Consider the following 72,089-nt stretch of genomic DNA (forward strand, 5'->3'; position numbering starts at 1 on the left):
AAAAAAAAAATCAATAAAGAAAAGTACAGAAAGGTACAAATGATGACGGACAGTAGCTCCGAAGACCAGAAGAGCGATAGCGACTCCGGAAACAAGAGACTAAGCTGTCTCAAATTACATAATGTAATTGCCAAAGAAGATTACCAGACCATTTGCGTTACCCTCACGATAGCAGGGTCCCCAGTTAAAATGGAGCTAGATACAGGATCAGCTCTGACTGTCATAAATCGATGGGATTACGAGCGGCTATTTCCGCATATACCTTTAAAAGACACATCCATTATCTTGAAAACATATACGGGGCAGAAAGTATACCCCAAAGGAAAAATAAGGGTGCCTGTTGTATACAACGGCAAGGAAATACAGAAGTTGTATTTATACGTTCTACAAGATGGTGGTCCACCGCTGTTGGGACATGAATGGGTCAGGAAGATACGTTTAGACTGGCACTCCATTCAGGCACTGACGGTGACCAGTAAGGAAAAAAATGATGATGACGTCATACCTGAATGATTAAAAGACATCTTGGCCAATGCCAAGGAAGTGTTTCAAGAGAAACTAGGAACCTTGAAAGGCATCACCGCCTCAATAAAAGTGGAAGATGCGGCAATTCCCAAGTTTTTTAAGGCAAGGCCGGTGCCATACGCAATTCGTCCAGCAGTCGAGACAGAGCTGGAGAATTTGGAAAAGGCAGGCGTATTATCCAAGATAGATTGGAGCGAGTGGGCAACACCCATCGTCCCGGTCATGAAGAAAACGTTGAATAATGATAAATCTGAAGAACAGAGAAAAATTCGCATCTGTGGAGACTTCAAGGTGACTGTAAATCCGGTCCTTCACACGGTACAGTATCCTCTTCCGAGGATAGAAGATATTTTCGCCTCACTATCCGGAGGGAAACGTTTCACCAAAATTGACTTGGCCCAGGCATATCTACAGATGGAGGTTGAAGAGGCCTTTAAAAAGTATCTCACGATAAATACACACAAAGGCCTGTACCAGTACAATCGACTGGTTTTCGGAGTAGCATCAGCTCCAGCTATCTGGCAAAGAGCTATGGAGCAAGTCCTCCAAGGGATTCCGGGGACTCAATGCTACCTAGACGACATCCTTGTAACAGGAGAAAACGACAACGAGCACCTTGCCAATTTGGAGCAGGTGCTCACTAGGCTGAGAGAACGGGGCCTATGAGCAAATCGCCCCAAGTGCGAATTTTTCCAGAATCAAATATCATATTGTGGCCACATAATTAATAAGGAAGGGTTGCATAAGTCACCTGAAAAAATTGAAGCGGTCATAAAAGCCCCAGCACCTGAAAATGTTTCACAATTAAGGTCGTTCCTGGGATTAATAAATTACTATCATAAATTTTTACCAAACTTATCAACTCTTCTGCACCCTCTTAATGAACTGCTACAAACAGGAGTAATTTGGAAATGGAGCGAAGACTGTAAATGTGCCTTCCATAAATGCAAAGATTTAATCACGTCCAAGGAAGTTTTGGCTCATTACAACCCATCACTACCAATCAGACTGGCGTGCGATGCATCCCCTTATGGCGTAGGAGCGGTATTATCGCATAGATTCCCTGATGGCTCGGAACGGCCGATAGCTTTTGCATCACGCTCATTGAACTCAGCTGAGCGTAACTATGCCCAAATCGACAGGGAAGCACTCAGCCTGGTATGGGGAGTGAAGAAATTCAACCATTACCTACACGGACAAAAATTTACCTTGTTGACTGACCATCAACCCCTCATCTCCATATTCAACCCTAAAAAGGGTGTTCCCATTATGACAGCACAAAGGCTACAGAGGTGGTCCCTTTTTCTAGGGGCACACCAATATAACATAGAATACAAAGGATCAAAACAGCATGGGAATGCTGACGGTTTATCGCGCCTACCGTTGCCAACGGTAGAAGAGGCACCTACAGTAGACCCAGTGGAGATGTTCCACTCTACCATAGTCGAATGTCTACCAGTAACAAATTCTGCCATTGAAAGGGAAACGAGAAATGACCCGACTCTCTCACGAGTCTACGATTTAACAGTGAAGGGATGGCCAGCACATGGCGAACCACTGTTGCCAGCATTCTCGCAAAGAAGAGAACAGCTGTCAGTGTGCCGAGGAACCTTGATGTGTGGATCCAGGGTGGTGATTCCACCCAAACTCCAGGATAAAGTTCTAAAGGAGCTTCACGAGGGGCATCTGGGTGGAGTGAAAATGAAGAACCTAGCCAGGGCGTTTGTATGGTGACCAGGTATCGATGGAGACATCGAAGACATGACCAAGAGCTGCCTAGGATGCCAGAAGGTCCAAAACGCTCCACCACAAGCCCCTCTCCATCCATGGGAGTGGCCCTCATCTCCATGACAAAGGGTACACATCGACTTTGCTGGTCCATTTATGGACTCAATGTTCTTAATCGCGGTTGATGCACACTCCAAGTCGCCGGAGGTAATAAAGATGTCCTCCACCACCGCGGAAAAAACCATCACAGCATTAAGGACCATATTTGCCAGGAATGGGCTGCCTGAACAGATCTGTTCTGATAATGGACCGCAATTTGTGTCCAAAGAATTCAGGAAGTTCTTAAAAAACAATGGGGTTAAGCACTACACGTCCGCCCCATACCATCCCGCCACCAATGGATTGGCTGAAAGGTTTGTCCAGACCTTCAAGAAGGCCATAAAGGCCATGGATAATGAAGACATAAAACTTCAGCATAAGGTGGATAACTTCTTGTTTGCATACAGGAATGCAACACATATGGTTACAAACCAAACTCCCGCCATGATGTTCTTCAATAGAAGCTTAAGATGCCGGCTGTTAGCTTGCCAGGGTCCGAATTGAAACTGACAGGCTTTCAGTCACGAGGTCTGACCACAGCCATTTTGTTGTGCCCTGGATTTTAAAACTCAGTCTGACCAGGGTTTCTTTTAAAACCAAATAAATCTTTGGGCGGGGGGGGAGGTGGGGAAGAGATGTATGAAATTTTCGAATCCTTCAGTCCTCCCTAGGATATTGAAACTTGCTTGAAGTGTCCAACCAAGGTGAGCAAAATTTCTGACCCCCCACAAATAACCTTCCCCTGTATTTACCTATCCATAATCCCTCAGCCCACATTTCCCGTACTTAGAGAAAATGCGGTGTACGACAGGCATCTACAGATGGCAAATACGATTCGTTACAAACAATCCAAGCGTGGAGGGGTCGAACACCCCTGCACCACTTAGTACATTACAAAATTTTTATTCTGTAGTATCAAACAGTCACAATCTTTATTAAAATAACACAATGAAACGAAGAAACAATCTTCATTAAAAATAACAAACAACGACCATCACGTTTAAGTGATGCGACGCAAAACTCAAACGGGTGTCTCTTCTTCCACCCGGGTATAATGTTCCTTCCACACCTTTTTAGTTTTAAAATCTAATCTGGGACCCTTTCTCCCCAGAACCATGATAGGGTTCCCCTTGTCCTCACCTTTCACCCCACCAGCCTCCACATTCAACGGATCATCCTCCGCCATTTCCGTCACCTCCAACGTGATCCCACCACCAAACACATCTTCCCCTCACCTCCCCTTTCAGCATTCCGAAGGGACCGCTCCCTCCGTGACACCCTGGTCCACTCCTCAATCACCCCCAACAGCCCTGCTCCTTCACCTGGCACCTTCCCGTGCAAGCGCAGGAGATGCAACACATGCCCTTTTACCTCCTCCCTTTCCACTGTCCAGGGCCCCAAACACCCCTTCCAGGTGAAACAGCGATTTACTTGTACTTCTTGTAATTTAATATACTGTATTCGCTGCTCACGATGTGGTCTCCTCTACATTGGGGAGACCAAACGCAGATTGGGCGACCGCTTTGCGGAACACCTCCGTTCAGTCCGTACGGGTGACCCTGAGCTTCCGGTCGCCTGTCACTTTAATTCACCGCTTCACTCCCACTCTGATCTCTCTGTCCTCGGGCTATTGCATTGTTCCAATGAAGCTCAACGTAAGCTCGAGGAACAGCACCTCATCTTTTGATTGGGCACTTTGCAGCCTGCCGGACTCAACATTGAGTTCAACAATTTCAGATAATTATCCCTGCCCCCTTTTTCATGTAGTATGATTTTTGCCATTCCCATTTGCAACATTTTATCTTTCCTGCCTTTTACAAAAGTACAGGATGTTCTTTCTATTTCTTCCTCCCCTCCTAACCCCCCCCCCCCCGTCTCTGCACCTGCTTAATATCTGTTACATCTCCAGCTTTTTCCAGTTCTGATGAAGGGTCCCAGACCTGAAACGTTAACTCTGTTTCTCTCTCCACGGATGCTGCCTGGCCTGCTGAGTATTTCCAGCATTTTCTGTTGTTATATTAGAGAACTATCCCTAACTGACACACCACCAGGATGTGGGATGCTATACGGATCCAGGATGGGACCTCTATATTTTCAAAAACGTCCCACCAGAGTGGGGTCGTAATATCTAAAATGTCGGCCCCTATCTGGACAGTCTTCTGTTCCAGAGTATAGAAGTGTTTTTGTGATATTAAAATGGCTTTTAGCAATTTGGTGAGGTGTTCTGGGAGAGGGGGAATCTGATAACCAAAATGCGCAACATATTTCTGCAGGTGGGTGAAATTCTCTTTCACAGTGAGGTGAACAGTGGAGGGTTCAGGAATGGGGACAATTCGTAGTTGTGCCACTTGAACTTCTGCCTTGGGTTTGAAACAGAAACTGCTGTCACTCACCACACACCAGCTATGCTGCCCGTACTGGAAGTGAGGCGCTCCTGTAGTGATACAATATGTCCCACCTCCTATATATGCTACCTGTGGGGGAACATGGCCTTGTGCCATGGCTTCCATGGTACAATTTATAGGTCTCGCGTCAGCAGCTCTGAACCCGCATAGTGGTTTCGAATAGGCATTCAAGTGCTGGGGACACAGGATTATGTGTGCTCCCCGGCTACGGCACCCCGAAAGGTCAGTGCCCGTCATAGCATGCTCCCACTTTATGATGTAGGGCGGGACCGCTGTAAAATGAATGTGTGCACCCCCCTGAATGACTCCAATGTTCTCCACCCTGTACACCGGCGCGGGTCGGGCCGTCCCACCCATGACCGGCATTCTTACAACTATCCCCATGATGGTGTGGTTGGACCGCCCACAGTCCACTGGGGCTGGGTAGGCCTCCGAAGCTAGCCGGAGCTGGTACGGGCTTAATGCATTCTCAAAAGGGTGGAGGGCTGCGAGGTGTTTGTTGCTGATCCAGGAGGGGACTAAACCTTGCTTTAAATCCTCCAAATTGCTGCGGCCCTCACCCAGCAACCATGCCCCATAAAGCACGCACACTTCATTCTGCGCAGCTTGGTCAGAAGCGTTTCTGTCCTCGCTAATGTGGAGTGTCATGGCCTGGTCCTCATGCAACTCGGAACCCACCACCTCATTCTCATCGATTAATATTTTCTTTAATTGCGTTTTTAAAACATTAATCTGGGTCTGCAACTCGATGTCATCTAAGCTGTTGATGACAGAAGACCCCGTGTTAAAACCAGTTAAAACATCGTCAAAAGCACCCCTTTCTTTGTCTCCCAATCCTGTCCAAAAGCTCGTGGGTGTATAGTCCGGTTCTGTCAACGTCTGAAAAATCAAACTCATAGAATTTACGGAACATATCTTTTAAGAGGGCTTGATACAACTGCACGGTCTCTGTGGGGCACCACGCGGGTAGGTGTACCTCGGTGAGTTTTAAAATCACGGAGGCTACCGCGTAGTGCACCCCTTGATACAGCACCTGGTCTGTAGGTACTAGCACCAAGCCATTCCCTGGTCCCTTGGTGGTGGCGGGGCATCCCTCTACTATCGTCCGTGACATCATGGTCGTGGGCAGGGGCTGTCGGGGGCGGGTCACTAGTTCAGTGGCATTAACTGAGATTGGGGAGTATGGGATCGCGCATGCGTCCAGGCGAGACTCCCAGTCCATCCCCCTCCCGTTACCTTGCCACTGGCTGCGGAAAATGATGGAAATGCCTGTGGGGCAGGCCTTCTCTGATCCCCACATACAGACGTAGATCGCCTGATCCGGTTCCCACCATTTATCCCAGCACACACTTAACCCCCCGTGGGTCCCTGTGATAGTCTGATGAGTGTTGTTCCCCAACCGTTCCCACTCAACTCTGGGGTTCCCCATGCCTTTACTTAGTTTCCTGAGCCACCACCACCTATCCAGGGGAACGTGTCCCTTGCATGTTAAACATATCCTTTTGCTCAGGGTGACGCTAATCCTGGGAGTGACGATCCATATCCTGGGGCACAGGAGGGAGGCCTCCCCGTAGGTGAACCCGGTCTGGCTGGAGTACTGGGACAAATTGGATCCCAGCCACCCCGGCCACGTCCCCTTGTGGAAGTAAGCGGTTGTCTCCTCCGCCTCCCGTACGCCGCTACTGTCGACCGCCACTGGCGCCCTGTTCCCCGAGCACCCGAAGATGTGGTGGTCCTCGACATCCTCTCTCCTACCGATGCTCAGCCCGAGCAGGATGAGCAGGATTACGCCTCCGTACATTCTGAAATTTCCTGCAATAGACATAAAGCATACAGCCAGGTTCCCTAGAGACTCGCTGGCTCGGGTGACTTATGGTCGGGTCCCGCGACCTCGACTCACATGGACAATACTCTGAGACGGCTTACTTAAAACTAACCACCACCTTAATTAGAATTAAATTAAACACCCTAAACTTAACACTATAGACTTAAACTACTAATGCTATATATATCTGCCGCCCGTCTCCAGGCGGCCAGCCTAATTCCTGCCTGGGCTGTTGCAGGCTGCTCCCTGCGGCATGGCTGCACTGATCTGCATTTCCGGTCCCTTGCAGTCTGTAGCTGATAGCTGGGGACCTTTGTCTTCCGACTTCTCTTTAACTCGGGAGGTTGCCCTTTCAAACTGGGGAGCAGGCGACCATGCCTTCCTCGGCTGGGGTGTCCGAGGGGACCTCCTAGGAAGTGCTACTAGTGGGGCTACCCTGGTGAGCGGACCTTTTGCTTGGACCGCATTCCTCGCTGGCTGGGGATCTTCTCCCTGGGGTCCCTCCTCTCCCAAACCTGAACTGGGGACCGGTAATCTCCCGCCGCCGGCTGCCGGTGGCTGAGAGTCTCCACCTCCAGGTTCAAAACCTGGGTCGGGGGCGGGGCCATCTGGCTCAGGCTCCTCCTCCTCAGAATCCCAAAGGAGGGGGGGAGTGGTCTGAACAAGGTGCTGGGGGACTCCTCCCTTGATGCACGCGACTGCGCCTGCGCCTGCGTGTGCAGCCTGTGTGTGCGTGCCCGCTGCGGGCTGAGGATTTCTAACCTCGGGTTGGATCCCAGCTGCCTGCTTCTTTGCCTCCGGCTTAAACAGCTTACACTGGTTGATATGTAACCATTTTGTGCGCCGGGGCAATTTCACTGCATACACCATGGGGCTGGCTTTATCTACTATGCTATAGGGTCCCATGTACAATGGCTCTAAACTCCCCACTCGGGCGTAGTTCCTAATCATTACCTGGTCCCCTATCTCCCATTGGTGACTTTTGTTAGGCTCGAGCAGCAACCGGTTATTCCGGTGCTGCTTCCCCATGCTACCTGCTGCCTGCTCGTAAATCTGCTTCAGGCGCTCGAGGAGTGTTCGGGCGAATTTATCCCGATTTACCTCCTGAAGCTGCCCTTCGGTAAGAACTGGGGCTAGGACATGGGTGGGGGTCCGTATAACCCTGCCAGTCATTAACTTGTACGGGGAATATCCTGTACTTTTGGACTGGCTGGCCCGGATCCCCATGAGGACTAGAGGCAGGACCTCCGCCCATTTTTGGGGCGAGTCCACTGTCTCTTTCCTCAGCTTTTCTTTTACGGTGCGGTTCATGCGTTCCACAATCCCTGAGGACTGTGGATTGTGAGCTACATGCCACTTCCCCTTGATGCCGAGCAGCATAAGGGTGTTCTGCATGACTTGGCAGGTGAAGTGGCTTCCCTGGTCGGACTCCACAAACTGGGGTAGTCCCCACCGCGAGAACACCTCCCGTACCAAGATCCTTGCAGTGCCCAGTGCTGTGGCTGTTCTACAGGGGAAGGCTTCTACCCACTTGGAAAACACGTCTACCAGGACGAGGCAGTATTTGTAGCCTCCCTGGGCGGTGGGCAGGGTCCCGATGTAGTCGATCTGGATCGACTGTCATGGTCCCTCCACCCTCCTAACGTGTCCCATGGGCACCTTCCTTCTGTGGGGGTCGGGGTTGTTTGCAGCGCACAGAAGACAGCTAGCACAGAACTCGCGGACGTCTTCCCGGAGTCCCGGCCACCATCCCGCCTGTTCCACCCGTTGCCAGGTGGTCTCAGGCCCGGGGTGTCCCACTCCCGGACGCTCATGGGCCAGTTGAAGGAACTCCCTCCAGTGCTGCTGGGGTATTACCCATTGTTCTTCTTTGAACAGCATGCCTTCCCTTATGGAGAGGGTGTGATGAAATATTTCCATTCATCACTGCCTGTGACTGAGATCGGTTTCAGTGTCATTTCCCTTCCCCCAGACCTCATTGTATTGTGTACTGGAATGTGCTGTATTGTATACTGGAATGTGCTGGAATGTGCTATGTGTAGGGCTCCGCCCATACCTGGCCCCGTTTGTAAGCTAGCTTCAGTCTAGCCCCAATCTCCAGAAGGACGACATCTCTCTCGCTTACGTGTTTCGTTCTAAGTTAATAAAAGCCTTGTTTTGTTCTGCTACCTTCGAGTCTCGGAATTATTGAGGCACATCAATTTTATTAACATAATTTTTCAACACTATGGATCAACTCCTGAAATCCGAACGTTTGGATTTGGATCAACATGCTCCGGATGCATCAGCACGCTTCGGACACTGGTTTGAGTGTATGGAATTCTTCCTGGACAATTCCGCAGCCGTCAAAGATGCTACGGACGCTGCAAGGATGAGACTCGGAATTCTGCGGAATTGGGTAAGCCACCGGGTTTACCCCCTCATCCAAGACGCCGAGACGTACCTGGCCGCCTGCGACATCTTAAAGGCGCATTACCAGCAGCCTACGAATGAGGTGTATGCTAGGCACCTGCTCGCCACCCGCGCACAGCGACCTGGGGAATCGGTGGAGGAGTTCCTAAGCACCCTGAAAATGCTTGGCAAAGACTACAAGTGCCGAGATGTAAAAGCCGCGGTGTACACTGACGAGCTTGTTCGCGATGCCTTCATCACAGGCCTCAGCTCCACTTACATCCGGCAAAGACTGCTGGAAAAAACGGGGTTGGACCTGAAACAGGCTGCGGACACCGCGCGATCCCTGGATGTGGCCTAGAGAAACTCGGACGCCTACTCTTCAGCCCGCGCCGTCCACGCCGCCACGTGTGCACCGAGGGCGCCGCCATCTTGGAAGGCATCTTCCCCGCCCGACAGCCCGACACCGGCTGGGCCCCGCTCTCCCCCCAGAAGCCCTACGACAGCCGCGACGCGTCAGGGACCCAGCTGCTACTTCTGCGGGCAGCCAAAGCACACCAGAAACCTGTGCCCGGCGAAAGGCACCACCTGCTTTAAGTGCGGTAAGAAGGGGCACTTCGGGAAGGTGTGCAGAGGGAACCCCGCCGGAAAACCCGCCACCGCCGCGTGTGCGCCGTGGGAGCGGCCATCTTGGACGCCATCTTGCCCGACCTCGTGGGGTCCGCCATCTTGTGAGCAGACAGCGTGGATGCCATCTTGTATCGATCAGGGCCCTACAGTGGCATCGGTCACAGTGGACCAGACCAGGCCGCACCCGCTATCCAGATCAATGGTGGACATCGAGGTAAACGGGTGCCGGGTTAAATGCTTAATTGACAGTGGAAGCACGGAGAGCTTTATCCACCCAGAACTGGCACAACAACTCTCCCTAAAGGTGGTCCCTACTCAGGGTACCATCTCTATGGCTGACAAAACCCAGACATCGACCATTCTGGGTTACTGCACGGTACAATTGTGCGTTAACGGAACTGTATATGATAATTTTAAAGTATTAATCATGAAGAACCTATGTGCGAGCGTGATCTTGGGCCTGGATTTCCAGTGCAACCACCAAAGCATCACGCTCAAGTACGGTGGGTCCCAGCCGCCCCTCACAGTGTGCGGTCTGGCTACCCTGAAGGTAAAGCCGCCTTCGCTATTCGCGAACCTTACCCCTAACTGCCGGCCAATAGCGACCAAAAGCAGGAGGTACAGCTGGGAGGACAGGCGGTTTATCGCAACCGAGGTAGACAGGCTCCTGAAAGAGCGCATTATTGAACGCAGCAACAGCCCGTGGCGCGCCCAAGTGGTAGTGGTAAGGGGTAGCGAGAAGAAACGGATGGTGATCGACTATAGTCAAACGATCAACAGGTACACCCTGCTAGACGCCTACCCGCTACCCCGCATATCAGAAATGGTGAACCAAATCGCCCAATACCGGGTGTTCTCCACCATCGACCTCAAGTCAGCGTACCACCAGCTCCCTATCAGACCAGAGGACCGCCCGTACACCGCCTTCGAGGCGAACGGACGCCTCTACCAATTCCTCAGAGTCCCCTTTGGGGTGACGAATGGGGTCTCGGTCTTCCAGAGGGAGATGGACCGCATGGTCGATGACCACCACTTGCAGGCAACCTTCCCCTACCTCGACAACGTCACCATCTGCGGTCACAACCAGCAGGATCACGACTCGAGCCTCGAGAGGTTCCTGAAAACCGCACAAAAACTCAACCTCACCTACAACGAGGACAAGTGCGTTTACAACACCACGCGCCTCTGCATACTAGGCAGCATGGTGGAGAATGGGGAAATTGGACCAGACCCCGACCGATTGCGCCCCCTACGGGAGCTACCCCTGCCCAACACTCCCAAAGCCCTGAAAAGATGCCTGGGGTTATTTTCTTATTATTCCCAATGGGTCCCCAACTACTCCGACAAAGCCCGCCCCCTCTTGAAAGCATCCTCTTTCCCGCTCTCTGCTGAGGCCCACGCTGCCTTCAAAAGCATTAAGCAGGATATTGAGCGGGCCACGCTACAGGCAGTGGACGAGAACACTCCATTTCAAGTGGAAAGTGATGCGTCTGACTTCGCCTTGGCGGCCACCCTCAACCAGGCGGGGCGGCCCGTAGCTTTCTTCTCGAGGACCCTCCAAGGGCCCGAGATCAGACACTCCTCCGTGGAAAAGGAGGCCCAAGCCATCGTGGAGGCAGTGCGCCACTGGCGCCACTACCTAGCCGGCAAACGCTTCACCCTACTTACCGACCAGCGGTCGGTAGCGTTTATGTTCAATACTAAACAGAGGGGGAAGATTAAAAATGATAAGATTCTTAGGTGGCGGATCGAGCTCTCCACCTTCAAGTACGACATCATTTACCGGCCAGGGGCCCTTAACAAATCCCCTGACGCCCTCTCACGAGGGATGTGTGCCAGCGCCACCGGGGATCGGCTACAGACCCTCCACAACGACCTCTGCCACCCAGGGGTCACGCGGCTGTTCCACTTCATAAAGTCCCGTAACTTACCCTACTCGATTGAGGAAGTTCGGTCCCTGACCAGGAACTGCCGCACTTGCGCTGAGTGCAAGCCTCGGTTCTACCGCCCAGATAGAGCCCACTTAATCAAAGCTACACGGCCCTTTGAGCGGCTCAGCTTAGATTTCAAGGGCCCCCTCCCGTCCGTCGACCGCAATGTTTACTTCCTGAACATTGTGGACGAATACTCCCGGTTCCCATTCGCCTTCCCCTGCCCAGACATGACCAGCGCCACGGTCATTAAATGCCTCAACAGCCTGTTCTGCCTGTTCGGTATGCCGAGCTACATCCATACGGATAGGGGGGCGTCCTTCATGAGTGAAGAGCTACGCCAGTACATGCTGTCCAGGGGGATCGCCACGAGCCGTACCACCAGCTACAACCCCCGGGGTAACGGCCAAGTGGAGCGAGAGAACGGGACAGTATGGAAAGCAGTCACTCTAGCTCTAAGGACCAAGGGCCTCCCTATCTCCCGCTGGCAGGAAGTCCTCTCGGATGTGCTCCATTCGATACGGTCGCTATTGTGTGCGGCCACTAATACCACGCCTCATGAACGAATGTTTGTCTTTCCCCGGAAATCCACCTCAGGCGTATCCATGCCGTCATGGCTCTCCACCCCAGGTCCGGTACTCGTGCGAAGGCATGTGAGGGGCCACAAGACGGACCCTCTCGTGGAGCCAGTACACCTACTCCACGCCAACCCCCAATACGCATATGTCCGGCACGCCGACGGAAGGGAGGACACCGTGTCCATAAAAGACGTCGCCCCAGCCGGCATCGACAACAACCACGGCAATAGCGGCAACGACGATCACAGGAACTCTTACCCACCCACTACTCTTTCATCACCCCCGGAAGAACACCGACCAACGGCACCCCCACCAACTACCCCTTCAACAACCCTGGCGGCACCCCCGGCAGAGACCCAGGAGGCTACCGGGGACACCCAGCCGACACCCGCGGCACCGCAACAGCCACGTCGGTCGCAGAGGACTATCAAACCCCCGAACAGACTAAATCTATAGAAGGGGTGAATGTGATGAAATATTTCCATTCATCACTGCCTGTGACTGAGATCGGTTTCAGTGTCATTTCCCTTCCCCCAGACCTCATTGTATTGGGTACTGGAATGTGCTGTATTGTATACTGGAATGTGCTGGAATGTGCTGTGTGTAGGGCTCCGCCCATACCTGGCCCCGTTTGTAAGCTAGCTTCAGTCTAGCCCCAATCTCCAGAAGGACGACATCTCTCTCGCTTACGTGTTTCGTTCTAAGTTAATAAAAGCCTTGTTTTGTTCTGCTACCTTCGAGTCTCGGAATTATTGAGGCACATCAGAGGGCCACTGCGCCGTAAGGGCCTTCTATGCTCCTACCCTCGCTCACTGAGCTGATGGCGGTTTTCAGGACAGGGTCCTGGGCTTGGACCATTTTAAGATCCGGGGCTAATGCTACTCCTAAGCTCCTCTGGGTCCCATCCCTGTCTCTAACTGCCGCCACGGGCCCGGACCCATAGGGGTCCCAGAAAGTGCCGGTGTGGGCACCCTCCTTGGCCAGCGTGTCAGCTTGCTGGTTACCCTGGCCGCGGGGTTCTGTGGAGGAGTGGGCCTTCACTTTGTGGATGAAGATCTCGCCTTCCTCCCCCACGGCTGCCAGGATTTTCTCCAGCAGGGGTTTTACTACTAAGGGTCTCCCGTCGGCAGAGGTATACCCGCGGTGAGACCAAATGGCCAGGTATTCCGTGCATGAATTTCAAGTGAACATGCTGTCCAAGCAAATCGTGTACGGGGTAGGGAAGATTTCGGGGTGGGTCATGACGTACACCACCACGGACAGCTCCGCCTGCTGGGCGCTCATGGTACTGGGGAGCTTGATCGCCAGGGCAATGTTTGCCGTTGGGTCATAAACTCCACACTCCGTGAGTCGTTCGTCAGCAGATACCATGCTGGAACCGTCTACATAGATCTCGCGGCCTGTGGGATGCATCCCGGCCCGTAAACCTATGTTCACCTCCCATACCCCTTCTATGGAACGCCGATGGGCTGTTCCAGGATATACCATATTGGCAGCGAGCTTTTGCTCGCAAAGGCCCCTCACCTTCAGATCCATCTGCGAGAGGAGGAGGGTCCAGCGCGCAATGCGGGCACTGCTGACTGTCCCATCTTTAATCCTCCAGTCCAGAAGCATCTGGGTGGGTGTGTGATGTGTGAGGAGGTTGATGGGAGAGGTGCCTGTGAAGATGGAGGATCTTTTCACAGCCCAATACATGGCCAAAAGGTGCCGTTCGCAAATTGAGTAGCTCCTCTCCACATCATTGAGTACTCTGGAGGAGTAGACCACGGGTCTTAGCCTGCCATGCCGCTCCTGGAGCAGCACAGCACTGAAACTATCCCCGCTGGCCACTACCTCCAAGAAGAACTCCTTCCCCCCATCGATGGCTCCCAAGGCTGATGCGGTCTGCAGGTCCCCCTTGAGCTGGACAAATGCTGCCTGGCACCCCTCATCTCAACACCACTCCACTCCCTTGTGTAGGAGTCGGAGCAGAGGGGCTGCTGTGGCTGCATAGTCTTCAATGAAGTCTCTGCAGTACCCCGTCAACCCTAGGAACGACCTCACACCTCTCACTGTGTTGGGGACTGGTAGCTCTTGGACCGCTTCCCTCCTCACCTTGTCTGTGGCTCTCTCTCCGGCGCGGACGGTCAGGCCCAGGAATTTAACTTCCCGCTGGCCGATCTGCGCCTTTTTCGGGTTCACTTTGAACCCCTTACACTGTAGCAGTTCCAGCAGTTCGGCCAGTAGCGGGCCATGCTCCCCGACTGAGTCAGTAAACAAAACAGGTCATCCACATACTGCACTAACTGGGTGGGCTGACTAAATTCTTTTAAACTATCCACCATACACTGGTGGAAGATGCTGGGACTGTTATGAAAGCCTTGTGGCAAGCAGTTCCAAGTGTACTGTTGCCCTTTAAAAGTAAAGGCAAATTTGTACTGGTCCTCCCGCCTTAAAGGGTGGACCAAAACCCATTTGAAATATCCAGCACCGTGAACGTGGGCGTAGATGCTGGAATACTTCCGATGAGGTTGGCAACTGCTGCCACTGTGGGGGCACACGCGGGGATATTGCTGTTGAGCACCCGATAGTCCACCATGGCTCTCCATGAATTGTCTGGTTTCTTAACCGGCCAAAGCGGAGAATTAACATGGGTGGCTATGGGCCTCAACACTCCCTGCTGTACTAAAGAGGACATGGCTGCTTCCATGTCAGCCTCTGCTTCTCGGGGGAAGCTATACTGCTTCTGGGGCCGGGCCATGGGGTCCCCATCTACTCTGACCTCAAATCTGGTGACCCTCCCGCAGTCGCGTTTGTGCCATGAGCCCGAGGTTGTAACCCTCTTTCAGCTTCACAGTACACAGGGTCCCCTTCCCTTCATTTTCTGGGATGACTACCACACCGCCCTCCTTACCCGTGTCAGCTCCCCAGAGGCAATGATTGCAGAGATCCACGAGGATCCCGTGGCCCACGATAAAGTCGGCCCCTAGGATCCCTTTGCCTCCCTCCGCTTCCCACCTCGCCAGGACGCATGTCCACTTGGTCTGGAGCGTGCCCAGCCGGATTGAGAGCAGCTTGGAGAACGCTCCCACCTGTTCCTTGCCTGTGAATCCCGATAGGACGTATGGAATCCCGCTAGACAGAGGTGAGGTGGTGGGGTTAGCTGCGTGGATCACGGTGCACGATGCTCCTGTATCCAGCAGATAAGTCCCTTTATCCTTCTCTACCTCCATCTGCACGAGCGGTCTCTTCCATCCGTCATACTGGAGATCACACAGGTGGACAGGCTGCGCGGGCTCCAGTCATTGCGGGGAGTCAGATGGGGCTGAGGGAACTACAACACCGGTGGTGGCAGCTATTTTCCCCTGGCTGGCCAGGAGGAGAGATCGTAGGGACTGTATCGAGCGGAATTGAGTAGAGTGGATTAGGAAAATAGATTAAAGGGTAAGACGATACATGATCAGTGGTGTACATTTAAGGAGTTATTTTACAACTTCCAAAAAATATATATTCCACTGAGAAGAAAAGGGTGTAAAAGAAAAGACAGCCATCCGTGGCTAAGTAAAGAAATTAAGGATAGTATTCGACTAAAAACAAGGGCATATAAGGTAGCCAAATCTAGTGGGAGGATAGAGGATTGGGAAAACTTTAAAAGACAGCAAAAAATAACAAAAAGTTTGATTAAGAAAGGGACGATAGATTATGAAAGTAAATTAGCAAAAAATATAAAAACAGATAGTAAGAGTTTTTATAGTTATATAAAAAGAAAAAGGGTGGCTAAAGTAAATGTTGGTCCCTTAGAGGATGAGACCGGGAAATTAATGGTGGGAAATATGGAGATGGCAAAAACACTGAATGAATATTTTATATCAGTCTTTACAGTAGAAGACACTAAGAATATCCCAACACTGGACAAACAGGGGGCTAAAGGGGGGGAGGAGCTAAACACGATCAAAATCACTAAGGAAGTGGTACTTGGTAAAATAATGGGACTCAAGGCGGATAAATCACCAGGACCTGATGGCTTACATCCTAGGGTCTTGAGGGAAGTGGCGGTAGGGATTGTGGATGCATTGGTAATAATTTTCAAAAACTCCTTGGACTCGGCAAAGGTTCCGGCAGACTGGAAAACTGCTAATGTAACACCCTTATTTAAAAAGGGCAGTAGGCAGAAGGCTAGAAACTATAGACCGGTTAGCCTAACATCTGTGGTAGGTAAAATTTTGGAGTCCATTATTAAGGAGACAGTAACAGGACATTTGGATAATCATAATTTAATAGGACAAAGTCAGCATGGTGTTATGAAGGGGAAGTCATGTTTGACAAATTTGCTGGAGTTCTTTGAGGAAGTAACATATAGGGTGGATAAAGGGGAACCAGTGGACGTATTGTATTTAGACTTCCAAAAGGCATTTGACAAGGTGCCACACAAAAGATTATTGCTTAAGATAAAAAATCACAGGATTGGGGGTAATATTGTGGCATGGATAGAGGATTGGCTATCTAACAGAAGGCAGAGAGTTGGGATAAATGGTTCATTCTCAGACTGGCAATCAGTAACTAGTGGTGTTCCGCAGGGGTCAGTGCTGGGTCCCCAACTCTTTACAATCTATATTAACAATTTGGAGGAGGGGACCGAGTGTAACATATCAAAGTTTGCAGATGATACTAAGGTGGGAGGGAAAGTAGTGAGTGAGGAGGGCATAAAAAACCTGCAAGGGGACATAGACAGGCTAAGTAAGTGGGCAGAGATTTGGCAGATGGAATACAATACTGTAAAGTGTGAGGTTATGCACTTTGGCAGGAAAAATCTTAGAGCAAGTTATTATCTTAATGGCAAGTAACTGGAAAGTACTGAAGTACAAAGGGATCTGGGGGTCCTGGTGCACGAAACTCAAAAGGTTAGTATGCAGGTGCAGCAAGTGATTAAGAAGGCCAATGGAATGTTGGCTTTCATTGCTAGGGGGATAGAATATAAAAATAGGGAGGTATTGCTTCAGTTGTACAAGGTATTGGTGAGACCGCACCTGGAATACTGCGTACAGTTTTGGTGTCCATACTAAAGAAAGGACATACTTGCTCTCGAGTCAGTACAAAGAAGGTTCACTCGGTTAATCCCGGGGATGAGGGGATGGACATACGAGGAGAGGTTGAGTAGATTGGGACTCTACTCATTGGAGTTCAGAAGAATGAGAGGCGATCTTATTGAAACATATAAGATTGTGAAGGGGTTGGATCGGGTGGATGCGGGGAGGATGTTCCCGATGATGGGTGAAACTAGAACTAGGGGGCATAGTCTTAGAATAAGGGGCTGATCTTTCAAAACTGAGATGAGGAGGAACTACTTCACTCAGAGGGTGGTAGGTCCATGGAATATGCTGCCCCAAAAAGCTGTAGAAACTACATCATTACATAAATTTAAAACATAAATAGACAGTTTCCTAGAAGTAAAGGGAATTAAGGGTTACGGGGAGCGGGCAGGAATTTGGACATGAGTCTAGGTTCGGATCGGTCATGGCCCTGTGGGTAGCGGAGTGGGCCCAGGGGCCGTGTAGCCTGATCCTGCTCCTATTTCGGGTGTCTAATTCTGTTAGATTCAGGAGATGGTTCTGTGATAGTGGATTGGCGGTTAGGATCAGATCAGCCATGATCTTATTGAATGGCGGAGCAGGCTCGAGGGGCCGATTGGCCTACTCCCGCTCCTATTTTTTATGTTCTTATGTTGACTCCAGGAGTGGCTCGATCACAGCGGGAGGGATGCCTGGCTCTGCCTTTTGGGCTGGAGCTGGTGAATTCCTCCCCTCATTCTCCTTCCAGGGATTCTTACAATCCTTTCGCCAGTGGCCGTCCTTCCCGCACCCGTAACAGTTCAGCTTATTCTGGGAGGGACGGTTTCCCTCCTGGTGCCACTCTTTCTTATTCTGGCCCCCAGGTTTAACCTCATGGACGTTCCTCTTGGGTTGGGGTGTCTTGATACCCCTTATATTTTTAAATGCTATCATGAGCTGGCGGATCACCGTTTCCTCGGTGGTCTGGGGGCTACGGGGGTCAAACCAGGCCGTAGCCTGGGCTCGGATTTGGGGCAGGCAGTTTGTCATTAGACAACGGAGCCAGTGGGCCAATTGGTCTTGGTCCATCAACGTTCGTGCCGGCGTTCCCGGGCACGCCCTCCGGTAGTCTGGCCACAGCCTGTCTGCGAACGGCTGCGAGGACTTCCCTGGGAGCTGTACCGTTCTTTCTACTTGGGTGAACGGGCTGCGGTCATTCATACCCATGGCCTCCAATATCTCATCCCTTAAGTCATCGTATCCCTTCTGCCCCTTCTTACATTCATCTGATAGGGTCTGGAGGAGTTTTCCCTCCAGAGAAAACAGCAGCATCTTGGCTTGCTCTGCGGCATCGCAGTCATTAATGCAAGCTGCCTGTTGTATCTCTCTAAAATGCAGTGAGGGGTCTCCCTTTTCGGAGAGCTTGGGGATGTGACTAACCATGGCCCTGAGTTGCTGGGTGCCATGCGGTACCACAAACTGGTTTTGGACGGCTCCTTGTTCGTCCTCATTGCCGGGCGGGCCGTACCTCCGTTGTCGGAGGGGGTACACCGGTCCCGGCCCGGCCTATCTAGCGGGGGCTGCTGTACCTCCCCTACCACTTCATCTTCCACCCCCCTATGCTGCCAGACCTCCTGAAAGCTCGGAGCTATGGGTGGTGGCCGTGAAACCTCTGGTTCCCTTGCTGGCTCATCTCTTTGCGCTGCCTGTGGGACCGTTCTGCTTGAGTTGCCGGTAAAGTCCGACTGGCCTGCCTTTGGGCTGATAAGGCATATCATCCCCTTAGCCCTCGCTAAAGCCATACTCAAGGTTTCTATCTCTTCCCTACAGGGGCCATGATCTGCTTCCTCAAAGCCTCAGTCGCAAGCCAGCCTATATGCTGCCTTTACTTCTTTAACCTTCTCCTCCTGTTCTCTTATCTCTTGGGTTAGGCGGGCAATTGTGTCCTGTAACCTTATCTCACTACCTCTTGCCTCTCTGACCTGGAACTCCAAACACTCCACCTTGTACCTTGCGCTACCTTTGACTTCGGCGGCCTGGCATTCCAAGCACTCTATTTTTGCTCTTGTATTATTCTTAACTTCAGCGATCCGGCTCTCCAGGCGCTCTATTTTTGCCTGGTGTTCTTTTGCCGTCTGCACTCTTTCTTGGTTTAGCGCCTGAAGCGCCACTATCAATTTCTCCTCTGCTAAAGCCTTATCCTGGAACTCTATCTCCTTGTCCTGGATTTCTAGGGCCTATTTCTTAAGCTTGGCAGCCTGTGCTGCTACAACTCCGTCCAACAGTAGGACCTGTTTCTTGTAGCACATAAGCCACACTGCTTTCTCTATTGACCCCTTATGTTGTTTACTGGTCGTCCACTGGGCGGCTGCATCTATGGGACGCTCAGCCTGTAATAGGGTGAGTATCCACTTCTTGGTGATATTCACCTTTCTAAACACATAATTGGACAATCTCTCTTCCATTACCGCTCCTTCGTCCACACCACTGTCTGCTATATCGTACACTGCTGCTGGGGTCCTGCCACCGGTCGCCATTCTGTAGGGGGTTTTGCAACTTGCTTTGGCCAGTCGGTTATGTCTCCGGCTGCCTTATCTCTGAGCGGTTTGGATCGCTCACCCCATAGTTCTGATCCCCGGACTTATTGGCAGATAGCGATATAGACAAACGAGCAGACCAGTAGTTTGGTACAAAGAAAACCAAAATTTATTAACAGAGAAAATCGAGGGAAAATGGCTAAAATGACAATTCAGCAATCCCCTTAACTCCCACCCTCTACACCTAGCTAGATTATCTTGCAATGGGTCAGAAGTATAATGCTCACTGGTCTGAGATGTTGAAAGAAAAGCCTTGCCCCTTTGCCCTGTTGCCTGCTGATGTCATGTGGTCCCGCTGTTGCACAGACTTCACCGTCCAGGTCGAGATACCCCAGTAATTAAAAAGTCTCTCACAGGGTATCCTACCTCTCTGGACGGGCTCTCCTTCAATGGTGTTCTTCCTTGGTTGATGGCGAGGCAGGGCGCAGGAGGCGAGGCGAGAGAGAGCGAATGGCTTCTCGAGAGGCTTGTTATACCCACCTCAGTAGCCCTTATCTCTACCCTCAATCAGCTCATTCTTTTGTCTGATTTGAGTGGGCTGGAATTAAACAAAAGGTATCGATCTTGGCCCATCGACTTGGATGGCCGGTAATCGGTTCCTGCCGGTTCTGCAACTGCTCTCCTTTGTCCAACAGGTTCTTTGATGGAGGCCAGCCCCGTCTCGATGGCCCCGCTGATTATTTTGATTGTTTGAGCAAACACCTTGATGGCCTTTATGCGTAGGTCTGATTGTAATTGGGTTTGTCCCCAATGCATATGCAAAAGTCTTGTCTGGTTTCGTGATCTCCTTGCTGCAGACATTGAAATGCACAAGCTGTTAGCTTGCCAGGGTCCGAATTGAAACTGACAGGCTTTCGGTCACGAGGTCTGACCGCAGCCATTTTGTTGTGCCCTGTGTTGTGTATGTACCTTTAAGAGAATAACTGGTCTCAGACTGCAGTACCGGCAGTGACCACCCCTGTATAAAAGGCGCTAGTAAGCCTCTGTGTTTCCAGTTTCCCAATTGACTCCTTTCAGTAAAGACTTGTTTTGTTCAACTCCTGCTTTCCGTGTCTCAATCATACACGGACATAATACCCTGGATTTTAAAACTCAGTCTGATAGGGTTTCTTTTAAAAACCAAATAAATCTTCGGCGGGGTGGGGGGGGGGGAAGAGATGTATGAAATTTTCCAATCCTTCAACTCAGTGATAAATTGAACATTGAAACCTTGCTCTAATCCTATGCTATAGCATGTAGAACCACAGTACAGTATTTTTGATTAAATTTATGTACTTGGGGTATTGAGAAAAATTAAATTTGGTACTTCAGGTGACCCAACTAAAGTACTATTAAATCCTTATGTGCTCACATGTTTTATTAGTCAAGTTGTCTTGTGGAATAATGTGGAAGATCTGAGAACTCTTTGCATCCCATTTTCTCAGCCTAGAACAATTAACTGATGCATGTCCAGTAACAGACTTTCACTTTAAAATGGTTAACATACATACAAGTGCTTACTCTGCACAGTCAGTTATAAATGCTATAGTATACATTCAGTTGCATACATGTATGCACATCGAGTTTTCATGGTTTACTGAGATATGTCTTATTAGCACTTTTTTCTGTTCGTATTGGAATAAATGTTGAATTGCATTTCTTTTATTTGGACTGAATGAATCACTTTAAAATGATGACACGACTAAATAATTTTTCCTTTAAATACTGTGCATCATATATTTCATTTAGTATCTTCTACATATTGAGTTCATAAGAAGGAACTAGAATGCATGTGAAAAGATTTTGTTTTAATAGGCCAAAAGTCAATAGTCCCTTTATAGAACAAGTTGATATTTTAATATCAGTTAATCACTATCTGCCTCAGGTGTTGGAGAGTGACATTCATTCTATCCATATGCCTTTGAATATGTGAAACAGCTTTATAGGTGTTACAGTGTTATTGGGTAGTGGAAATCTGGAACTGTCTCCCGCAAAAGGCTGTCGATGCTTGGTCAATTAAAATGTTCAAAAATCAGATCAATAGACTTTTATTAAGTAAGGGTATCAAGGGATGTGGAGCCAAGGCAGATAAATAGAGTTGAGGTACAGATCAGCCATGATCTAATTGAATAGCAGAACAGACTCAATGGGCTGAATGGCCTACTCCTGTACCTATGTTCCCACCTGCACTCCTTTTGAGTATGGCATCCTACTAGGAGCATGGGATTGGTGAATTTATCTTATGGGGTAATTCCACAATCCCACTCTCCTAGTTGGGAGTCAGGTTTAAACAGAGCAGTGGTCAGAGATAAGATTGTAATTACAGGGTGATTTGACCAACATTAAATAAAGCTGCAACAATTAATGCCACTAAAAGAAAGATAGACAGATAGACAGACAGATAGACAGACAGGAAGTAATAAAGCAGAAAAGATGGGAGGTATTAAAAGAAGGAAAATAACATGTGGTACACTTGCTTGGGGAAAATCAACACACATCTGTTTCAAAGGTGACCCTAACAGGCAGCAGTAGGCAGTGGTGCATATTAAGCAGTAACTGAGGAAGAAAAAAAACCACAAAGGAGGATTCTACAATCTGGTTGACTAGGATCAGTTATTCATGTTCTCTTGATTAAACCAATGAACACTAACTCAGAATACTTTTGTTATACACAATGATGAGGTTGCTTCAATGGAACAAACAGCAGTGTCTCCAATTTCCTGACACATGCCTCTGTCATGCTGGAGACAACATCATACCACCAACAATGACACAATTACACGTATTGTTCATTCAAATGTTGTCAGGTAAGTCCATAAGTAATTCCTCTATTCAGGAACCTAACAGCAGCAAACAACAAACACTGTTTTTTTTATTGAACTCTTCTTTCTAATTGCTTTGTTAGGAGGTCATAAATCAGAAAAGATATTGGTGGAATAAAAACAGAAAATGCTAGAATTACACAACAGCTACTATAACATCTGAAAAGAGAAAAGACAGACTTATATTTCAGGCATGATCACATAAGAACATAAGAAATAGGAGCAGGAGTAGGCCATATGGCCCCTCGAGTCTGCTCCGCCATTCAATAAGATCATGGCTGATCTTCGACCTCAACTCAACTTTCCAGCCCGATCCCCATATCCCTTGATTCCCTTAGAGTTCAACAATCTATCTATCTCAGCCTTGAATATACTAAACAAATGAGCAGCCACAGCCCTCTGGGGTAGAGAATTCCAAAGGTTCACAAACCTGAGTGAAGAAATTTCTCCTCATCTCAGTCCTAAATGGCCAACACCTTATCCTGAGACTATGCCCCCTAGTTCTAGACACTCCAGCCAGGGGAAACAATCTTGCAGCATCTACCCTGTCAATCCCCTTCAGAATCTTATATGTTTCAATGAGACCACCTCTCATTCTTCTAAACTCCAGAAAGTATAGGCCCATTCTACTCAATCTCTCCTCGTAGGACAACCCTCTCGTCCCAGGAATCGATCTGGTGAACCTTCATTGCACCGCCTCTAAGGCAAATATATCCTTCCTTAGGTATGGAGACCAAAACTGTGCACGGTACTCCAGGTGTGGTCTGACCAAAGCCCTGTACAATTGTAGCAAGACTTCCTTACTCGTGTACTCCAACCCCCTTGTAATAAAAGCCAACATGCCATTTCCCTTCCTAATTACTTGCTGTATCTGCATGTTAACTTTTTGTGTTTCATGTACAAGGACACCCAAATCCCTCTGAACACCAACATTTAATAGTTTCTCACCATTTAAAAAATATTCTGTTTTCCTATTCTTCCTACCAAAGTGAATAACCTCACATTTCCCCACATTATACTCCAGCTGCCACCGTACTGCCCATTCACTTAACCTGTCTATATCCCTTTGCAGACTCTTTGGGGAAAAATTTGTGTTCGCCAGCAAAGTTGTCAGTGTCACCGGCAGTTGCCGTTAACAGTCACTGGAAATGGCCCCAACACTAACGGCTCTTCTGCATCTTTATCTTCTGTGTCTTCCTCTTCCCTCTGCAGGCAAAGGATGTAAATGTGAAATGATAGCATAAAATGCTGGAAATACTCACTTGGTCAGGCAGCATGTCGAACTATGTTTTTCTCTCCATGGAAGCTGCGTGACCTGCTGAGTATTCGCAGCATGTTCTGTCTTCTCAAAGGCCATCATTTACCATCCGAGCCCTTGCAAGCATCCAGCAGCACTCCCTACACACTTTAAAAAACTTTTCACATCTATTGCAACAAGCCACCACTTCAATAAAATAAAAAAAAAGTCTAAACCCTTAAATTCAAACATCCTGACTGATTTTTGTGTCCCTTTAAGAGCTGCAGACATCACTACTGTCAGCCTGCTTGCACGGCAGGTTAGCCTGGCATGCTTAGGACCCAGCACTAAATTCAGCGCTAGGGTCGAAGTTTGCATTGGTGACATTCAGTCGGCGTTGCACATCGATTGACGTCACCATGCCGCCATTTTTTTCCCAGGGCGCTGCCAGTTACCGGCAGCACAAAGGGGAGCGCAATATGGTGGCTGCCATGGGACCCCGCCACCAGCTGGCGAAAGAGCGGCGGCCACCATTTTATCGCCTTTTCATGGTGCTACGGAGTGTCGGTAAGGAGACAAATTTCTAGCTCTTTGTGTCCTCCTCACAACTACTTTCCCACCTAGTTTTGCATCATCAGCAAACATGGATACATTACACTCAATTCCTTCATCAGATTGTAAATAGCTAAGGCCTCAGCACTGATTCTTGTGGCATCTCACTAGTAACAGCCTGCCAACCTGAAAATGACCCCTTTATTCCTACTCTCTGTTTTCTGTTCATAGATGCTTTGCCATAATTCAGTCAGTGGCCTGTATTTTCCGATCGCAGGCCTCCCGCGGGCTGAGGCCTGCAATCTGGAAAAATCTGCGCCCTTACCTGAGGGCTCCCGGGACGCAAACACTTCCACTCCTGGGCCTCTCCAAACTGCCGGTGCGCAGGTCCTACGTATCCCAGAGGCGCATGTAGTTTGCAGCGTCCCTGGGATCACGTGGGCCATGGGGAGCCAATCACAGAAAGGAATCTCCCTTCATACATTTGACAGGAAGACCTGTCAAATATATGAATGGAGATCAATGAAAAAACATAGTAAAACTTTAAATAAATTTAAAAAAAAAGTTTTTTAAATGACTTGAAATTACAATAAATTAAGTATTTTAAACAAAAATGTTATTTTATGAAAAATATAATTAAAGTTTTTTACGGGGCTAAAAATAAATTTACCTTTTCTTAAAGTATTTTTTAATGATAAATCAGTGAATATCTGGACCAATGTTTTGTGAAAGGGTCTATACCCAGAATGCTAACTTGTCTTTTCTCAATTCAGAAGCTGACAGACTTGCTGTCTATTGCCAGCATTTTCTTGTTTTATTTCAGATTTGCAGTTTTTCTTTATAGGTAGCAGGTGAAGCAGGATGGGGGAAGGCATCAGAGGATCTGAATACATTCTGAGAGCACAGAGAGGGAAATGAAGGAAGAGATAACAAGGAAGCGTTAACGGGAGGGATAGCTTACCTTGGCTGCTCTGGTGAGGGTTGCTAAACTTCTTCCAGCACTCCAAAGTGGTCAAGGAGAAAGCACTCATTGCCACAGCCATCTCTCTCTACAAGGTGTGCAACAAGTGCTAGACAGGTCTGCCAACCCCTAACCATCGTTGTACTGGCCGCGCTAGACGTGCTCCTATCTAGCTATCCAGCAAGTTAAACACTCATTCAGAATAATTCTTCCTGAAGCGGTTGCTGTTTTGAAGCTTTTACTTGAACAAATTTGTGAAACTGTAAACAAAGACAAAGTATGTTTTGTACATAAACTGAGTACTACACATTCGATATTACACAAGATATAAACATATTTACAACAGTAGAATAGACTAATTGTATAACTAACTAACATTTGAACTAACTTCTGTAACTATTAAATATTAACCTTTTATAAACATAGTATTACCAAAATATTACTCTGACAACATTGCTATTATGCTAAGAACTAAAGATACTCACAGATATTGTGTTTGGCCTAACATATGAAGTCAGATTACACTGGATTGTAATGGAACCTCTCATAGCAAATTCTCCATTACTCAAGTCAGGTTCTTCCTGGCAAAACTGCTTCCTGGGGTCAACAGGAAAAAAGGAACAAAGGTCAAATGACCTCACACAGGAAGAAAGGAACAGATGACCTTTCCAGCTTACAAACTGTTAACACAATAACCACCACCAGAGGGTGCTATTGCATGTAAAAATGTCCAGAATGTCACATAATGTCCATCGGTCCAGAACACTCCCCGTCTGGGGTCATTAACGACTCCACATAGTCCGAACTCTACTTGTCACTGGAGTCCTCTGGCGGCAAAAGAAGAACCACCTCGGAGACGGTCCGTTGGTGTCGATGATAGGATGCAGCTTCAGTAGACTGCTGTGAGGGGGTAGGTTGCGTTCTGCTATGCACAGTTCCAACCTGGGTATGGTGAGGTCTGGCTGGGGCGCCAACTTGCCTCTATCAAAGACAAAGCCGATTTTACTTTGTCCTTCTTGAGTGGTGACCTTCAGATAAGCCACACTTGCAATGGCCTTAGCGGATGCATCTGCAAAGACACAAAGCTCTTTGAATTGGGCATTTAAGGGAAAGAAAGACGAATAGCAGTGAGATATTCGGATCTCCTGTAAGTCTTGGAGTGAGTCTCTCCATCTGTCCCATTCTGCTTCCATCTCTTCAGGGAGGGGTGAATCCCACTCTTCAGCGCGTGTGGAGAGTTCCCTGAGGAGCAGCCTGCCTTGTATGGTGACAGGGGCTAAGAAGCCGAGAGGGTCGTATAGGCTGTTGACTGTAGAGAGCACTCCTCTACGTGTGAAGGGTTTCTTGGCGTCTAGGACTTGGAACGTGCACGTGTCTGTTGCTATGTTCCACGACACCCCTAGGCTACGCTGTAGGGGGAGGTCATCAGTGAAGAGGTCTAGGTCCTTGACGTCCTTAGCACGATCTTCAGGGGGGAATGCCTCCATCACTGCTGGTCTGTTAGAGGCTATCTTATGCAGCCTGAGGTTGGATAGTGCAAGTAGTTCCTGGGCTCGTCCGAGGGTACTGATGGCCTCTGCTTTGGTCGGGAATGACTTCAGTGCGTCGTCGACGTAGAACTCTCATTCGATGAACCCTCTCACATCACTGCCAAAGTCGTCGTCTTCTTCCTTGGCAGCCCTCCTTAGTCCGTATATGGTGACAGCAGGGGATGGGCTATTCCCGAAGACATGGACACGCATTCTGTAGTCCACAATGTCTCTATTAGGGTCATTGTCCCGATACCACAGGAAGCGGAGGAAGTCTCTGTGGTCTTCTCTCACCACGAAGCAATGAAACATGTGCTGGATATCGGCAGTGATGGCGACGGGCTCTTTCCTGAATCTCATGAGCACTCCCAAGAGGCTGTTGTTAAGATCAGGCCCTGTGAGGAGTACGTCGTTGAGAGAGACGCCCTGATATGGTGCACTGGAGTCAAACACCACGCGGATCTGTTCCGGCTTTTTGGGTTGATAGACTCCGAAGGAAGGGAGGTACCAACACTCTTGGCCTTCCTGGAGTGGAGGAGCTATCTCTGCATGATCGTTGACAAGCATTTTCTTGACAAATTCTAGGAAGTGTGCTTTCATCTCTGGCTTCTTCTCTAGTGTGCGACGGAGCAAGTTAAGACGATTATAGGCATAACCCCTGTTGTTCGGCAGCCGTCGTCTGGGGTTCCGGAAGGGTAAGGGTGCAACCCAGCTGTTAGGGCTGTCACGAGAGACCTCATTCTCCATAATCTGGAGGAACCTCATGTCGTCGATCGATGGAGCAAGTTTGTGGTCGTTGGTGGTGCGACAGAAGACTGACTGACCCGGGTTCTCTCCAGTGAGCATCATCTGTGTGCTGTCTGCGGAGATCAGCGCTGGGGTTTTCTGAGGCTGAGCCGTATGACTGAACTTCTCTGTCACTCGGATCTGACTATTGCATGGGGTAAGGTAGCTTGTACGACCATTCTCCAAGATGGAAGTCGTGAGTGTGCTCACCTGAGATGGCTTTCTCTCAGATTCTTGGCGCCGTCCTACAGGGTACACATTAACGAGGCATATCTTGGAGCATGCTCTTGCGCTCACCCCTTCTCCACACACCTCGGTGCACCTGGATGTAATCTCTGGACCAGCAGCTCCCTCTCTCTCCCCACCGTGCTCTGATGCGGGAGGAGGCATCTCTGGCTTCCAAGGAGCTGGGCCTGGGTGTAGTGCTGAAACGTGCCGATCACTTTCGCCTTCTGTGCATTTTGCATATACCTTGCAGTTCTTGGCGAGATGGCTCGTGGAAGAGCAGCACCTGAAACATGTAGAGTTCTCTTTAAGATATTGTTTCCGATCTTCCAGGGACATCTCCCTGAAGCCTCTGCACTTCTTTAAAGGATGGGGCTTGTTGTGGATAGGGCATTGTTTGCTCATATCCTCAGGTTTCTTCTGAATCTTTGTGTGCTCAGTTGAGGACACTTGCATTTTGTGGACAGATATTGGTGTCTTTCCATGTCTGTCGAACTTGTCTCTTCTGGCAAGTGCTGGTTGGGAGGAGAAGAAGTTGAAGCTGGGGTCGTTCCTGGCTTTGGCTTCTTTACGGATGAATTTAACGAACGCAGAGAATGGTGGGAACGCCACGTTGTGCTTTAGCTTGAACTTTGATCCAAACGTTATCCACTTCTCCTGCAGGTTAAATGGAAGCTTCTCAATGATGGGACTTACCCCTCTGGAAGTGTCTAAGTACGATAGACCGGGTAGGTAGCCGTCCTGCTTTGCGGCTTCGAGTTCCGACAGCAGATCTCCAAGGTCGCGGAGCTTCTGTGGTTCCTTACTCGTCAACCTCGGAAAGTTCGCCAACCTGTCAAAGAGAGCCCTTTCAATGGCTTCGGGCGAGCCGTAGCTTTCTTCCAGTCTCACCCAAGCCTTCTTCAACCCCTCTGGCAGCTGCCCCACGTTGGCCGCTTTTATCCTGCAGGCCTGTCCGGCGGACTCTGGGCCGAGCCATTTGATAAGGAGGCCGAGCTCTTCTCCTGCCGACAAGCCCGATATGGCATCGTGGAAGCAGGACTTCCAAGCCCGATAATTCTCTGGCCTGTCATCAAACTTGGTTAACCCCGAAGTCACCAGCTGGGTGCGTGTAAGGTATTTGGCGAGGTCGTAGGTGCTGGGACCTGTGCCAGGGTTGCCTTGGCTGGGGGCTCTGTCGGGGGTCTCAAGGGACCGAGAGGGGATTTGCCTCTGACTTTCTCTATTCGGCGTCCTATTCCTTTGCACCGTGTCTTCCGTTCTGCTGGCGGAGACTCTGCGGCTTGAGGCACACCGTCTGCTTTGACCTTGGTTGGCAACTTGTGGCATGTTATACGAAGTGTTTGCATCTGTAGAGATGTGCGGGCTTCCATCCCTTTCTCTTGTAAACTGTATGTCGGTATGGTTGCTCACGTAATCTATGGTGCGCTGTCGTGGACTCTGCCACGGAATGGGAATTAAAGGTTTGTAAGCTGTCTCGGGATCAGCTCCCTCCAAAATTGCCTCGAATACTTGTGTCTCGGCTAATGCAGCATCTATCTCTTTTTGTTGCTGCAGAGCCTCTAATGTGGCTTGGAGACGAGCCTGTTCGGCCTGGCGTTCCACTTGGTGTCGGGCCTGTTCTGCTTGGGATTCAGCTTGGAGTCGGGCCTGTTCTGCTTGGAGCCGGGCCTGTTCTGCTTGGAGCCGGGCCTGACTTACTTTTATTTCTATTTCACTGTCCGTATACGCAGCTCTGGCTTGAGCTGCTACTAGTTTAGCCCGTGCTTTGGCGAGGGCTATGCTTACTCTAGGACCACCCGATGACCGTGAGCCAACTCGCGACCTGTAGTAACCGGTGCTTATAGACCGATTGTCACGTTCTACAGTTTCGTCTGCCTGTTTAAGGTCTTCTACTTGCTGCAAAGCATTTTCGTTATTATCTTCTGACATGTTGATGTGAGGTAGATGTGCTCTACGAGGTTAAGGGTTACTCTGGGCTCCTCCTGCTCCGCTCTTCGCAGCTAGCCGTATTGCTATCTTTTCACTGATATCTTTTCACTGATATCTTTTCACTGCTAGCCGTACTAGACGTGCTCCTATCTAGCTATCCAGCAAGTTAAACACTCATTCAAAATAATTCTTCCTGAAGCGGTTGCTGTTTTGAAGCTTTTACTTGAACAAATTTGTGAAACTGTAAACAAAGACAAAGTATGTTTTGTACATAAACTGAGTACTACACATTCGATATTACACAAGATATAAACATATTTACAACAGTAGAATAGACTAATTGTATAACTAACTAACATTTGAACTAACTTCTGTAACTATTAAATATTAACCTTTTATAAACATAGTATTATCAAAATATTACTCTGACAACATTGCTATTATGCTAAGAACTAAAGATACTCACAGATATTGTGCTTGGCCTAACATATGAAGTCAGATTACACTGGATTGTAATGGAACCTCTCATAGCAAATTCTCCATTACTCAAGTCAGGTTCTTCCTGGCAAAACTGCTTCCTGGGGTCAACAGGAAAAAAGGAACAAAGGTCAAATGACCTCACACAGGAAGAAAGGAACAGATGACCTTTCCAGCTTACAAACTGTTAACACAATAACTGCCACCAGAGGGTGCTATTGCATGTAAAAATGTCCAGAATGTCACATAATGTCCATTGGTCCAGAACAATCGTGCTTCATATATATTGTTTGGAGGACAGCCAGATTAGACTACCTGAAGGCTTCTGCTCTTCTCTTGGCTCTTCATATAGAATTACATAGAATATACAGTACAGAAACAGCCCAACCAGTACATGTCAGCGTTTATGCTCTGCATGAGCCTCCTCCCATCCTTCGTAATCTAACTCTATCAGCATAATCCTCTATTCCCTTCTCCTTCAAATGGTTATCTAGTTTGAGCACAGAGCTTGGAGACAGAGCTGGGTGAATTGCAATCAGATGGATCGCAAGCAGAATGGAAGAATTTGGTGATAGTTGGAATTCAGTGGCGAGGCGGAAAGCAGCTTCTCACGTCCAACTCAAAATGACGAGTGGAGTCACAGAACCTGAGGACCCTAAGTTAAGTATCTAGATATCCTTTTTTAAAATTTGTTTGTGGGATGTGGACGTCGCTGGCAAGGCCAGCATTTATTGCCCATCCCTAATTGCCCTTGGGAAGGTGGTGGTGAGCTGCCATCTAGAACCGTTGCAGTCCATGTAGTGAAGGTACGCCCACAGTGCTGTTAGGTAGGGAGTTGCAGGATTTTGACCCAGCGACGCTGAAGGAGCGGCGATATACTTCTAAGTCAGGATGGTGTGCGACTTGGAGGGGAATTTGGAGGTGGTGGTGTTCCCATGCATCTGCTGCCCTTGTCCTTCTAGGTGGAAGAGATTGCGGGTTTGGGAGGTGCTGCTGAAGAAGCCTTGGTGAGTTGCTGCAGTGCATCTTGTAGATGGTACACACTGCAGCCACTGTACACTGGTGGTGGAGGGAGTGAATGTTTAAGGTGGTGGATGGGGTGTCAATCAAGCGGGCTGCTTTGTCCTGGATGGTGTTGAGCTTCTTGAGTGTTGTTGGAGCTGCACTCATCCAGGCAAGTGGAGAGTATTCCATCACACTCCTTACTTGTGCCTTGTAGATGGTGGAAAGGCTTTGGGGTGTCAGGAGGTGAGACACTCGCCGCAGAATACCCAGCCTCTGACCTGCTTTTGTTGCCACAGTATTTATGTGGCTGGTCCAGTTAAGATTCTGGTTAATGGTGACCCCCAGGATTTTGATGGTGGGGGATTCGGCAATGGTAATGCCGTTGAATTTCAAGGGGCGGTGGTTAGATTCTCGTTTGTTGGAGATAGTCCTTGCCTGGCACTTCCGTGGTGTGAATATTATCTGCCACTTATCAGCTCAAGCCTAAACATCGTCCAGGTCTTGTGGCATGTGGGCATGGACTGCTTCATTATCTGAAGAGTTGTGAATGGCACTGAACACTGTGCAGTCATCAGCGAACACCCCCATTTCTGACCTTATGTTGGAGGGAAGGTCATTGATGAAGCAGCTGAATATGGTTTATGCCTAGGACACTGCCCTGAGGAACTCCAGCAGCAATGTCCTGGGGCTGTGATGATTGACCTTCAACCACCACAACTGTAGTGTCCGTGTGTAGATAAAGACACTGAAGACAGGAGTTGGTTCATAGGTATTTACTAAGCAAGTCTGGGGGGGGGGTTCTAAAGGATATACACAATACACAGGCTTATATAGCCCAAGTGGCAATTACCGGCATTACGCACACCTGGGGCTCTTAAAGGCACATACACCACAATTCCTCCCCTTTTAGCTAACCAGTACATCATATTTTAAGTAATTATTAATTACATGTTATATGCAAAATAATATACATTGCTGTAATTAATTAATTATAAGTTAGTCTCTCAGGAGGCTTCCTGACTCGGTCCGGATAACGCCTCGGGGGTGTAGTAGTTTCTGGTGGTGTAGTAGGTTCTTCTGGCAAGGCTGATTCAGCTTGAATGCCAGTGTTGGGTTCATCGGGTTCCAGTATCACCGGATCGGAGGTAGATATGGGTATCTCTACTTCATCGTTAGATGTATAGAGTGGTGGTGTAGGTTGTCCCTTTTCGGATGACTTTATGATTTGGTCAGCATGGCGCCTTATTATGCTTTCTCCGATGTCCACGGTATACATCAGTGGTCCTAGTCGTGTGCAGGTAGTTCCAGGCTGCCATTTCTCGGTACGGTAGTCCCGGGCCAAAACCTGTTGGCCTATCTGGAAGGCCCTAGTTGGCCTTTCATTCATGCCTTGAAACTGCCAGTTCTCCACGTCCCTTCGGATGTTGGGCTTGACCAAATCCAGTCGGCATCTTAGGTTTCTATTGAAGAACATCATGGCGGGAGTTTGGTTGGTAACCATATGTGTTGCATTCCTGTATGCGAATAAGAAGTTATCCACCTTGTGCTGAAGTTTTATGTCTTCATTACCCATGGCCTTTATGGCCTTCTTGAAGGTCTGGACAAACCTTTCAGCCAATCCATTGGTGGCGGGATGGTATGGGGCGGACGTGTAGTGCTTTACCCCATTGTTCTTTAAGAACTTTCTGAATTCTTCGGACACAAATTGCGGTCCATTATCAGAACATATCTGTTCCGGCAGCCCATTCCTGGCAAATATGGTCCTTAACATTGTGATGGTTTTTTCCGTGGTGGTGGAGGACATCTTTATTACCTCCGGCCACTTGGAGTGTGCATCAACTGCGATTAAGAACATTGAGTCCATAAATGGACCAGCAAAGTCGATGTGCACCCTTTGCCAGGGAGATGAGGGCCACTCCCATGGATGTAGAGGGGCCTGTGGCGGAGCGTTTTGGACCTTCTGGCATCCTAGGCAGCTCTTGGTCATGTCTTCGATTTCTCCATCGATACCTGGCCACCATACAAACGCACTAGCTAGATTCTTCATTTTCACTCCACCCAGATGCCCCTCCTTTAGCACTTTATCCTGGAGTTTGGGTGGAATCACCACTCTGGATCCACACATCAAGGTTCCTCGGCACACTGACAGCTGTTCTCTTCTTTGCGAGAATGCTGGCAACAGTGGTTCGCCATGTGCTGGCCATCCCTTCACTGTTAAATCGTAGACCCGTGAGAGAGTCGGGTCATTTCTTGTCTCCCTTTCAATGGCAGAATTTGTCACTGGTAGACATTCCACTATGGTAGAGTGGAATATCTCTACTGGGTCTACTGTAGGTGCTTCTTCTATCGTTGGCAACGGTAGGCACGATAAACCGTCAGCATTCCCATGCTGTTTTGACCCTTTGTATTCTATGTTATATTGGTGTGCCCCTAGAAAAAGGGACCACCTCTGTAGCCTTTGTGCTGTCATAATGGGAACACCTTTTTTAGGGTTGAATATGGAGATGAGGGGTTGATGGTCAGTCAACAAGGTAAATTTTTGTCCGTGTAGGTAATGGTTGAATTTCTTCACTCCCCATACCAGGCTGAGTGCTTCCCTGTCTATTTGGGCATAGTTACGCTCAGCTGAGTTTAATGAGCGTGACGCAAAAGCTATCGGCCGTTCTGAGCCATCAGGGAATTTATGGGATAATACTGCTCCTATGCCGTAAGGGGATGCATCGCACGCCAGTCTGATTGGTAGTGATGGGTTGTAATGAGCCAAAACTTCTTCGGATCTGATTAAGTCTTTACATTTATGGAAGGCACGTTTACAGTCTTCGTTCCATTTCCAAATCACTCCTGTCTGTAGAAGATCATTAAGAGGGTGTACAATAGTTGATAAGTTCGGTAAAAATTTATAATAGTAATTTATTAATCCCAGGAATGACCTTAATTGTGAAACATTTTCAGGTGCTGGAGCTTTTATAACTGCTTCAATTTTTTCAGGTGACTTATGCAACCCTTCCTTATTAATTATGTGGCCACAATATGATACCTGATTTTGGAAAAATTCGCACTTGGGGCGATTTGCTCGTAGGCCCCGTTCTTTCAGCCTAGTGAGCACCTGCTCCAAATTGGCAAGGTGCTCGTTGTCGTTTTCTCCTGTTATAAGGATGTCGTCTAGGTAGCATTGAGTCCCCGGAATCCCTTGCAGGACTTGCTCCATAGCTCTTTGCCAGATAGCTGGAGCTGATGCTACTCCAAAAACCAGTCGATTGTACTGGTACAGGCCTTTGTGTGTGTTTATTGTGAGATACTTTTTAGAGGCGTCCTCAACCTCCATCTGTAGATATGCCTGTGCCAAGTCAATTTTGGTGAAACATTTCCCTCCGGATAGTGAGGCGAAAATATCTTCTATCCTCGGAAGAGGATACTGTACTGTGTGAAGGACCGGGTTTACAGTCACCTTGAAGTCACCACAGATGCGAATTTTTCTCTGTTCCTCAGAGTTATTTTTCAATGCTTTTTTCATGACTGGAACGATGGGTTTTGCCCATTCGCTCCAATCTATTTTGGATAATACGCCTGCCTTTTCCAAATTCTCCAGCTCTGCCTCGACTGCTGGACGTATTGCGTATGGCACCGGTCTTGCCTTAAAAAATTTGGGAATTGCTGCATCTTCCACTTTTATTGAGGTGGTGATGCCTTTCAAGGTTCCTAGTTTCTCTTGAAACACTTCTTTGGCGTTGGCCAAGATGTCTTTTAATCGTTCAGGTATGATGTCATCATTGTTTTTTTCCTTACTGGTCACCGTCAGTGCCTGAATGGAGTGCCAGTCTTAACGTATCTTCCTGATCCATTCACGTCCCAACAACGGTGGACCACCATCTTGTAGAATGTATAAATATAACTTTGGTATTTCTTTGCCGTTGTATACAACAGGCACCCTTATTTTTCCTTTGGGGTATACTTTCTGCCCTGTATATGTTTTTAAGATAATGGATGTGTCTTTTAGAGGTATATGCGAAAATAGCCTCTCGTAATCTCGTCGATTTATTACGGTTAGAGCTGATCCTGTATCTAGCTCCATTTTAACTGGGGACCCTGCTATTGTGAGGGTAACCCAAATGGTTTGGTAATCCTCTTTGGCAAGTACATTATGTAATTTGAGACAGCTTAGTCTCTTGTTTCCGGAGTCGCTATCGCTCTTCTGGTCTTCGGAGCTACTGTCCGTCATCATTTGTACCTTCCTGTACTTTTCTTTATTGATTTTTTGTTTTCTGTCAGTGGATTTATTTTGTCCAGATTGGCATACCCGTGCAATGTGTCCAATCTTCCCGCATTGCCTGCATGCTTTGCCCTTGAACCAGCAGTCCCTCTGGTTATGGGTGGATCTGCCGCAGCGATAACATCTTCCGAACCCCTGTGTCATTTCATGGGTGCCGAAGTCCTGTGTCTTTTGTTGTATCTCTGCAGCTCCTTTTGCTACTGCTCCGTATGATACAGCCATACTGAAAGCTTTGTCCAATGTTACATCTTTTTCAGAAAGCAGTCTCTTTTTGTGTTCCTTCACTTAAGAGACCGCAAACGAATTTGTCTCGAAGATAATCCGATAGTCCTGCCCCGAATTGGCAGTACTTTGATAGCTTTCTTAATTCGGTTAGGTAATCAGCGTTACTTTCATTCTTGTGTTGATTTCTCTTGAAGAACTTGAATCGTTCCGCTATCAGCAGCGGTGTTGGGTTTAACTGCTCCTGCAGGGTATCAACAATTTCTTTAAAATTCTTGTCCTTTGGTTTGGCTGGAGTGATTAAGTTTCGTAACAGCCCATATGTCTTCGCGCCTATTAAGTTCAGAAGTACTGAAGCTTTTTTTTCATCTTCTATTCCATTTGCAGTGCCATATACCTCTACTTTTTCCACGTATGTGGTCCAATCCTCTATTTCGCTATCAAAAGCATCAATATTACCAGATTTAGGCATTTCAGAAAAGATATGGCGCTTCCCGCGCTATTTTTTCTGTAGCAAAGATATGGCGCTTCCTGCACTTTCCCGCCGCTGCTGCCGATAACAACGCTGTTTTACTGCGGTTTCCGTTTATTCACTGTTGGAGACTCGTTCCCGACGGAGGTCTGAACGCTGACCTGCTTGCCGCGCTGGCCGTCTCCCGAGTGCTCCCTCCCAGTCCGTTATTGCTTGCCTCTGATTTCGCTGCCTGTCTCAGCTGTAGAGCCCACCGCTGGAGCCCCAGCCTGACGCCCAGGAAGGATTAGCGCAGTACATAAGAACATAAGAACATAAGAAATAGGAGCAGGAGTAGGCCAATCGGCCCCTCGAGCCTGCTCCACCATTCAATAAGATCATGGCTGATCTGATCCTAACCTCAAATCTTCTATCACTCTGCATCCACCCGAACCCATGTGATCTCCCGGGAGAGGCGAAAAACCAGATAAAGACCCAATGGCCAATTTGGGAGAAAAAAATCTGGGAAATTCCTCTCCAACCCATCTAGGCGATCGAAATTCTTCCAGGAGATCACTCTGTCCCTATATTTTCTACAGTACTTACCTTCTGTAAAGGCGATCTCCACCCCAGCCAGGAACAGGAATAAAACCATCTCCTGAAATCTAACACAGAATTAGACCACAGTAGGAGCAGAACAAGGCTACATGGCCCCTGGGCCCACTCCACTACCCACAGGGCCATGACCATTCCGAACCTAGACTCATGTCCAATTTCCTGCCCGCTCCCTTTACTTCTAGGAAACTATCTATTTCTGTTTTAAATTTATTTAATGATGTAGCTTCCACAGCTTTCTGGGGCAGCAAATTCCACAAACCTACCACCCTCTGAGTGAAGAAGTTTCTCCTCATCTCAGTTTTGAATGAGCAGCCCCTTATTTTAAGATTATGCCCCCTAGTTCTAGTTTCACCCATCCACCCGATCAAGCCCCTTCACAATCTTATATGTTTCAATAAGATCGCCTCTCATTCTTCTGAACTCCAATGAGTAGAGTCCCAATCTACTCAACCTCTCCTCATATGACCACCCCCTCATCCCCGGGATTAACCGAGTGAACCTTCTTTGTACTGACTCGAGAGCAAGTGTGTCTTTTCTTAAGTATGGACACCAAAACTGTATGCAGTATTCCAGGTGAGGTCTCACCAATACCTTGTACAACTGGAGCAATACCTCCCTGTTTTTATATTCCATCCCCCTAGCAATAAAAGCCAACATTCCATTGGCCTTCTTAATCACTTGCTGCACCTGCATACTAACTTTTTGAGTTTCGTGCACCAGGACCCCCAGATCCCTTTGTACTACAGTACTTTCCAGTTTCTTGCCATTAAGATAATAACTTGCTCTATGATTTTTCCTGCCAAAGTGCATAACCTCACACTTTCCAGTATTGTATTCCATCTGCCAAATCTCTGCCCACTTACTTAGCCTGTCTATGTCCCTTTGCAGGTTTTTTATGTCCTCCTCACTCACTACTTTCCGTCCCATCTTTGTATCATCTGCAAACTTTGATATGTTACACTCGGCCCCCTCCTCCAAATCGTTAATATAGATTGTAAAGAGTTGGGGACCCAGCACTGACCTCTTGGCCAGCTGGTAAACCACAGTTTCTCTTACTTCCTTGAGTCTGCTGGACGCCGGAGGAATCGATGTCCTTGAGGTGCTGCCGAATTGCAGGTAAGTCTGTTTCCACTTCGTCGCCACTGTAGTGTCCGTGTGTAGATAAAGACACTGAAGACAGGAGTTGGTTCATAGGTATTTACTAAGCAAGTCTGGGGGGGGGTTCTAAAGGATATACACAATACACAGGCTTATATAGCCCAAGTGGCAATTACCGGCATTACGCACACCTGGGGCTCTTAAAGGCACATACACCACAACAACCATCTTCCTTTGTGCTAGATATGACTCGAGCCAGAGGAGAGTTTTCCCCCGATTCCCATTGACTTCAGTTTTACTAGGGCTCCTTGATACCACACTCGGTCAAATGCTGCCTTGATGTCAAGGGCAGTCACTTTCACCTCACCTCTGGAATTAAGCTCCTTTGTCCATGTTTGGACCAAGGCTATAATGAGGTCGGGAGCCGAGTGGTCTTGGCGGAACCCAAACTGGGCATCTGCGAGCAGGTTATTGGTGAGTAAATGCTGCTTGATAGCACTGCCGATGACACCTTCCATCACTTTGCTGATGGTTGAGAGTAGACTGATGGGGCGGTAATTGGCTGGGTTGGATTTGTCCTGCTTTTTGTGGACAGGACATACCTGGGCAGTTTTCCACATTGTCAGATAGATGCCTGTACTGGACTCGCTAGACGTGCTCCTATCTAGTTATCCAGCAAGTTAAACACTTATTCAAAATAATTCCTCGTGAAGCCATTTGCTGTTTTGAAGCTTTACTTGAACAAATTTGTGAAACTGTAAACAAAGACAAAGTATGTTTTGTACATAAACTGAGTACTATACATTCGATATTACATAAGATATAAACATATTTACAACAGTAGAATAGACTAATTGTATAACTAACTAACATTTGGACTAACCTCTGTAACTATCAAATATTAACCTTTTATAAACATAGTGTTATCAAAATACTACACTGACAAAGTTACTATCATGCTAATAGACAAAGGTACTCACAGATATTGCGCCTGGCCTAACCTAGAAGATCAGATTACATTGGATTGCAAATCCCTCATGGAATTCTCCATTACTCAAGCCAGGTTCTTCCTGGAATTCTACTTCCTGGGATTCTACTTCCTGGGTCACACAGGAAGAAAGGTAGACAGGTCAAATGACCTCTCACACAGGAAGAAAGGTAGAAAGGTCAAATGACCTCTCACACAGACACTGTTAACACATAACCACCACCAGAGGGTGCTATCTGCATGTAAAATGTCCATAATGTCCAGAACAATGCCAGTGTTGTAGCTGTACTGGAACAGCTTGGCTAGAGGCGCGGCTAGTTCTGGAGCACAAGTCTTCAGCATGATAGCCGGGATGTTGTCAGGGCCCATAACGTTTGCTGTATCCAGTGCGCTCAGCCGTTTCTTGATATCACGTGGAGTGAATCGAATTGGCTGAAGACTGGCTTCTGTGATGCTGGGAACCTCAGGAGTAGGCCGATATAGATCATCCACTCGGCACTTCTGGCTGAAGATGGTTGCAAATGTTTCAGCCTTGTCTTTTGCACTCACATGCTGGGCTCCACCATCATGGAGGATGGGGATATTCTTGGAGCCTCCTCCTCCTGTTAGTTGTTTAATGGTCCACAACCATTGACGACTGGATGTGGCAAGACTGCAGAGCTTTGATCTGATCCATTGATTGTGGGATCGCTTAGCCCTGACTATAGCATGCTGCTTCCTTTTTTTAGCATGCATGTAGTCCTGTGTTGCAGCTTCCCCAGGTTAGCACCTCATTTTTAGGTACGCCTGGTGCTGCTCCTGGCATGCTCTTCTACACTCCTTATTGAACCAGGGTTGGTCCCCTGGCTTGATGGTAATGGTAGAGTGAGGGATATGCCGGGCTATGAGGTTATAGATTGTGGTGGAATACAATTCTACTGCTGCTGATGGCCCACAGCGCCTCATGGATGCCCAGTTTTGAACTGTTAGATCTGTTCTGAATCTATCCCACTTAGCATGGTGGTAGTGCCACACAACACGATGGAGGATGTCCTCAGTGTGAAGACGGGACTTCATCTCCACAATGACTGTGCGGTGGTCACTGCTACCAATACTATCATGGACAGATGCATCTGCGGCAGGTAGATTGGTGAGGACGAGGTCAAGTAGGCTTTTCCCTCATTTTGGTTCTCACACCACTTGTCGCAGGCCCAGACTGGCAGATATGTCCTTCGGGACTCGGTCAGCTCGGTCAGTAGTAGTGCTACCGAGCCACTCTTGGTGATGGACATTTAAGTCCCCCACCCAGAGTACATTCTGTGCCCTTGCTACTCTCAATGCTTCTTCCAAGTGGTGTTCAACATGGAAGAGCACTGATTCATCAGCTGAAGGAGGGTGGTAGGTGGTAATCAGCAAGAGATTTCCTTGTCCATGCCTGACCTGAAGCCATGAGACTTCATGAGGTCCGGAGTCAATGTTGAGGACTCCAAGGGCCACTCCTTCCCGACTGTATACCACTGTGCCGTCACCCCTGGTGGGTCTGTCCTGCCTGTGGGACAGGACATACCCAGGGATGGTGATGGAGGAGTTTGGGACATTGGTTGAAAGGTATGATTCTCTGACTGATTCTATGTCAGGCTGTGATACACCAGGTGACAACACTACTCTATGTCGCGAAGAACCCACCGAGGTATGCCTTTCTGCGCTGGTGCTGGGTGCGTTGATTTCTGGTGACGCTGCTCCCTCCGAGGCTGCAGGTTCCTCTGAAGAGTTGTCTGGCTCTTCCTCCTGGACAGTGGGGAGGGAGGCTCTCGATGGTCTTGTAGGGTAGTAAAGGCATGAGTTAGACATGTGATATTTAGGTAGCAGACACATCGGGGTAGATTTTCCTGGAGCCGTCAGGTGGGGTTTCAGGTGTGTGGGGGGGGAAAATCCCAAATTTGGGGGTCCCGACACCATCCCACCCAAAACCCACCTCCACGTAAGTTTCACAGGAGTCGGGTACCCGCCCCGCACTGGGACCCGCCGACCCGAGGCGGAAAGGGATTAGTGCCAATTAACTGCCTGTTAACAGGTAGTTAACAGGCAGTTTTTAGCCTAATCCCTATTTTGAGGGGTGTCGTGTGGGATTCCCAATGGCTCCAAACCACGCCAGGTTAGAGCAGGCGGGCCATCGGGTTGAAGGACTTGGAGGGGTCGCGATGTCGGTGCTCAGGTGAGTGATGGGTGCATAAGTGCAAAGGTAAGTGTGTTTGGTGTGTCTAAAGTGTGTAAAGAAGTTTAAATTACCTGTACTTACCTTAACAGCCTTTCTTCCTCTAGGCTTTGGGAGTCCATCATTCAGCCGGCACTGGAAGCAAAATGGCTGCGATCTGTCAAAAGTGACAGCCTTCAGCTTTCATTGCCGGTGACAGTTTTAACTGAGTCTGTGTAGAAGGACTCAGGTTAGAAGTCAGACTGTCAGTGTTTGACAGCTTCAAACAGCTGTGAAACACTGATATTTCATCTGTCAAGAACTCTTGACAGATGAAATTTCAGTCTGTGACGTCACCTGTTGCCGGGTGCCCCTTAATTGGCCTGCTGAGCCCGCAGAAGTCAATCTCCAGAATTTTCTGTTTTTATATGAACATCAGATGACATATCAGTCACTCATGAAATCGAAGTGAGAGGGTTGCAAATCTATTCTGTCACCAGCTTGCTCTACTGCGCTCGTCTCTCTGTCCCCCACTTCCAGCTCCTCGCCACCTCCGACGATGTCGAGAGCAGCCTCCTCAGCATTTGTTAAAGTCACTAGGGATGGTGGGCCTCCTCCTGTCCTCCCTCTCTCCCTTTTATTTTGGGCTCTCTTTTCCTGCAATGAGGGACACAAGTGGAGTTTCAGAGCGATTCATGGAGTGAGTGTAAAGAATCCATAACATAGAAGCTTAGAGGGAGACCAAGATGGAGTGAGGTGCCAAAACCAAGGTGTGTTGTTAGTTGTTGTCATTGCATAACAGTGAAAGTGAGTGCGAGGCGTTCATAGTAGGATGGTGAAGTGATTCTGTACATAGAGAGAGAGGGATAAGTAAGGGTGCAAGGGAAGTAAGGGTAAGTTGGGATGTGGAGGAGTAAGTTGACAATGCAATGAGAACAGATGGGAAGCAGATTGAAGGTAAATGTGATGTGATTCTCACTTTTGCTGAGCGTAGCGGATCATTGTACCTTTTTCAGCACTGCACCCAGGTACGTGAGCACAAGGCCCTTGCTCTGACCTCCTCAGCAATTTGCAGCCAGGCTGCCTTTGTCTGCTGAGGAGACTTCCTCCGGCCATCGGGAAGGAACAGAACCTCCCTGCGCCCTCTCACTCCTTGGTTTCTAGATGTTTTTCTATTTTCTCCTTTTGTAATGATTCCCTTATTTTTCCTACTACTGATGTTAAGCTGACTGCTCTATAGTGCCCTGGACATGTTCTATCCCCCTCCTTAAATATAGGTATATAATGTTGATATACCTATCAATTCATCCAATGAAAAGCGACGAGTTAAGATAGTAACTATAGGTTTTTATTGGCTAAATAACAGAGCCCACCCTCATGGGTGATCGGGTCCAACAAGGAGGAATACCAACCAGTCGACCACCTTTATACCTGGGCAAGCAGGTGGAGTCATGGGCGGAGTCAGCTGTGGTCAGCCCAGGTATAACAGCGTGACAAGAGGTGACCTTGTGTAGTGATACAACAGTGTAAACAGTGATAACCATAGTGTAACGATATAAACAGTGATAACCATAGTGTAACGATAGTGAACGATAAAAGTGGTTTACCACATTCACCCCTTGTTTAGATTTGAGTCCGGCGGGGTGAAGTGTGCTACCAGTTCGGGTATGTCAGTCTGTCCGGAGGCCTCGTAAGTCTCTCTGATCGGCGCAGCAGCGGCGGCGGTGATGCAGTATCCGATGTTAATGCTGGTGTCTGCGTGGTCGGCGAAGGCTCGTGGGGTTCCGGCATGCCGTCTACCTGGGGTGGATTTGGGGGGGTGGTGGGGGGTAACGGTGATGTCGCAGGCGTGCCCGAGGTTGCAAGGTCTCGTAAGGAGACTGTGTCCTCCCGCCCGTCTGGGTATGCCACATAGGTGTACTGGGGGTTGGCGTGCAGGAGGTCCACCCTCTCGACCAGGGGGTCCATTTTATGGGCCCTCACGTGCTTTCGCAGCAAGACGGGCCCCGGAGAAGTCAGCCATGTTGGTAGCGAGTTCCCGTAGTCGACTTCCTGGGGAAAACAAACATTCGTTCATGGGGGGTGGCGTTAATGGCCGTGCAAAGCAGTGACCGGATGGAATGCAGCGCTGCCGGGAGGACTTCCTGCCAGCGAGAGGTTGGCAGGCCCTTAGACTTTAAGGCTAAGAGAACGGCCTTCCAGACAGTCGCGTTCTCTCTTTCCACCTGGCCGTTCCCTCGGGGGTTGTAGCTGGTGGTCCTGCTTGCAGCAATGCCTCTCGCTAGTAGGAACTGGCGAAGTTCCTCGCTCATGAAGGATGAGCCCCGGTCGCTATGTATATAGTTCGGGAACCCGAACAAGGCGAAGAGGTCGTTCAGGCATTTGATGACCGTGGTACTGGTCATGTCTGGGCAGGGGAAGGCAAAGGGGAAACGGGAGTACTCATCAATGATGTTGAGGAAGTACACATTACGGTCAGAGGACGGGAGGGGCCCCTTAAAATCGATGCTCAAGCGCTCGAAGGGGCGGGTGGCCTTGATCAGGCTTGCTCTGTCCGGCCTAAAGAAATGCGGTTTGCATTCGGCACAGGTTTGGCAGTTCCTGGTCATGGTCCTGACCTCCTCGATGGAGTAGGGCAGGTTGTGGGCCTTAATGAAGTGGTAAAGTCTGGTGACTCCGGGATGGCAGAGGTCGTTGTGGAGGGTCTGCAGTCTATCAATTTGCGCGTTGGCGCATGTACTTCGTGATAGAGCATCTGGGGGTTCGTTCAGTTTACCAGGTCGGTACAAGATATCATAATCATAGGTGGAGAGCTCGATTCTCCACCTCAAGATCTTGTCGTTCTTGATTTTGCCCCTCAGCTTGTTATTAAACATAAAAGCGACTGAACGCTGGTCGGTGAGGAGGGTAAATCGTTTGCCTGCCAGGTAATGCCTCCAGCGTCGTACTGCCTCCACGATCGCCTGGGCCTCCTTCTCGACCGAAGAGTGTCGGATCTCAGGGCCCTGGAGGGTCCTTGAGAAGAATGCCACAGGTCTCCCCGCCTGGTTAAGGGTTGCTGCTAGGGCGAAGTCGGATGCATCGCTCTCCACTTGGAAAGGGATAGACTCATCCACCGCGTGCATTGTGGCCTTAGCAATGTCTCCCTTTATGAGGGAGAAGGCTGCGCACGCTTCTGCCGTCAGGGGGAAGGAGGCGGACTTCATGAGGGGTCTGGCTTTGTCCGCATAATTCGGCACCCATTGGGCATAGTAGGCGAAGAGCCCCAGGGTTCTCTTCAGCGCCTTTGGACAGTGGGGGAGGGGTAGCTCCATGAGGGGGCGCATTCTTTCGGGGTCGGGGCCGATGACCCCGTTCTCTACTACGCAGCCGAGGATGGCGAGACGCGAGGTGTTAAACACACATTTCTCCTTATTGTAAGTGAGGTTCAGCCGTTCGGCCGTACGGAGGAATTTCTCCAGATTAACATCGTGGTCCTGCCGGTCGCGGCCGCAGATGGTGACGTTATCTAGATAAGGGAACGTGGCCTGCAGCCCGTTCTGGTCAACCATCCGGTCCATCTCCCTTTGGAAGACCGAAACCCCGTTGGTGACGCCGAAGGGAACCCTAAGGAAGTGGTAGAGGCGGCCATTCGCCTCGAAGGCGGTATACTGGCGGTCCTCAGGGCGGATAGGGAGTTGGTGATAGGCCGACTTAAGGTCGATGGTGGAGAATACCCGGTACTGTGCAATCTGATTGACCATATCAGATATGCGGGGAAGGGGGTATGCATCCAGCTGGGTGTACCGGTTTATGGTTTGGCTGTAGTCGATGACCAGGCGGTTTTTATTGCCGGTCTTAACGACTACGACCTGGGCACGCCAGGGGCTGTTGCTCCTCTCGATGATGCCCTCCATCAGGAGACGCTGCACCTCAGAGCTAATAAAAGCTCTGTCCTCGGCACTGTACCGCCTGCTCGTGGTGGCGACGGGTTTACAGTCGCAGGTGAGGTTAGCGAACAGGGAGGGGGGCAGGACCTTGAGGGTGGATAGGCCGCAGGTGGTATGCGGTGGGCGGTTTAAAGGCTGCTGGTTGTCGACTGTGAGTGGGGGGAGGGGTCCACCGTATGCCAAAGTGACACTTTGAAGGTGGGATTGGAAGTCCAGCCCTAGTAGGACGGCAGCGCAGAGCTGGGGCAGGACGAGGAGTTTAAAATTTTTATACTCCGTGCCCCTAACCGACAGGGTCACAACACAGTAGCCGCTGATGTCTGTAGAATGGGACCTCGACGCCATCGAGATCCGGTTGCGCGTTGGCCGGACAGTGAGGGAGTAGTGGCTCACCGTGTCTGGATGGATGAAACTCTCCGTGCTTCCGCTGTCGAACAGGCAGGTCATGGCGTGGCCGTTTACTTTGATGTCCATCATGGACTTGGACAGGTGATGTGGGCGAGCTTGGTCCAGCGTGACGGAGGCTAGTGTATGGCTGAGCGAGCTGCTGTAGTCTGCGGGTGAGGCGGTGGTCGGGTCTGGAGGCAAGATGGCGGTTGAGTGTGGTGGACAAAATGGCGGCGCCCACGAGGTTGAATAAAATGGCGGAGAAGATGGCCGCCCCCACAACTCACATGCGGCACTGCTGGTGTCGGTGGCCTTGATCAAAGATGGCCGCCCCCACGACTCACACGAGGGTGATACCTATCAATTCATCCAATGAAAAGCGACGAGTTAAGATAGTAACTATAGGTTTTTATTGGCTAAATAACAGAGCCCACCCTCGTGGGTGATCGGGTCTAACAAGGAGGAATACCAGCCAGTCGACCACCTTTATACCTGGGCAAGCAGGCGGAGTCATGGGCGGAGTCAGCTGTGGTCAGCCCAGGTATAACAGCGTGACAAGAGGTGACCTTGTGTAGTGATACAACAGTGTAAACAGTGATAACCATAGTGTAACGATATAAACAGTGATAACCATAGTGTAACGATAGTGAACGATAAAAGTGGTTTACCACATTTGTTAGCTGTCCACCAGTCCTCTGGCACTAGACCTTTTGCTAACAAATTATTAAATATGTGTAATAGTGCCTCTGCTTTCTCTTCCCTAGATTGTTTTAAAATGTGCGGATGCAATCTGTAGAGACCAGGGGGGAGAAATTCAGTTGCTTTGCACCTCCCATTAGTGCCCTGAGAGGGTGTAATGCAACTAGCGCCCGGGCGCTCGCGAAATTGACTAGACATTTTTCGGCAGCGCTAAACACTACTGCCACGATCTCCTGCGCCCGCAGATCGTGACATCAGTCGAGCATGCAACCTCCCGGTAGTGCCCCAGACCGGATATTGAGTGGCGCACCCTGCCTTACCAACTGCCGCTAGCAACGACAGGTTGAGGGGAGCGTTTTGCAGTCAGGAAGGGACAGGGGGAGCACTATTTAAAGGCGACCACTTCCTGCCTTTTTTTGTCAGCGACATTTTGCACCATGCATTCTGAGAGAGAGAGAGAGACTTCTAGAGATATTCAACGCTGTGTGAAGGAGTTTTGGGTACTGAGCAGCACTTTGCAGGTTCATTTTGGTTTGACCTTCCTTGCATCGATTTAGAAGAGACGGTAGGGGCTGCACTCTGAGCTCTTTTCCTGGGTCTCTCCATTGTTCTTTCCAACAGATGTGATGTACAGGTCTCTCCAGGCCGAGAGTCAAGGCTGCAATGGGCATGGTGTGGTTGGAGAGCAAGATCGACCCTCCCCTTTAAGAACTGGCCGGTGCCAGTGTGTCTGTGTTCCATTACTGACTGACATCACATGACCTTTGCCAGCGCTCTGAGGTAGCGCCTCACTCCTCGGCAGTAGCGCCTTAAGAGAGGTGTGTAGCGCCTGATTTAGCGCTCCAATCACCTCCAGGAACGATAGAAGCCAAGTTTGCAATCGGAGGTGATAATTAGCGCCAGATGTTAAACTTTGCGCCCGGCCGATAATCGCGCCCCAAACGGGGCGATACCGAATTTCTCCACCCTGCAGGGGTTTTATCCTCTTTGAGTTTGATGAGTTTATTTGATATTTCTCCTTTTTTAATTTTAAATGTGGTTATATCTTTTCTAATCTCATCTTCCGATGTCATGGCCACCTGATCCATCTCCCTGGTAGATATTGAAGCGAAATAATTATTTAATATTTCTGCCATTTTGCTATCGTTGCCTGTGATTTTATCGTGACCATCCCTTAGTGGCCCTATTCTCATTCCGACTTTCAGTTTTTTATTTACGTGCCTGTAAAATAGTTTACTATTTTGTTTTAAGTTCCTTGATATTTAATTTCATAGTTACTCTTTGCCTTTCTAATTGGCTCTTGTTGCCATCCTTCTTACCCAGGTTGCCAGCTTCCAGCAGTGATGCTGTTGCTGGTTTAAGAAGCAGTAGGTATAAATCCTACTGATGCACTAGGTCTTTGCGTCTCCCAGGACTATGTTACCCACCCCCACGCCCTGCCAATCATTGAGGCGCATTCGGAGCCTAACTCCTGCCTCACTCTGAGTTTCTCCGACAGCCCCAGGGTATCTGAAGCATTGCAAACTGAATTTGCACACCCTGCACTCTTCTCACTCTGTAAATCATATGACCCCGCAATTAACGACAGGGCTGCAGTGTCATGGCAGCGGAATTCCTGCCCTGATTCACTACTGGGAGCACAAAGGCACCGTTGCAATCTTGGGCCTAAATTTTTTTAATATATTGATATGCCTAATGCATTTAGAGAAGTGTTTTTGTTAAAATTCTGGTTATTTTAACTTTGCAAATTAAGTAGTAAAATAGCTATATTTGGAACATGTTGAACTAACTTTATTATTGCAAGTAGTGCTCTTTTCCTCAACATTTGCTAACCTACAGATTCACCTAATACAATACAAGACAATGTTGCATAATTAATTGCCCTTCACAGCATAGCCCATTAAGGAAACAGAATATAACCAAAATCATTAACTGTACATTAATCACATACAATATCACTGACAAGTACACAGATTGGCATTTGTGTCAAAATAAATAATCTCATATAAAACTCATTATGGTTACAAGGTGATACAATTGTCTAGTTTGTAAGTAATACAAAATCTTAGTAAGCATCTGTATGGTGTGACAAAACATCATTATTAACGTTTAGATGAGAGCCTCTATTAATGCACCTTAGAATGACCTTTTACATATTTACTGTATGAGAAATGACAGCTTCATTTACTGTTCATGGTCAGTTTTGCAATGTTGCAGAAGCACTGAACTGTACTTTCTGCAAGCTCCTTAATTGTGTAGATATAAATGTAAAAACAGCAAATGCTGGAAATCTGAAATTGAAACAGAATATACCTGAAATACATAGCGGCTCAGTTAGTATCTGAAGGGGAAAAATAAACTAACATTTCACCCGCTCTTAATTGTGTACTTTACAGTTTGAGTCCAGAAAGTGATAACTATAAAAGGCAAGATGAGTGGCTGAGAAAATGTTGCAGATTAGTGCAGTGAAATGAAAGTGGGCATAAATGTGATTCATATTTACTTTGGAATTTACTAATCACTTTTTGTCTTTCAGTACCTAATACTATTGAAACAATTTGAGTCATGGGCTGTAAAGCTCACTGTGAATCTGAACATGGTCAATATCAGCTTTTGTTTCCATAGAAACATTGAGCGCCAAGGAGTTCTTGAAGAATTATAGGACATAGCACATGGACATTATTGCATAAGATACTAAGATGTACTAGATTGTGTCACTGCACTTTGTCTGGATTCCTGAAAGTAATAATTGTGGATATCATTGCAACACTTTTTTTTCGTTTCTGGGATGTGGGCGTCGCTGGCAAGGCCAGCATTTATTGCCCATCCCTAATTGGCCTTGAGAAGGTGGTGGTGAGCCGTCTTCTTGAACCGCTGCAGTCCTTGTGGTGAAGGTACTCCCACAGTGCTGTTAGGGAGGGAGTTCCAGGATTTTGAACCAGCGACGGTGAAGGAACGCCGATATATTTCCAAGTCAGGACAGTGTGACAAGACAGGGGACTTGCAGGTGATGGTGTTCCCATGCGCCTGCTGCTGTAAGGATTACGGGGGCTTCGTTTAAACTGGTTTAAAGCAATTTTCCTGGTCTTGCAGCCTTTGCCTGCACATCAGACCAATTCCAATAAAACCAATTTTACAAACAGCGGTTTCTAATCGCTACCCCTCCTTTAGTTCTGAGTGGAGGAACTTATAATTAATGATATTAAAACGGAACAAGTGGTTTGGATGAGAGAACAAAAATCAAGCTTTATTAACTAAAAGAAACTACAATCACAATATCAAACTATCCCACACGAACACAGTAAAATTGTAAAACTATATATCAAGGGGGTACACACGGCAAAAATGAGGGATACAATGGCTACAATGTATTTAAACAATCTTAGCAATTCCCTTAAATCACCATCGCCCCTTAACTCCTGCTAGGTTGCCTTGTGTGGAGTCAGAAACTCTGCCGCCATGTGGTCCAGCGAAGAGAGAGAGAGAGAGAGAGAGAGAGCTCACCTATGGTACCAGGAAGTCAAGAGAGTCAAGAGTCAAGAGAGCGAGCTGGCTGCTCAGCCCTTTTTTTATACCTGGTGAGCCCCTCACATCCTGCCTTGCAAGGGCTGTGCACAAAATTAACCCCAAAGCTGTGATAGGCTAACTCAAAGTGGTTAGATTGAGTTAATGTGATTTTCAGAGCTCCCTTTGCTGAAACAAAAGGGAGATACATCTGCTCTATAGTCCAGTACTGGGTGATTGGAAACCCATTCAAGATACAAAGAGTCTCTTCTGCAGTTTAGGTGTATCCACTCGATATACAAACAAATGCTAATAGCATTCAATTGCTTTGTAAACAAAGCATTGTCCTTTGTCTTCATTGAACCTTACTTCCAGACACAGAAAGCTGCATTCCAAACCTCTTTTGTCATTCGGCCATGTGGTGTGACAGCCATTTTATCCCTGGAAATTTAAAAAGCACATTGCCCAGGGATACTTTAATCAAAAAACATGAATCTTCAGAACTGTAAATTATTGCGAATTCTTACACTGCCCTTGCCCTTCTAGGTGGTAAAGGTCGCAGGTTTGGGAGGTGCTGCCGAAGAAGCCTTGGCAAATTGCTGCAGTGCATCTTGTCGATGGTACACGCTGCAGCCATGGTACGCCGGTGGTGGAGGGAGTGAGGCCTAGAAATTCAGCATAGCCACGTTTGGGGCGCTACAGCCGGGCGGCCGCTAAAGTTTGCGCCCGGCGCAACTTCGCGCCACCTTCGCCGAAATTCAGTGGCATCGCCCCAAGAGGTTGCTGCTGCGCTAAAGCAGGCGATGCACGACTATCATTAGGCGCTAAGCCGGCGATCCGGGGCGCTAACACTGAGGACGGGCGCAGCGCAGGTGCGGCGAGTTGCTCAATGAAGGCAGACACGCTGGCGCCGGTCAGCTCTTAAAGGGGAAGGGTCGACTTGTTTGGCTGCCATGCCCTACACACTGCAGCCCTGAAGCAAGGCCTGACCATTGCTGGTTCATCAGTTCTACGCCCTCAACCATGGGGAAGCCCGCTATTCTTCCAAAGCCGATTGCACGCTCTTGCTGCTTGTCCAGGGTCATGGGGAAGGAGATGTACTGACGTCTCCTTCTGAAAAGGGCATTGTTCACCTGGCGGATGCAGCAATGTACCGTGAACTGGGAGATGTTGGCAATGTCCCCAGTAGCGGATTGGAAGGAGCCAGTGGCATCGAAGTTGAGAGCCACCGTCACCTTCACTGCCACTGACAGAGACGTCCTGCTCCTCAGCTGTGGCTGCAGATCTCTGCGAAGCAGGTGGCAGATCTCAGTGACCACCTCCCTTCTGAATCGCATCCTCCGAACACACTGCTCCTCAGACATGTTCAGATATGAGAACTGCTGGCGGTATACCCTGGGTGGGTAAGGCCTCCTGTGCCGACACCTGTTGGCCAATCTCCATCTGGCCATGACTGGCACTCTCTCACGGCGTCTCTGATACCTTTGAATGCAATGCAGAAAGCCAACGTTTCCACCCATTGCAGCCCCCATTATATGTGGCGACTCAAGGCTATGGCACTGAAAGTGAAATCCAAGTGCAAAGCTCTGGCCTGAAGCCACAAGTACCTGTGCAAGCGCTGAGTCAAAGCAGAAAGCTCTCTGCCTTTTTCTCTCTCCAAATATCCGTCTCTCACACAGAGGGATTGGCACAAAATGGCTGCCACTTATACTGCAGGAGGAGTCCCCTTTAAATAGCACCCCCCGCGCCCCGCAGCGACTGGGAACCGTTCCCCTCTACCAGTCGCTGGGGGCGCCAGGCGCAAAGAAGGGCGGCGCCACTGAATTTCCGGTTCGGGGCGCACAAAGGGCGTTGCACGATGAAATGACGTCAGGATCTGCGCGCGCAGCTGAGCGCGCGCAAAGGCTTTGCGCCGCCGCTAAATCTTTACTGAAGTTGGGGAGAGGCGCAGATCGCGCTGCGCCCGGCCGCTAGCCGCCTAGCGCCCCACATCTCCTCCTCCTAAGGCGCTAGCGGCTGGCGCAAGCAACTGAATTTCTAGGCCTGAATGTTTAAGGTGTTGGATGGGGTGCCAATCAAGCGGGCTGCTTTGTCCTGGATGGTGTCAAGTTTCTTGAGTGTTGTTGGAGCTGCACTCATCCAGGCAAGTGGAGAGTATTCCATCACACTCCTTACTTGAGCCTTGTTGATGGTGGAAAGGCTTTGGGGAGTCAGAAGGTGAGACACTCGCCACATAATACCCAGCCTCTGACTTGCTCTTGTAGCCACTGTATTTATGTGGCTGATCCAGTTAAGTTTCTGGTCAATGGTGACCCCCCCCAGGAAGTTGATGGTGGGGGATTCGGCGATGGTAATGCCGTTGAATGTCAAGGGGCGGTGGTTAGACTCTCGCTTGTTGAAGATAGTCATTGCCTGGCACTTGTGTCGCGCAAACGTTACTTGCGACTTATCAGCCCAAGCCTGAATGTCATCCAGGTCTTGTTGCATGCGGGCATGGACTGCTTCATTATCTGAGGAGTGGTGAATGGAACTGAACACTGTGCAATCATCAGTGAACATCCCCGCTTCTGGCCTTATGATGGAGGGAAGGTCATTGATGAAGCAGCTGAAGATGGTGGGGCCTAGGACACTGCCCTGAGGAACTCCATTGTTGTATTATTATTATCCTGAATTACTAAACTAGAGTGACAAATGATTGTTACCTTTTTATTGTCCCAGTCAGCACTGCTGGTATTTAACCTGCTTCTCATTATTTTTAGTGAGATTCATAACCACATGATTAAACAAATATTGAATGTACTGGAGCAATACCACCCAAAGCCAGACAGAGTGCTTCAGTTTACTTTGCCCATTAGCATATGTGACGGAAGCAGAGCCCCATCTTGCTTCAAGCCATAACACTTCTGCATTATGTCTTGTTTATATTAATTTTAGATAGACCAATATATTGTGAATTTAAAATGAAGCTCTGTTAGCTGCTTTCTAAAATAAATTCTCTTGTCTTTATATGGGACAAAGTAAGCTTAAGCATTGCAGAGGTACCATCTAGGGATATATACATTGCTGTGGGAGCCACTTAGCCAGGCTGTCTCCTACTATGTTGTTGATGGCCTTTATGTGTAATATTGCAACAGCAATTGAGTTGGCTTTTTGAAATGGACTTGCAGGCTCTCAAAGGTGCTAAACTATCAGTTGTGGGACCAAATTATTTGATATGCAAGCCAAGAGCAAATATGAAACCCATAACAGCCAGAAGACCTGAAAAGAAAAATAGATTTATAACAATTTGCCTGCCTAATGGGACAAAAGTCCTTTTATCTTGTATGTTTTATTCTGTCTTTGAGACTCAGGGGAATGATATATATAATAGGTAGAGTTTTTTCTCCCTTTCAATTACGCTCAGCTCTCCTCCTTTAACCATGTGTTTCCATTTCATGACTGTTTGACGGGACTCCATGGAGCAAAGAAGAACTCATGCTGCAATTATTAAGGACTCAAGGTAAAAGACTGTGGAAAGCATCCTAATATTTCAAACATTTTTTTATTTCTGAGATAGTTTAAAATAGTGTGTTTGTTAAACATTTTCATTGCTGATTATTGTACTGTATTCTTTTTGTGCAATTACGAATTTTGCAAATTAATTCAATTGTTAAAGTAAATAGGAGGCAAATTGTGGGTTGGCTAGTACAGAAATGGAAAACCCCAGCCAATGTGCCCCATGTAAATGAGGTGCCCTTTTACTGCCCATGCAACTTCCGGCAAGGGACGGTCTGGAGTTCACCATTGAGCACCATTCTGCCATAACCACAGTGGTCATTACCTGAGGTGCACTAAAATATGTGCTATAATGTCCATATATGTAGAAGGCCATCCAATAAGGTGGAAAAATCGCTAGTATTGATTATTGTTAAGTGCAATAATCAAGTATTTAAACCTCTGAAGTCGTGCAGGGGAGCTCAGGATGGCTGCTCACCAGGCAATTTTCCTGAGCAATGTAACCTTTCAGACAGCAGAAAGAGGTGAGTGAAGGAGTTTCATGACCTGGATCTGTGCAGTACTGGATGAACCCCTATGACATCTACAGCAGAACCTTCAGTGGTGCAAGTCCTAAGCACATTTGGAACCTCTGTCACAAATGCTCACACTGCTGCTTAGAGGCATTGGGTTCAAAGCATAATGGCGTTCACTTGGCCAACTTCGACTTGCTTGGAGATCAGCTGAATCTCAAGATACAGTACTTCCATGGAATCAAGTATCCCTGTGCAAATGACAGTATTGATACCAGAAAGAGGCAATCACAGCAATGGATGCAGCTGACACAATGCATACCACGGTGAGATCTAGGGCCACCCGTGTCTAAGCAGGCTGTCAGTGAAACGTTATAGTCAGCAAACACATTTACTCCTTCAAGACAAGAATCACTTAGAAGTTGTAGGTGTAGGTATTAGACCACACACGAACCACCCTCACTTGGTATACAAGCACCTTCACAAAATGGACAAACCACAGTCACGCATCACACAATGATTTTAGTAAATGCACTGCAAAAAGTGCACCAAAAGATAATATTAGAAGCCATTGGAGGAACTGTGCTAGAAAATCTAAGTAGAAGTGATTTTGGGAAGGTTAGATTACTGAAGTGTCAACTTAGATCAGTGATGGGCCTCTTCTGCCTGTGTTCTGGACTTATCACATGCAGATAGCACCCTCTGGTGGTGGTTATTGTGTTAGCAGTGTTAGTATACAGCAGAGGTCAGTTGACCTTTCTTCCTGTTTGACCCCGGAAGTAGTTTCCCAGAAAGAACCTGGCAGAGTAATGGAGAATCTTCCATGAGGGATTCCATTCTCAATCCAGTTCCATCACATTTCATATGATAGGCCAGACGCAATATCTGTGAGTATCTTTGTTTGTTAACATGATAGCAACTTTGTCAGTGTAGTATTTGACAATACTTCGTTTATAAGAAGTTAATAGTTGGTAGTTACAGAAGTCCAGCTCAAATGTTAGTTAGTTATACAATTAGTCTATTCTATATTGTTATAAATATGTATATATCTTATGTAATATCTAATGTATAGTACTCAGTTCTATGTACAAAACATACATTGTCTTTGTTTACAGTTTCACAAATTTGTTCAAGTAAAGCTTCAAAACAGCAAACTGGCTTCTCGAGGAATTATTTGAATATGTGTTTAACTTGCTGGATAACTAGATAGGAGCACGTCTAGCGAGACCAGTACAGTGAAAAGATAGCAATATGGCTAGCTGTGAACAGCGGAGCAGCAGGAACTCAGAGTAGGCCATCACGACAGAGCCAGCTTAAGTCTTCACCTTGTACACCACACATTAGCATTAGCAGAGGCACAAGTATTCGAGGCAATTTTGGAGGGAGCTGATCCCGAGACAGCTTACAAACCTTTAATTCCCGTTCCGCGGCAGAGTCGACGCCAGCACACCAGAGATTACGTGAGCGACCATGCCGACATACAGTTTACGAGAGAGAGGGATGAAGGCCCGCACATCTCTACAGGCGCAAACACTTCATATAACATGCCCCAAGTTGCCAACCAAGGTCAAAGTAGACAGCGTGCCTCAAGCCGCAGAAGCTCCCCCAGGAAAACGGAAGACACGGTGCAGAGGAATAGAACGCTGAAGAGAGAAAGTCAGCAGCAAACCCCCTTTCGTTTCCTTGAGACTCCCAACAGAGCCCCTACTCAAGGCAACCCTGGCACAAGTCCCAGCACCTACGACCTTGCCAAATACCTTGCACGCAGCCAGCTGGTGACTACAGGGTTAACCAAGTTTGATGACAGGCCAGAGAATTATCGGGCTTGGAAGTCCTGCTTCCACAATGCCATATTGGGCTTAGACCTGTCGGCAGGAGAAGAGCTTGGCCTCCTTATCAAATGGCTCGGCCCAGAATCCGCCGGACAGGCCTGCAGGATAAAAGCGGTTAATGTGGCACACCCGCCAGCGGGGTTGAAGATGGCTTGGGCGAAGCTGGAAGAAAGCTACGGCTCACCTGAAGCCATTGAAAGGGCTCTCTTTGACAGGTTGGAGAACTTTCCGAAGTTGACGAATAAGGAACCCCAGAAGCTCCACGACCTTGGAGATCTGCTGTCAGAACTCGAAGCCGCAAAGCAGGACGGCTACCTACCCAGCCTATCATACTTAGACACTTCCAGAGGGGTAAGTCCCATCATTGAGAAGCTTCCATTTAACCTACAGGAGAAGTGGATATCGTTTGGGTCAAAGTTCAAGCTAAAGCACAACGTTGCCGTACCACCATTCTCTGCGTTTGCCGAATTCATCCGTAAAGAAGCCAAAGCCAGGAACGACCCCAGCTTCAACCTCTTCTCCTCCCACAGAGCACTTGCCAGAAGAGACAATTTTGACAGACATGGGAAGACACCAATATCTGTCCACAAAATGCAAGTGTCTTCAACCAAGAACACGAAGGATCAGAAGAAATCTGAGGATATGAGCAAGCATCATCTGTGTGCTGTCTGTGGAGATCAGCGCTGGGGGTTCTAAGGCTGGGCTGTATGACTGAACTTCTCTGTCACTCGGATCTGACTACTGCATGGGGTAACATAGCTTGGACGACCATTCTCCAAGATGGTAGTCTTGAGTGTGCTCACCTGAGTGTGCCCCATCCACAACAAGCCGCATCCATTAAAGAAGTGCAGAGGCTTCAGAGAGATGTCCCTGGAAGATCGCAAACAGTATCTCAAAGAGAACTCTATGGCCTAGAAATTGAGTTGACGCCGCGCCAGGGCTTTAGCGCCGGAAATTTAGCGCCGGCGCTAATTCCCTTGCGCGCGCCAAAAATTCAGTAGCGCCGCGCCCAGACGGCTGCCGGCGCTACTGGCGGGCGTGAGCGCCTCCCAATGGGCGCTGAGTGCCGAATTGCGGCGCTAATCCGGCGCTGCGGCACCCGATGCGGTGCGGCAGGCTGGGGAAGTGCAGGCCTCCTCCTTCAGTTAAGGAGGAGCTGCCTGCACCCGCCCGCTGTCCGTTCAAATATTGAAAAAATGAGCCCGGCACCTCGGACAAGTGCCGGGCTTGCAGGCCAGACGCATCTGTTCCGCGGGGGGGGGGTGGAGGAGTCCAGGGAGGGAGGTGCGGCCAGGCAGCCGACGGGAAAGCGGCCGGCCGCCGCGCGACCTTAATGCGCCGGCGCAAACTCGGGGAAGACTCGGTTGCCAGAGTCTTAGTTGCGGCTGCCACGGGCGAGGCGGCCGCAACTGAATTTCGGCGCTGGGGCCCGTCGTCATGGCAACCGGGACGCTGCGCACACCGATGACGTCATCGGTGCCGGCGCAGCGCTACCGGTCTACCGCGGCGTAAGGGCCCCAGGCAATTTCGGCGCCGGCGCCAAATGCAGCGCTAGGCCCTCTAGCGCCGCAAAATCGGCGCTAAGGGCACTCAATTTCTAGGCCTATATGTTTCAAGTGCTGCTCTTCCATGAACCACCTCGCCAAGAACTGCAAGGTAGATGCAAAATGCACAGAATGTGAAATTGATCGGCACATTTCCACACTCCACCCAGGCCCAACTCCTTGGAAGTCAGAGTCGCCTCCTCCCACCTCAGAGCACGGCGGGGAGAGAGAGGGAGCTGCTGGTCCGGAGATTACATCCAAGTGCACCGAGGTGTGTGGAGAAGGAGTGAGTGCAAGAGCATGCTCCAAGATATGCCTCGTTAATGTGTACCCTGTAGGATGTCGCCAGGAATCTGAAAAGATGTATGCCATACTAGACGAACAAAGCAATCGTTCTCTAGCAAGATCCGAGTTCTTCAACATTTTCAAGGTCAAGGGAAGTCCGTCGCCTTACACGTTGAAGACGTGTGCTGGACTTTCAGAGACAGCCGGCAGGAGGGCCTGCGGTTATGTTGTTGAGTCAGCCGACGGGAAGATTAGCATCCCCCTTCCTACACTCATCGAATGTAATCAAGTCCCCAACAACCATTCTGAGATTCCCACTCCGAACGCAGCTCATCATCACCGTCATCTGAGACGCATTGCAGACGAGATCCCACCTCTTGATCCAGAAGCAGGCATACTTCTGTTGTTGGGAAGGGACATCCTGAGGGTACATAAGATAAGGAAACAGATCAGTGGTCCACATGACGCCCCTTTCGCCCAAAGGCTAGACCTCGGCTGGGTCGTTGTTGGAGACGTGTGTCTCAAGGGTGCTCACAAGCCATCTCAGGTGAGCACACTCAAGACTTCCATCTTGGAGAATGGTCGTCCAAGCTACCTTACCCCATGCAGTAGTCAGATCCGAGTGACAGAGAAGTTCAGTCATACGGCCCAGCCTTAGAACCCCCAGCGCTGATCTCCACAGACAGCACACAGATGATGCTCACTGGAGAGAACCCGGGTCAGTCAGTCTTCTGTCGCACCGCCTGTAGTGTCCGCGCCTTAATAATACATGGACTGCAGGAGAACAATAAAACAGGTATTTACTGAACAGAGGGTAACGTAAGACTGACGTACAGAAGCCTGCTATGGCTTTATATACAGGGGTGGTCACTGCCGGTACTGCAGTATAGAATCAGTTCTTTTCTTAAAGGTACATACACAACAATTCCTCCCCTTTTAGATAAACAGTACATAACATTCATTTAACAACTAAATAATAACAAATTACAATTACAATTTTCTCTGTACTATATACATCAACTGAAATAATCATTTATAAGTTCAGTCTTTGAGGAGGCTTCCTGATCCTGACTGGTTAGCACCTTTCTCGTGTATCCTGTTCTTGCGGCGGAGTTGATTCTGGCCCATTGTCATTGGTTGGTTCGTCAGCTTCCAATACCACTGCTTCTGAGGTAGACGCAATCTGTACTTCGGGTTGATTACCAGGTGCACCTGCTCGTGGTATGGGTTTGGCTTGTTCCTGTGACTCTAGAATCTGGTCAGCATGGCATCTCACGATGCTCTCTCCAATGTCCACTGTGTACATTAGTGGTCCCTGCTGTGTGCATATCATTCCTGGCTGCCATTTTTCTGTTCGGTAGTCGCGGGCCAAGACTGGTTGCCCTATCTTGAAGCTCCTGGTTGGCTTCTCATTTATGTGCTGGAATTGCTTGTCCTCAACATCTCGTCTTATGTTTGGTTTGAGCAAATCTAGGCGACATCTTAGCCTTCGGTTGAAGAACATTACAGCTGGAGCTTGGTTGGTGACTGCATGTGTCGCATTCCGGTAAGCAAACAAGAAATTATCCACCTTGTGTTGTAGTGGTATGTCGTCATTATACATTGCCTTTATGGCCTTTTTAAAGGTCTGAACAAACCTCTCAGCCAATCCATTTGTGGCTGGATGATATGGGGCAGATGTGTAATGCTTCACCCCATTATTCCTCAGAAACCTCCGGAAATCCTCTGACACAAACTGTGGCCCATTGTCGGAGCAAATCTGTTCTGGCAAGCCATTCCTGGCGAAGATGGTCCGTAGGACTGCAATAGTTTTCTCCGTGGTGGTGGAGGACATTTTGATGACCTCTGGCCATTTCGAATGGGCGTCCACAGCGATTAGGAACATTGAGTCCATAAATGGACCAGCAAAATCAATGTGTACCCGTTGCCATGGAGATGAGGGCCACTCCCATGGATGTAGCGGGGCCTGTGGTGGAGCGTTTTGGACCTTCTGGCATCCTGTGCATCTCTTGGTCATATCCTCGATTTCTTTATCGATTCCCGGCCACCACACAAACGCCCTGGCTAGGCTCTTCATTTTTACCCCTCCCAGATGACCCTCATGAAGCTCATTGAGCACTCTATCTCTCAACTTGGGTGGAATTACCACTCGGGATCCACACATCAAGGTCCCCCGGCACACTGACAGCTGTTCTCTCCTTGGCGAGAATGCTGGCAACAGTGAGTCGCCATGTGCTGGCCATCCCTTCACTGTCAAATCATAGACTCGAGAGAGAGTGTCGGGTCATTTCGGGTTTCCTTCTCTATACTTGAGTTTGTAACAGGTAGACATTCGAATATGGTCGCATGGAATATGTCAACAGGGTCCACTGTAGGTGCTTCCTCTACCATAGGCAACGGTAGGCGCGACAGCCCATCAGCATTTCCATGCTGTTTTGTACCCTTGTACTCTATGTCGTACTGATGTGCCCCTAGAAAAAGTGACCATCTTTGCAGCCGTTGCGCCGTCATCACTGGAATGCCCTTCTTTGGGTTAAAAATGGAGACCAGGGGCTGATGATCAGTTAGTAGGGTGAATTTCTGCCCGTGCAGATAGTGATTGAACTTCTTCACCCCCCACACCAGGCTGAGGGCCTCCCTGTCAATCTGGGCGTAGTTACGCTCGGCTGAGGTTAACGAGCGCGACGCAAAGGCTATTGGCCTCTCTGAACCGTCAAGGAATTTGTGTGACAGCACTGCTCCGATGCCATAGGGAGACGCACCACATGCTAACCAAATCGGTAGTGTTGGATTGTAGTGGGCCAATACTTCTTTTGAAGTGATTAGGCATTTACATTTCTGAAAGGCACGCTTTCACTCATCACACCATTTCCATGTTACTCCAGTTTGCAGCAGGGCGTTCAGTGGGTGCAGAATTGTAGATAAATTCGGCAAGAACTTATGGTAGTAGTTCACCAACCCGAGGAACGACCTCAGTTGCGATACATTTTCCGGTGCTGGAGCCTTGACTACAGCCTCAATCTTGTCCGGCGACTTATGCAACCCTTCCTCATCAATCATGTGGCCACAATAGGAGATTTGTCTCCTGAAGAACTCGCATTTGGGGCGGTTGGCTCGTAGCCCATATTCCTGTAATCTCATGAGCACCTGCTCCAGTTTGGCAAGGTGTTCACTGTCATTTTTGCCCGTAACCAGGATGTCGTCCAAATAACACTGGGTCCCCGGGATCCCTTGCAGGACTTGTTCCATCGCCCTCTGCCAAATAGCCGGGGCTGATGCTACCCCAAATACCAGTCGATTGTACTGGTAAAGGCCTTTGTGAGTGTTTATCGTGAGGTATTTCCTAGATGCTTCTTCCACCTCCATTTGTAGATACGCTTGGGCCAAATCAATCTTTGATTGATAGTGAGGCGAAAATATCTTCTATCCATGGAAGTGGATATTGAACTGTGTGCAGGACTGGGTTCACAGTTACCTTGAAGTCCCCACAGATGCGAACCTTCTTCGGTTCCCCAGGCGTGCTGCTCAATGATTTCTTCATTACAGGAACGATGGGTGTGGCCCACTCGCTCCAGTCCACCTTGGACAGCACACCCGAACGCTCCAGACTCTCCAGCTCTGTTTCAACAGCTGGGTGGATCGCGTAAGGTACCGGCCTGGCCTTAAAAAATTTTGGGGTTGCGTTATCTTCGATTTTTATCGTTGCCGTTACTCCTTTTAGAGTCCCAAGTCCTTGTTGGAACACCTCTTTCACGTCAGTTAGAATCTTTGACAGTCGTCCAGGTGTGACATCATCATCCTTTTTATCAGTCACAGTTAGCGCCTGAATGGAATGCCAATCCAATTGTATTTTTCGGATCCATTCACGTCCCAATAATGGTGGTCCTCCATCTGGTAGTATATATAGATACAGTTTCTGTGTTTCCTTGCCGTTGTATTCAACTGGCACCCTTATTTTTCCTCTGGGGTAGACTTTTTGCCCTGTGTATGTCTTCAATACAATGGACGTGTCCTTCAAGGGTATGTGTGGGAATAGCTGCTCATAGTCTCATCGATTCATGACAGTTAGGGCTGATCCTGTGTCCAATTCCATCTTTACTGGGGACCCTGCTATCATGAGGGTGACCCAAATGGTTCGGTGATCCTCCTTTGCGATCACGTTGTGTAACTTTAGACAACTTAATCTCCTGCTCCCGGAGTCCTTATCACTCTCCTGATCTTCCGAACTACTGTCTGTCAATTTCTTTACTTTCTTGTACTTTTCCTTAGTAGTTCTTGTAGTGTTGGTTTCCTTTCCCGACCTGCAGACTCTTGCTATGTGTCCCATTTTCCCACATTGCCTGCATACTTTGTCCTTAAACCAGCAGTCCTTCTGATCATGGGTTGTTCTGCCGCAGCGATAGCACTTTTCTGCTCCATACGCCATTTCGTTAGCGCTGTATTCTTATGGTTTCTGTTGTATTTCCGCAGCTCCCCATGCTGCTGCTTCGTAGGATACTGCCACGCTGAAAGCCTGTTCTAGCGTCAGGTCCTTTTCCGAAAGTAGTCGTTTCTGGGTTCCTTCACTCTGGAGCCCACAGACAAACTTATCCCGTAAGGTGTCTGCCAGTCCTGCTCCGAACTGGCAGTGCTTCGATAACTTGCGTAGTTCCGTAAGATAGTCAGCATTGCTCTCATCTTTGTGCTGGTTCCTTTTATGGAACTTGAATCTTTCTGCTATCAGCCGCGGTGTAGGGTTTAGGTGTTCCTGTAAGGTATTAACAATCTCTTCAAAACTTTTCTCCATTGGTTTAGCTGGGGTAATTAAATTCCGCAATAGGCCGTACGTTCTCACGCCCATCAAATTTAATAATACCGACGCCTTCTTTCCATCTGCCACCTCATTTGCCTTGCAGTACACTTCAATTCTTTCCACATACGTGGTCCAGTCTTCTACCTCGTTGTCGAAAGCAGTGATACTGCCACTTTTCGGCATCTTGGGTGATTTAAAATGGCGCCTCCCGCGCTTTTTCTTCTTCACCAATGGATTAAAATGGCACCTCCCGCGCTTTTCCTTCTTCCCCAATGGAATAAAATGGCTCCTCCCGTGCTTTTCCTTCTTCCCCTTGCTGCCACGCTGCTCCTAGCGTTCTGCAGGGTAATGGCGGCGACCCACGTCTCACTTTTCCTTCCCCTTGTTTTATTTTCGCTACACTGCCCGGTTCTTGAGCACCGACCGCGCCCTGTGCGCTCCACCCTCTCTCTCTCTCTTTTCCTCCCGACGACGCTGCGCGGCCCCTTTGCAGAGCTGCTCGATCGAGCTCGAGCCTGCCGCAGTCCGGAAGGGTCAGCGCACTACCTGCTACCAGCACGATTTGCTGGAACACCTTGACTGGGGAGCCAAGCCCAGCTCTCCACAGCCTCTCCTGCAACTCTCCGAACTCTGATGGATCCTTGGGCGGTTGCCCACGGTCGACGCCTGTTGTTCTGACTTCGACCTCCAAAAGCTTCTTCTCAGGGAAAGATCCCCGTGAGGTGATGCAGTACTGCAGGTGAGTTCAAACCTGCTCGTCGCCACTGTAGTGTCCGCGCCTTAATAATACATGGACTGCAGGAGAACAATAAAACAGGTATTTACTGAACAGAGGGTAACGTAAGACTGACGTACAGAAGCCTGCTATGGCTTTATATACAGGGGTGGTCACTGCCGGTACTGCAGTATAGAATCAGTTCTTCTCTTAAAGGTACATTCACAACACCGCCAATGACCACAAACTTGCTCCATCAATCAACGACATGAGATTCCTCCAGATTATGGACAATGAGGTCTCTCGTGACAGCTCTAACAGCTGGGTTGCACCCTTACCCTTCCAGAACCCCAGACGACGGCTGCTAAACAACAGGGAGTATGCCTATAATCATCTTAACTCACTCCATTGCACGCTAGAGAAGAAGCCGAAGATGAAACCACACTTCCTAGAGTTCGTCAAGAAAATGCTGATCAACGATCATGCAGAGATAGCCCCTCCACTCCAGGAAGGCCAAGAGTGTTGGTACCTCCCTTCCTTCAGAGTCTATCACCCCAAAAAGCCGGAACAGATCCGCGTGGTGTTTGACTCCAGTGCACCATATCAGGGAGTCTCTCTCAATGACGTACTCCTCACAGGGCCCGATCTCAACAACAGCCTCTTGGGGGTACTCATGAGATTCAGGAAAGAGCCCGTCGCCATCACTGCCAATATCCAGCACATGTTTCACTGCTTTGTGGTGAGAGAAGACCACAGAGATTTCCTCCGCTTCCTGTGGTATCGCAACAATGACCCCAACAGAGACATTGTGGACTACAGAATGCGTGTCCATGTCTTCGGGAATAGCCCATCCCCTGCTGTCGCCATATACGGACTGAGGAGGGCTGCCAAGGAAGAAGAAGACGACTTTGGCAGTGATGTGAGAGGGTTCATCGAACGAGAGTTCTATGTTGACGACGCACTGAAGTCATTCCCGACCGAAGCAGAGGCCATCAGTACCCTCGGACGAGCTCAGGAACTACTTGCACTATCCAGCCTCAGGCTGCACAAGACAGCCTCTAACAGACCAGCAGTGATGGAGGCATTCCCCCCTGAAGATCATGCTAAGGACGTCAAGGATCTCGACCTCTTCAGAGATGACCTCCCCCTACAGCTTAGCCTAGGAGTGTCTTGGAACATAGCAACAGGCACATTCACGTTCCAAGTCTTAGATGACAAGAAACCCTTCACACGTAGAGGAGTGCTCTCTACAGTCAACAGCCTATACGACCCTCTCAGCTTCTTAGCCCCTGTCACCATACAAGGCAGGCTGCTCCTCAGGGAACTCTCCACACGCGGTGAAGAGTGGGATTCACCCCTCCCTGAAGAGATGGAAGCAGAGTGGGACAGATGGAGAGACTCACTCCAAGACTTACAGGAGATCCGAATACCTCACTCCTATACGTCCTTCTCTCCCTCAAGTGCCCAATTCAAAGAGCTTTGTGTCTTTGCAGACGCATCCGCTAAGGCCATTGCAGGTGTGGCTTATCTGAAGGTCACCACTCAAGATGGACAAAGCAAAGTCGGCTTCGTCTTTGGTAAGGCCAAGTTGGCACCCCAGCCAGACCTCACCATACCCAGATTGGAACTGTGCGCAGCAGTATTAGCAGTTGAGATTGCAGAGTTCATAGAAGAGGAGATTGATCTGAAGTTCGACAGCATCACATATTATATAGACAGCAAAGTGGTGCTAGGATACATCCATAACCAAAGTAGACGGTTCTACGTATACGTGAACAACAGGGTCCAACGTATTCGACAGTCCACATCCTCCGACCAGTGGAGGTACGTCCCCACAGACCTGAACCTAGTTGACCATGGGTCTAGATCTGTAACAGCATCCCTTCTCAGCAGCACGACTTGGCTGTCAGGACCTGCTTTTCTTCAGGATCAGTCCCTGCACTTCTCCAAACTCAATGAGTCATTCGACCTCCTCAACCCTGTTTCTGACTCCGAGATACGCCCACAAGTCACAGCGAACGTTACTCAAATCTCTAAAGACCTGATGAGCACCAAACGCTTCGAGCGTTTCTCCAAATGGAACACTCTCATAAAGACAGTAGCACGCCTAACCCACATAGCTCGTACCTTCTCCCAGTCTACACAAGAGAATAGCTGCCATGGGGGCACATCTGTCGTAAGAGTCCCTCTGAAGAGGAGCTCAAGAGAGTCATCAAAGAAGGAACAGCAAAGGTCTTCTCTTGGCCCGTCTCCAAGGTGGTCCTTCTTTTGTCGCCAGAGGACTCCAGTGACAAGTAGAGTTCGGACTATGTGGAGTTGTTAACGACCCCAGACGGGGAGTGTTCTGGACTTATCACATGCAGATAGCACCCTGTGGTGGTGGTTATTGTGTTAGCAGTGTTAGTATACAGCAGAGGTCAGTTGACCTTTCTTCCTGTTTGACCCCGGAAGTAGTTTCCCAGTAGTCATCCTACTGAACTCCACAAATAAACTCTAAAGCCTGCACATCTGCCAATGCACTTTATTATGGTTATGTTTATGTTAATGTATTACAAGCCAAATGTATGTTGAATGTTTAAATGTCTTAATCTAAATGTACACTCTCAGGAGCCGCAAGCCGACATTTCGTTGTACTGCACTTGTGCACTAACAATGACAATAAAGTTGATTATGATTATGATTATGATTATGATTATAGAAAGAACCTGGCAGAGTAATGGAGAATCTTCCATGAGGGATTCCATTCTCAGTCCAGTTCCATCTCATCTCATATGATAGGCCAGATGCAATATCTGTGAGTATCTTTGTTTGTTAACATGATAGCAACTTTGTCAGTGTAGTATTTGACAATACTTTATTTATAAGAAGTTAATAGTTGGTAGTTACAGAAGTCCAGCTCAAATGTTAGTTATACAATTAGTCTATTCTATTGTTATAAATATGTATATATCTTATGTAATATCTAATGTATAGTACTCAGTTCTATGTACAAAACATACTTTGTCTTTGTTTACAGTTTCACAAATTTGTTCAAGTAAAGCTTCAAAACAGCAAATCGACTTCTCGAGGAATTATTTGAATAAGTGTTTAACTTGCTGGATAACTAGATAGGAGCACGTCTAGCAAGACCAGTACAGCCTGAATCAGCAGGTTGTGTGCTCAAATCCCATTCCACGCCTAAGCTGACATTTCAGTATTATATTGAGGGAGTGTAAGATTCTGAAAAGTGTAATAAAACCGCTGCTATCGTGTGGAGATCGAAATTGCGAATGAATTGTAAGATGATAACGGACGGATTTAAAATGTAAGAAATCAGCAGGTGTTCTTTGTTTGTGAAGACACAAAATGGTGGCCAATATGTGTTCTTTGTTTGAGAGGCCACCTGGACAAGAAGGGGAGAACATACATCTCACAGGAACAGGAATGTGTCATGCGGATGGAACTCCAATTAGTGAAGGTTTGGAGTGGAACAGACATATCCAAGGGAGGCAGAGAATAATTTACAATCAATGAGACCTTATAACCCAGTGGCAGGAGTTTTCAGAGATAAGAAGAACACAGAAGACAAAGCAGGAGGAAGATTGAAATGAGAAAGCTGGCCAGTTTATGTTTCGACTTAAAGTTTCCCTTGACCGATCACCCAGAAATGAAGGAGTATGTATGAAGTCGGACATGGGCTTAGATGTTGCTAAAGGGGGTACTTTTATGTACGTCTGAATCATTAAAGGGGCACTTTTATATACTTTGAATTGATAAGCTGTAAGCATATTTATTGCCGGGAGTTCTTTGAATTTATTGCCCAAGGTGCTTCTATGTACACTTGAATTTTGAACTATAGTCTGATTAAAAGACCAATTTTATTGATCACATCATTGTCTGTCATTGTTAAGCTAATTCGTAATTCTCGAGGTCCAAACAGTAGTAAGAGAAAGTTCTACAGGAGTGCTACACTACCAAAGGTGCTGTCTTCAGGATAAGATGTTAAACAGAAGCACTGTCTGCCTGCTCAGGTCAGTATAAAAGATCCCATGGCACTATTCGAAGAAGATCAGGGGAAGTGTCCTGTGCAACATTTATCCCTCAACCAACACCACCCAAACAGTTAATCTGGAAATTTATCTCATTGCTGTTTGTGGGACCCTGCTATGTGCAAATTTGCTGCCACTTTTGCCTACAAAACAACAATGCAAGTTATTTCTTTCCAGATGTCGGTGAGGCAACTCAGCCACTTGTTGGAAGGCATCTTGAATTAGTGCCTGGTGCACCTGTCTTCCTTGCTGAATTACTGGTTCAGCAGCTTATTCCTGTTACCACTTTCACCTCCTTGCTATGCCATAGCTTCACCACCCTGTTCTTTGAGCTCTGAGCCTTGAGCTGTATCCCCTGATCAGTCAAGATATCTGAAGTGATTTAAGATCCCACAGGTATGCTTAATAATCATTCTGCTTGTAGTATGAGCTTCATTGCACCTGTGCTTCTGTCCATGGTTGGTCCAACATTGTCAAGTGCCACGGTTATAGAAGGTAGCCTTGGTTTCCCTGGAGCCTTCCTTCCACTCCTTTCTCCTTCAACCATAAGGGTGGTCCGGACGACTGCTTTAAAATAAGCCTCCAGGGAAGCAGTCATTCAGCTACATATTCTGTGCAAACCAGCTGGATGTTGAGAGAAATAAAATCTCCTACAGTTCAAAAGGCCACAGCACCGTGTACATGGACCTGAATGGCAACATGGGCGCAATCAATGACCGTCTTAACTCTGAGAAAGACAGCAGACCCATAGATTCATGCTGCTACTGGTCAATGGCAAAAATAATGATATTGTTTGCTTTCCTGAATCATGCACTGGTGACCCCCTTGGCATACCTAGCTGTCACTGTAGAAGTCCTGGCTGTTCGGCAGGAAGGAGTCGGATGCATAAAAACTGAAGGTTGTGGTAACTGATAGGCCACGGCAGTGCCACACAGATGGTTCAATTTGCCTGGAGTTCTTCTTAGTGACACGGGTCTGTCACAGCCTGCCTTCTAAGCCTCAACCTCCTTTGGCAATTCTCCTATGCCATTCCACTGAAACTGTGCCTAGTATGGTAGACCTGCTGTGTTGCGCACAAGTAGAAGCTGCCGGTACACCTTGTGTGCCACCTGATGTCACGCACAACCCTTTGTTGCTCTCTCAAATTCTCCTCCACCAATTGCAGTACTAGAGGTGAATGTAGGAAGTATGATTAAGAAGTTTGCAGATGATACAAAAATTGGCCGTGTGGTTGATAATGAAGAAGAAAGCTGCAGACTGCAGGAACATATCAATGGACTGGTCAGATGGGCAGAACAGTGGCAAATGGAATTCAATCTGGAGAAGTGTGAGGTAATGCATTTGGGGAGAGCTAACAAGGCAAGAGAATACACTATAAATGGTAGGACACTGAGAAGTGCAGAAGATCAGAGAGACCTTGGAGTGCATGTCCACAGATCCCTGAAGGTAGCAGGACAGGTAGATAAGGTGGTTAAGAAGGCATATGGGATACTTGCCTTTATTAGCCGAGGCATAGAATATAAGAGCAGGGCAGTTATGCTTGAACTGTATAAAACACTAGTTAGGCTGCAGCTAGAATATTGCGTGCAGTTCTGGTCACCACATTACAGGAAGGATGTGATTGCACTAGAGGGGGGGGCAGAGGAAATTTACGAGGATATTGCCTGGGCTGGGGAATTTTAGCTATGAGGAAAGATTGGATTGGCTGGGGATGTTTTCTTTAGAACAGAGGAGGCTGTGGGGAGACCTAATTGAGGTGTATAAAATTATGAGGGAACTAGATAGAGTGGATAGGAAGGACCTATTTCCCTTAGCAGAAGGGTCAATAACCAGGGGGCATAGATTTAAAGTTATTGGTATAAGGTTTAGAGGGGAATTTTTTTCACCCAGAGGGTGGTGGGGGTCTAGAACTCACTGCCTGAAAGGGTGGTAGAGGCAGAGACCCTCATCACATTTAAAAAGTACTTGGATATGCACGTGAAGTGCCTTAACCTACAAGGCTACGGACCAAGTGCTGGAAAGTGGGATTAGAGTGGATAGCTCTTTGTCGGCCGGCACAGACAAGATGGGCCAGAAGGCCTCCTTCTGTGCTGTAAATTTCTATGATTCTATGAGGAACACTGATTCCAATCTCCATAACATCCAAAAAAAGGTATGTTTCAGCTCAATAATATAGCAGCTTATTGGCCAGGCTAAGGGACTGCAGGTTTTGGAGCAATGGCAGTTTCTTACGAGGACTAGAAATGCACCAGGATTTCCAGCTTATAAACTATAAACTTTACGGGGGAGAAATTGGGTATAGCCCCGTTTGGGGCGCTAAAATTGGCGCTGCGCAAATTTTATCGCCAGGCGCAACTTATCGCCACCTCAAGCGATATTGGGTTGCTGCGCCCCTAAAGGTGATTGCGGCGTTGATTCAGGCGCTGCATGGGAGTCTTAAGGCGCTAACCTGGTGGCGCTACTCAATATGTCGGCGGCCGGGCACAGCGCAGGTGCTGTCAATAATTGATTACCCCGAGACATGCTGGCACCGGCCAGCTCTTAAAGGGGCGGGTCAATTAGGAGCAGCAGCCACACTCTGCGCCTTGTAGACCTCAAAATCGGTGCTGTGCTTTCTGTGGCGTTCCAGACTTTGAACATATGGAGAGGGTGAGGCAGAGAGCGGAGCGCTTTACCGATGGGGCATTGGATGCTTTGGTTGGCGAAGTGGAGCGCCGGCGAGCTGTGCTGTACCCCGACAATGGCAGGAGGCCTCATCAGAGCGAGTACCGCAGGGCTTGGAAGGAAGTTTGTCAAAGAGTCGCCTCCAGCAGCATCGTGCCCAGGACTCCTGTGCAATGCAGGAAGAAGTTCAACGACCTCACTCGGGTCGTTAGAGTGAGTGCCTTTTTCACCATCTTCTTCATCCCTCCATCTGCACCTGACATTATGGCCAGAGGGTGCGCGAAGCCCCAATGGCCATCTGTCAGCCAGCACCCATGGCCCTTTCTGGAAACACACACGCACATTCAGCTCAATGCATAATGGAAGGGCTATTCTACAATGGGGGGCATGTGATGTCAGCTTAATGCACAATGGAAGGGCTATTCTACCATGGGGGGCATGTGATGTCAGCTCAGGCCAGCATGTTTCATCACTTCCCGTCCTTTCTCCTGCAGGCCAAGCTGGCCAGGAACCGGAGGGAGCAGCTTCGTACCGGAGGAGGCCCTCCTCAGCTGCAGACACTGACGGACCTGGAGGAACGAGTCCACCAGATTGTTGGAGGCCGGATGATTGGTCCTGTCACCACTGGAGCTGCCGACCCCATTGTGCACAGCGATGGTAAGGTCATCACCTTTTTGAACTCTCTCCTTCCACTTGTTCCCCCCACCAGTATGCTTTTTCACACTGGACCCATGTCAGAGCATTGCAGCACTCATGCATCCCTTGCTGCCACCCTGTCCTTTTGCTAAAGCCACCCTTCAACCTCCCTGCTTTCAGATGCTGCATCACCAGCTTGGGAGCCGGGCCCTCAAGCTGCCACTGCCACTGCCACTGACTCCGGAGGCGACGAGTAGGAGGAAGTCGGACCATCCCTGCCACGCTCAGGTGAGCCAGCCCCTCTGCAGGGGAGTGGGGGGGAATGCTCTGAGGAGGAAGCAGTTCCAGGAACCAGCAGGCTGCAGCAACGCAAGGGGGGTAGGGAAGCTCGGGGGCTGTCTCCCCAGAGGGCGAGTCAGGCCGCGAATACTGCTGCACAGAGCGCAGAAGAGGTGCGTTCCCTCGCAGAAATGAGCGCCTAGGCTCGGCTCAGGCACACTGAGCTCATGGCTGCAGTGGCAAGGATGCCTGAATCCATCGAGACACTGGCAAGGAGTGTCCAAGACTTCGGGGCAGCACAGGCAAGGAGTGCACAGGACTTCGGGGCATCACAGGCAAGGAGTGCGCAGGACTTCGGGGCATCACAGGCAAGGAGTGCGCAGGACTTTGGGGCAGCACTGGAAAGGACTGTCCACGACTTTGGGGCAGCACTAGAAAGGACTGTCCAGGGCATCGGGACATCACTGGAAAGGACTGTCCATGGCTTTGGGTCAGCACTGGAAAGGACTGTCCAGGGCTTCACCGAATCACTGGCACCTGCCACGCAAATGCTGAGTGCTGCCACGCAGTCACTCGCTGGTCTCATGCAGACGCATATTGAGGCCACGCGACCAATGACTGCTGCCACCCTCGCTGGATCAGGCGGGATTACCCGGGGCCCTTGCAGCACCACAGCAGGGCATCAATCTGTGGACCAGCCGATTGGTGCGCATGCTGCGGTGCTGCCCCGTCAGAGTGCCAGTGTGTCGGTCGACCAGGGAGCTGCTGTCCGCTCTCAGGATGTCAGCATTCCTGATGCCACCGCTGGCACGTCTCCACTGCAGCTGCCACCACCTGCAGGACAGACTGCTTCCACCCATGCACAGTTGGAGCAGTCAGCATCCAGGCCCTCCAAGGCCAGAGGTCGTCCAGGACGCCCCTCAGGGGCATCTGCGCTTTCGGACAGCCAGCAGGTCTCCCCCAGCCTTGATGCAGCCACTGGGGTCCCATTACGGAGGAGCTGCAGGGAGGGAAGGGGCTGATCTCGCAAGAGAAGTAGATCACCATCAAGGGGGAAAGAGTAGAAGGCGCAAATGAGACGTCTTATTTGTAGAAATCAAGGCCGTGGATGCTGGTCTGAATGTTAGTAATGTTTTGGATAGTTTCCTGGGTGTGCGAGTCACTTATGTGTTAGTGTGTTAGTTTTGCTTTCTGTAGCCATTGCTTTGTCATGTTGGAAGGAAGCACATTTTGTAAAATAAACAACTTTTTTAATTTACATTGGCCATGTCTGCTATTTACATTCACTGCCCTTCATAGGCTTTGGGTTATCTGAACGGTTCCATTCCTGCTCTTCAAATGGCTCCAAGCATTCCGTCAGAGGGGCCTAGAAGCGGCTTGTTATCAGCCTCTGACGGACGGCCCTTCCAGTTTGTACCTCCCTCCCATCTTGGTCCTCCTCCTCCTCCTCCTCCTTCTCCTCCTCCTCCTCCCCTGGTGCTTCAATGTCTGGTGGCATTGGCTGGGTGCGTAGGATGGCTAGGTTATGCAGCATGCAACAGACAACCACGAAGTGGGAGACTCGCTCTGGTTAGTACTGCAAGGCGCCTCCGGAATGGTCGAGACAGCGGAACCGCTGCTTCAGCACACCGATTGTGTGCTCCACAATGTTCCCCGTCACCTGATGGCTCGCATTGAAGCACTCTTCAGCAGGAGTGCTGGGCGAACGGAGCGGGGTCATCAGCCAT

Source organism: Somniosus microcephalus, chromosome 5 (assembly GCF_052327205.1).
Source record: "Somniosus microcephalus isolate GS21.2 chromosome 5, FLI_Smic_1.0, whole genome shotgun sequence".
Classification (NCBI taxonomy): Eukaryota; Metazoa; Chordata; class Chondrichthyes; order Squaliformes; family Somniosidae; genus Somniosus; species Somniosus microcephalus.